Raw genomic sequence first — 71,798 nt, forward strand, 5'->3', positions numbered from 1 at the left:
ATGCCTGACAGCCCTTTCCAACTATCCAATCTGAACCTTCCATGGTACAACTTGAGGTCATTTCCTCTTCTGTCACTTGCTACTCAGGAGAAGAGACCAACACCCTCCCTGCTACAACCTCCTTTCAGGTAGTAAAGAAGAATAAGGTCTCCCCTCAGCCTCTTTTTCTCCAGGCAAAACAGCCCCGGCTCCCTCAACCGCTCCTCATCAGACTTGTGCTCCAGGCCCCTCTGAAACCCCCCTTCTGAAACCTATTTACAATTCCTGCAAGCTGGGGTTTTGAATTCAGACACATTGCTCATCCTTCTTAGAAGCACTTCTATCAAAGAGCAGTAGCACTGTCAACCTCAGAAAAGCTGGAGGAACAAACATTTTTTTACATTAGTATTGTGTAGGCCAGTCACCTGATTTTTGATCTCCTAATTCTTATCTCCAGTTTATTGTTAGAACAACTAATCTTGCCAAGTCTCCCAACAGCTTGATTGCTGTATGCATACAAGCATAAGCTTCTGAAATTTCTCTGCGGCTGCTCCTCCTTTCTTTGAAAATGATATCAACAGCTTCTTTCCTACACAACCATGTGAGAGGAGAGCTCAGCATGACCCCTGCTATAGCTCTGATGAACCTCTCCTCTCCAAGAGAAGTGGAAAAAGGCGGTTAAGCTGAGGACACCCCCCCTCCCCAGCCAAGGCTGAAAAATTCACCAAGACCAGAGCATCTCCAAGCAACAACAGCTCTAACAGGGGTAGAGGCAAATTGCATTACAACAATTTCCCACCTGCCTTTCCTTCAACAAATTCTGAGACTGTGCTGGTGAAATCAATTGGAATTTTATTATGGACTGAATTGGAAGATATGGGAAGAAGGGAAAAGAACAATAAAAAACCTCTGTATTTCTAAATTATAATTCTTATAGATAGCCCAATCGCATTCCAGTGCACGTAAGCCGGCAATTTCTTCAACCATGCAACTAGCTGGCCATTAAATGGGTACACTGCATTTGTTAATGCATATAAAGGAAAAAAAAAATTGTCATACATTTGGAAAAACACATCTTTGCAATAGGGAGGGAAGAACTAACAACACACTAAATGAATAACTTGTTTGTAGCAAAATATGCTCCAGAGAGTGTCATTCCATCCTTTATAGATTGATTTTTTTTAAACAGCACAAAGTAGACATTTCTTTCATATTTCGTGAAAAAAACTTCCATTATTCTAAAAACAAACCAACCAAACAAAAAAAAAAAAAAAAGACAAATGCGAAACTTAGGTCTAAACACATTTTAGTGACTTTAGGAGTAAAAAATTCCCAAACCACTACCAGCACCCCCCCCGCTCTAAGGATCACAGGTTCATCTCAGGGCCACGGAAGCAGCCCGCAAACCTGCGGGCTGGCACAGCTGACACCTGTCACTATCACGCCTCTTCCCATGCAGAGGGGTGAGGACCAGCGCTCTGATACAGCCAGTGCCTCTTCCCTCTTTGGAGCCGAGGCACAGGCTGGCAGCCCGTACAGCGAGGCAGAAGCTGACGTGCCAGCGTGGAGCCAACAGTCCACCTTGCTCAATACACCCTTTTACGTTCCACAGAGGTTACGGGAGAGTTTGCCTGCCAGCCAAGCTGCTCCTCATCAGCAGGAAACTGACTCCTAACCTGGAGCGAGAAACACGCTCCCGGAAGGAATGTAACTGACTACTCTGTTGGTGGCGTAGATGCCCTGGTTTTGGTTTTAATAATTAACCTGTTAATAACGCATTTCTCACGTTGAAAAAAAATGTTTCCTTTTCTTGCTTACTTTCCACTTGGAAAGAGATAAGAGGCTTTTACAAGACTACATGTAATATTATACAAAACAAGCAGGACCTTGCTTTTACTAAACTTTGAGGAGTTTTGATATTTATTGCCTACAACGTAACTATTTTGAGAATTTCCTTGTGAACATAAGGCAAAAAATTATGATTTAACACTTGAGTGAATCACGATACAAAGCACTCAGGATGCATTCTGTTCTTCCCTTACGCAGTCCAGTTCGGTAACCAGTACACACACAAAACCAAAAAAAAACACCTCAAACACGTTCAACTGTTTACAGATGTTCTCTCTCTCCCTTCAGAAGCGCTGGTTAATCTGGAAGATGGAAACAGACAAACGTGCCCACACTTTTACCACCAGAACCCGCGAACCACTGTGCTGCTCGCTGCTCCTTTCCCGAGCTTTCACAGCGACCCCAAAGGAGCAGGTACAGGTAGGTACCTCTAGTCTCGACTGCCCGGCATCGCTTTGCACCCTTTGCAAGTGCTTCCCATTTCCCAAGTCATTAGAAAGGGATTAGCCAGCCCAGCGCCTAACACAGACCGTTGTTTCCTTCATAGCCCGAAGAGCCGCATCAAAGGCTCTTTGAGACACCGAATCTGGTTCTCCCGCATCCCCTATTTCATTATCGCGGGCAGACACACAATGGCGGAGTCACCACTTGCTATCCCTCCATTATCTATTACACATTTCAATCGCGGCTCCGCCGCGAAGCACTTCAGAGCAGCCAGCCGGCTCCAGCCCTTCATCCGAGAGCTCCACCATTTCCCCCCGCCCCCGCAGTGCCGCAACACGAAGCGGCCGGGCTTAGCCCCCGCCGCAGCCTCACCACCGGTGCACGACAGTACCGGCGCGGCGGTGCTGAATAAGGAGACAGGCGCGGCCACTCAGGCGGCGGCCACGCCCCGCCCCAACGGCCCCGCCCCAACGGCTACGCGTCTGGCGCGCGCCCCGCACCGCCGCCATCTACAGGCCCCGCCCGCTCAAGCATGGCCCCGAATCCCGCCCGCCCCCCCCGCCAGCCCCTCCTCCCCACCCCGAGAGAGGCTCTCCCGGAAAGGTTCTCTTTCCGGTCCGCCACAGCTGTTCGCTTCCGGTTCCGTGCCCCCAACATGGCGGCGGTCCCTGCGCCGAGCGGGCTCTGAGCGCTGCGGAGTTCCCTCGGTGCCGCCGCCCCAGCGCCGGGGCCCGCGCCCAGCCCCGCCCCGCCGCTGGCCGCTCCGCTCCCTCCGCAGGAGGCGAGCCGGGCCGGGTGCTGGTGGCGCCGGGAGCACCGGCCGCCCCGGGTTGCCGAGCAGTTCCTGCCCGGGCTTGAGGCGCCGCTGCCGCCATGGCGCCGGTGCAGCTGGAGAGCAACCAGCTGGTGCCGGCCGGCGGGGGCCCGGCGTCAGCCCCGGCCCCGCCGGCCCCCGGCGCCGTGACAGCCGCTGCCAGCCCCGGCTACCGCCTCAGCACCCTCATCGACTTCCTGCTGCACCGGACCTACGCCGAGCTCACCGTGCTGGCCGACCTGTGAGTGCCCCGCGTTCCCCCGGCCCGCGCCTCTCCCTGTCCTGCAGCCGGAGCTGGCGGTGCCGCCTCCCCGTATCCCGGCAGGATGAAGCGGCCTCGCCGGGGATCAGTGCCGGTCTCCGGCCGGCGCTGCGGTGGGGAGGAAGGGGTTGGTTTTATACCTTCTCCCACCCTGTGAAAATAAATGCCTTGTTCATGCAAGTTTATCTCTGTTGGGGCCTAGCGAAAGATGCTGAGGGATCTGCCATAAAGAGATAAAAGGATTGTGACGAGCACAGAGCAGCCGAGTGCAGTCACTCTGGTTTAGTGCTTAAGTTTGCCCCCAAGTTACTGTCAAAACAAAAAAAAATTGTAGTGCTTGCACTGGTATCAAAATACATGAAACTGAGATGTGAGAAACACAGGTATTTTCAGATGCTCCTTGAGTTACCTGTGTACTTTGTAAAATACCATTTGATTTTTTGGGGGGGAAATAAATTATTTACACTTACATTATGATCTGCTCTGCCAACGTTGCTGTGTTTGAAGTGGCAAAACAAAGGAATGTTTTTGGGACAAGAAATACCTTCCTGAAAGCATGTGGACTCCGAATAAACCTGTTTTCCTTTCACTTTGTTTAACCTTAGAGGTTCTTGCGGCGAACCTGTATGTTTTAAGAAGTGACATACAGCACAAATGGAAAAAAAAAATAGGGATAGCCCTTGTAAAATACCCTATCTGCTGAGTATGCAAACAGAGTTTTGCTTTACTTGGGGTTAAGAGTGTTGAAACTCTGGGAAGGACAAGGAGGTTTAGAATTTTAGTTTTCTTTGGAAGAGCTTCCAAATGCCAGTCAAGAAGTTTTTGGTATGTGTAGTTTATGGTATGTATAAACAGTAATAGATACTGTTTGTGTTCTTGTAGGAGCATGTGCCTGTGATGTCCTTTATTGTTCACGTGTAGAACAGTTCCTTTTGACTTAAGTACATAATTAAGGTACAAAAGAAAATTGGTGCTGTGAACAACACGTGGGGAATACTTTGGGCACTTTGATTCACCAAGTAGTTTATAAGCTATATGATGTCCCCACCAAAAGCAGAGTGAGCTAGGTTTTTCCATTTTCCCCATAAAATATGGATTTGGCTAGTAGAAAGCCCAGCTGGAAAGTATTCTCCTCCCCTCCAACAAAATGATTTCTAATTTTTTTACCAGCATCAGGCTGGTCCCATAATACAAAAAATAACTTTTAAAATGAGATACCTGTGATACTTGTAGAACATTACAGAAATACAGTCCCCTCTCTGCGGTAGTATCTGTCACACAGGTCACTGATAAAGTTTGGAGTATGGCATTTCTCCACTTTTAGGTTGATTAAAAAGGGAAGAGAAACTCAGTTCGGGCAACTCAGGAAACAGCCAATATTAACACTTGCTGCAGATGTTCTGGAACTGCTACTATGAATTAATTAACTCTAGTCGTGGATGCTTAGTGAGAATCAATCACAAAGCACAGGCACTGATACTATGAGGCTCACTAAATTAACAGAAATATTGGGATTTCAGCACCCTTCATCAAGCTTTTAAATTAATTTGACTAGCTCCATCTTACCTGGTACAGAGTAGTGTTAGGTGTCCTGTGGTGGTATTATATACCTGATTGTATTGATTTTTCCTCTTTCACTAGGCTGCTTTCTAGAGCTGTCAAAGTACTTCCTTTATCGAACATGTAATTTTGCTGTATTTAGGAAACAGTTACAATTGTAGGAATTTTGAAATGCTCTTTATATGTATGTAGGAGTTCTTGTATGTAGTTGAAGGTTAGTAATAAAATTTCTGGTAGTCTGAGATGTAGTAGAACAATATATAATATACATTTTTCTTTTTTCTTTTTTTCTTTTTAATGTAGATTACCAAGAAAGACTGATATGGAAAGGTGAGTTACACAAAGGCAATCTGTAATGCATGTTAAAACATAGCACTTTGTTTAGGATGTTAAGATTAATATAGAAATGTTTAAATAAAGTATTTTTCTCCTAATTTTAGATTTTATGTAAGAAAATAAGCTTGTCTGTTGTGCTGTCACTATGTAGTTTCAAGATTTTTCTCAGCCTCAATGGCAGTATTAGTTTTTGTTGGGTTTTGTTTTTGTTGTTTGAGCTTTTTTGGGTGCATTTTTCAGTAGCATACTGTTGCTGTTATAGTAGGTGAACTCTGTTAAAGGTATATTTCTTTTCATGAATCTTGAAGCAATGAAGTGACAGTAAAGTTGATGTGAAATGGTGCTGGAGAATTTAAATAGATTCTAATTAGTGTGATAAAGAAACTTTTTGTCCAGAAGAATTAGTTCAACAATGAGAACAAGGTAAAAACCTATTTTCTGCTTTTTTCCATATTACCTGATCTATCTTATCATGAGCACTGTTTTCTTCTTCTGTTCTATGTGTTTTTGAAGTATGAAGATTATTAGAGAACAAATGTAAGAGACCAGGCAGGTTTGGTGTTTTTATGTTATGGTTTGGGTTTTTTTGTTTTGTTTTGGTTTTTACTCCACTTCCACCACCACCCCCCCCGGATGAAATAACTTGATCTGCTTTTTTGTTTCTTTGAAGAAATTTTATGGAAGTTGTCAGAAAATTGTTTCCTTTATTTGTCTTGACATGCTAATTGACTTAATTTTCTTTAGAGACATATAGCAGCTATGATGTTCCTAAGAACGTTAATAAAGAATTCTGTGTACCAGGACAATCATTAATTCAGTTATCTCAAATATTCCAAAACTGTCATAACATGTTGTAGAATTAATCACATTCTCAAGTAATCATAATCTGGGATGATTCCGTGTGCACCTTTTCCTTATGCATAATATTTTATGAAGAGAAATGGTCTGAAATGGTTTTGGGGTTTTTGTTGTTGTTGAGTTTTTTTGTTTGGTTGGTTTTGGTGGTGTTTGTTTGTTTTTTAAATTTTCACTCTATTTGCTGAGGAAATTACATTTAACTGAGGTCCAGAGCTCCCTCGTACTGGTGGCGGGACTTCTCCCATCTAGCATTTCTTGGTAAAGCTGGGATCTGCTTTGTGGGGCATACAGGTCTGGAGCAGCAACTGAAGTCCTAACGGTTTACAGATAAAAGAAACTAAGACAGCCTTCAATGGTTACAAAGAATATCCTGCAATGAAATTGTCTTGAAATTAATTGTTCGCATCCTTGTTAGCTTTGACTTACAATACTTCTTGTTGAAGTGACTTTCCAGCTCTTGGAAGAAATCTGTAAGAAATGTAATTTAATTATCCATATTATTCTGTTTTTCCTAACTTCGACAGCTGTACTGGCATCAGTAGCTGGGCTTAAAGCTCTGTTTCTTGGTGAGCTGGCTCACATACTTTGGTGAAGATATCATAATATTATCCTCTAATAAAGTTCACATAAAGTCTACATTCATTTCTACAGTGCCTAGCTAAAAGATGATGTGGTAAGAAAAACTGATAGGAAATTATGCATCATAGCATAATATGGCTTTTCTTTGTAAAGGGTCGTTTGTTAGTTATCAATGATGGGAATCAATAACTTTTGCAAAAAAGAAAGAAGTGTTTGGATTAAAAAAACATTAGTACTGTGGTGTAAAATTAATAGTGCTGAGTTTTGGGGAAAATCTAAGGGTTTGCTTGATAGTGGAGACCTTGTTGTTGTTGTTCAGTATTCTTTAGCTTTTCCTTTTTATAATATACTCTGTAATATGTGGGAAACTTATCTAAATACAGTTAAGGCTGTATAAAGTTTAACTGGATCTTGAATTATAATGACTTTGCATGTAAAAGCATTTTATTTGTGACTTCAATAGCAGTGCAATAGCACACCTAATTTTTGTGCAGCACTGAGTTCCATTCTCTTCTAATTATAAAATGACTGTTATTACACTGCTCTCATAGACACAGATAATATTTTTGGTTGGAATGGTACTTTGGAGATACCTACTCCAACCCTCTGCTTGAAGTAAAAGATGGTATTCAGGTTGCTCAGGGTCATATCCCGTTGAGTTTTAAATATCTTTGAGGATGGAAATCCTGCAACCTTTCTGGGCAACCTACTGCAGTATTTCAATGCCCGACTGTGTGTTTCTTTGTTTTCACTACAGTACCCCTTTAGATATTTGAAGGTGGCTGTAGGATCTCACTGTAGCCTTCTCTTCTTCAGCAGAAGCAAACACAGCTTCCTCAGTCCCTCCCTGCGTGTCATGTGTTCCTAACACGCTTACATGGTGTTCTCTTGCCTAGGGAGTATAAAACTGGATGTAGCGCTTCAGGTGTAGTCTCACATATGCTGGCTCCAGGTGAACAGTCGTGTTACAGGCTGTCATTGTTGCAAGGACACATTGCTGATGCCTGTTCACCTGTCCACCAGGACCTCCAGGACCACTTCTGCAGAGCTGCTCCCCAGCTGCTGCGTAGTATCCAGCCTGTGCTGTTACATGAGATTGGTTGGTTCCGGACTTTGCATGTGATTTTGCTGAACTTCGTGAGGTTTCTTTCAACCAGTTGCTCCAGTCAGCTGAGGTCCTTCTGCTTGCTGACATCAGTTTGACATCACCTGGAGGCTTCCATAGAGTGCATTCTTTTGCATCACTCAGGTTGTTGATGGGGGTGTTAAATTGTATTTCCCCCAGTATTGACCCTTAAGAAACAGCACTAGTAACCAGCATTACAGAAATTCAGCTGGTGTCCAGTTACAACCTTTTCACAGAATCAGGAATGTTTGGGGTTGGAAGGGACCTCTGTCTAGTCCAACCCACCTGCTAAAGCAGATTCACCTTGAACAGATCACACAGGAATGTGTTCAGGGGGGTTTTGAAAGTCTCTGGAGAAGGAGACTCCACAAGCTCTCTGGGCAGCCTGTTCCAGTGCTCTGGCACCCTCAATGTGAAGAAGTTTTTCCTCAAATTCAGATAGAACTTCCTGTGCTTCAGTCTGTGCCCGTTGCCCCTCATCCTATTGATGGGCACCACTGAAAAGAGTCTGGTCCCATCCTCTTGACACCCATCCTTGAGATATTTGTAAACATTGACGAGATCCCCTCTCAACCTTGTCTTCTCCAGCCTGAACAGACCCAGCTTCCCCAGTCTTTTATTCCTGGCAATCTCAGCCAGTTTTTCACCTACCTTCTAGTTGACTTATTCATGCTATATCTCACCAGTTTGGCCACAAGGATGCTACGGGAGAGCATATCAAAAGCTGTGCAAAAGTCAGTGCAAATGTGGCTTCTGCTCTTCTCTTGATTACAGCTTTCTGTCATGTAGAAGGCAGTCACATTGATTTGGGATGGCTTGCCCTCAGCGGCTCTGTGCTGGCTGTTCCCAGGCTACTTTCATGTTCATTATTTGTCTGGATATAGCTTCTGGAAAGGTTTCTTCCACTCATTTTCTTCTTAACTGAGCTTAGGCCAGCTGGCCTGTAGGTTCCTGGATCTTTCTTGGCCTTGAGAAGGGCATGATGTTTGCCTTTTTTCAGGCATCAAGATCTCCTCTGATCCCTACGGCCTTTTGAAAATTAAAGAGAGCAACTTCATTGTGGTCAGCTCAGCGCCCTTGGATGCATCCCATCTACTCCGATGAACTTTTACATGTCAAGCTTGCTTAAGTGGTCCTTAACTTGATATTCTTCTACTGTAGCTAATGCTTCACTCCCCCAGACTCAGCCACTAGGCTGAAGGATCTGAAACACCCAAGATCAGAACTTACCAAGAAAGACCAAGGTAAAGAATGCACGGAGTACTGTGGTCTGTAGGAAGTTTTTAAATGTGCTTTGCTTTTATAGGCCTTGTAAATGTACTCTTTCCTTAAGTTTCATCTTCCTTGAATTCTTTTTTTTTTTTTTTTGTGCAGCTCAGCACAAGGTCCTATATCTATAATGAAGGACAAAATTGAAAGACTTGGATTTGTAGTAGAGAATTAGATGGATGTGAATTCCCAACACAATTGTCACTCTGGGGTGATGGTGGTAGTTCTGGAAGCAGGATTCTGACAAGTAGAAGTAACAAGTCTTCTGTAAATTTATATGTGTGATATTACTGGAACAGTTACTGGAGTCCTGTGTCTAGTTTTATTAATAACTTTTGTTGTTAAATTGCTATACTTTTTTCTGGGCTGTTGGTGGTAGTTGTTTTTTGTTTGTTGTTGTTTTTGTTGGTTTGGGGTGGGTTCTTTGGCATTTTGTGTGGTTTGGGGTATTTTTTTAGTTTTTTTCTACCTTTAATTTCTGGCCACAGAATAACAGTTAGAGCTTTTCTTTTTATCATGCTATTTTCACCACAGAAGTTTGATGGACATAGCTACTTCTAGATTTCAGCACCTTCTTTATGAACTTCGAACGACTACTGGCTTTCTTAAGTCTCACTGTAGACATCTTTCAAATCCCATGCAGATTTCCTGAATCTTTCAAAATTCTCAACATCTTGTTTTTATAGCGTAGTTACTTATAAGAGCAGTATATACATATAGCGGCTTGTGCACCACTTGAAATTTTAATATTGTGCTGAATGTCATTCTAAAATATATGCTATAGAATGCAGAGAAGTTATTGGCTCAATGCCCAAGTTTTTCGATGAGGTTTGTAGGATGTAATGCAAGAAACTGGACCAGATGGTATTGTGCTTCTGGCCTAAATGTTCATCTGCTACAAGCATATTATGTTTTATGTTACACAAAAGAGTTAACCTCGTTACACTAACGCTTCCAGCAGAAACAGGCTCTATCTATATTATGAATATGTGTTTTAAAGATTATAATCAGAAGGAGGTGCATCTTTTCTTTGGTAGAGGCCAATATTTATTGCACTGATTACTGTTCTTTTTGTCCAAATGCTTTTTTTTCCTCTAGAAAATCTTATCAGGGTAACACCTTGGGTTTGGTTTTTTGTTTGTTTGTTTGTTGTTTTTTTTTCAAAGTAACTACAAAACCATGACAAAGTTAGTGAATTGAACATGTAGAAAGGGAGGAAAACCTCTATAAACAGTAGATGAAGTAATATTTCAGTGTGTGGTATTACACATCTACATTGTAGAGCTGCGTGTCTGGTCTAATGCATCTACAGTGTAGAACTGTAATGAAGGGGGAAGAGCTGGGTGTGCCCCTATTATGTTCTCTTAGACAAAAAAAAGTCTTAATACATACAAACAGACACTGACTATTTTGACTATCTCATACAGAGCATGGTGGGAGGAAAATTTGCTATCAGTTATTTCTCCTTATCTCAATTTCTTTGCAAGGCAGGGATGGAGAAGAAGGTAAAATGGTGGGGGTTTTTTTTGTGGTCTTCCCCACAACACCCTGTTTCCTGGCAAAATGGTAGCATGTTGTAAAATACTGTGTAAAGACATCTCAAAATTACTAAGGTGATATTTTTAGCATTGTTTATTTGTTTATTTTTGTGAATGTTGGTGTAATGTTACTACCAGGTCCTGGAACACTTAGGTATATTGCCTTGTCTACTTTAAACTTAATCCTAAACCCTGGGGAAATCCTGTAAAAGTAAATAATAATTTGGTTGAGTTCACTATGGAATTGTTTCTCTTAAAATCGGTGATTAATTTGTGTAGGTATGGGGGGTTTGTTTCCCCAGACAGTCTTGGTTGGTTAGAATCCATATATGTTGTTAGCATTTAGGTATTCAAAACACTGAGCTTTTTTTTTTCCTAAATGTTCTAATCAAACAAACCATATGTTAGTGATGCCTCCATTAACACAATTAAGAGTTATCATTACAGCTTTTTTTATTGACACAGAGTTGAATTGCAGCTTTATTATATGTCTGAGCACTAGCCTAATGTATTTTTTTTTTTCCCAGAAAAATAGAAATAGTGCAGTTTGCAAGTCGCACTCGTCAACTGTTTGTGCGTTTGTTAGCCTTAGTCAAATGGGCTAATAATGCTGGAAAGGTGGAAAAATGTGCGGTAAGTTAACAACAGACTTTGGTATGAAGTAATCTCTAAGTGATATGAGATTTTGGTATACTCCAGCTTCTCCTTACTTTAGAAGTTTACATAAAATACTACTTCATATGCAAATGAATATTAGATTATAAACAGTTTCTAGCTATTTAGGAATTGTATAATCTTGTCTTTTAACAGTTCTTATTCCCAAAAACTCATCAGTGGCAAAAAATGAAAGGATGGTCTGCACATAGTTTCAGGAGTGCTTGGGGGGTTAGGTGATAGGACAGAGAAGATAGTGATCTCAGTGTGTTAGCTCTTATTATCGCTTTCATCCTGCTCTTGGTTAAATAAGAATGAAGTCCAGAATGTTGCAAAAAAATGGCCCCCAGTGATCACAAACGAGTATGGTTGCATTCCAGTGGCAGTCATCAGATAAAGAGCTGTGAAGCTTTACAGATCCTCCACAGCATCAGAAATGGCGTGTCGTTTTTAAGTGTCCTTGCATACAAACATAAGAAATAGCCAGAATATTCATTCTTTGTTTTATAGATGTGGTTACTTGAATTGGAAATGATAGATGAAGTCAACTAAGTCATTTGCACTAGATGAACTTAATATAGAGGGGCATTGATTTATGCATTTTTGGACCTTTTTTTTTTTTTTTTTTCTCCTTGTCCTCTACAGATGATATCAAGTTTTTTAGATCAGCAAGCTATTCTGTTTGTGGACACTGCTGATCGTCTGGCATCGCTAGCTAGAGATGCTTTGGTTCACGCTCGTCTGCCTAGTTTTGCTATCCCATATGCTATTGATGTTCTGACAACTGGATCATACCCGCGTCTGCCAACCTGCATTAGGGTAAATAATGCTATTGTGTGTCTGGGTGGGGGGAATCCCCTGTACAGTATCAGAAACATATTAATGAAATTAATTGTCTATGTGCAAATGCAACTGTAGTTTAACACAGGCCTAGTGCCAAGTCTCTGTAGTGTGAGTTTCTCATGCAGGGCACTTCCTATTTAAACGTTATGCTCTCCCAGTAAAGCATTCTCTCAATTTAAACCTAGCTCTGCTCTAGGATGTGTGTGGTAGCAACTCTTCTTCCTTGGTACTTTAAGTATTTGCATGTGGCAAGCCACCATCCTAGAAAAATGAAGTGTGAAAAGGAGATACTGACTTCTGTTGTGCTAAGAGGTTTTGCCTGTATTTAAAAATATACTGAAATACTTACAACTCTCTTTAATGCTGCTGCCTTTTCTTGCTGATAAAATGCAGAATAACAGGATTTTGTGAAATGATAGAAACAGTAATATTTGTGACTGAGAGCTATAGCTACAAATAAGGATTAGCTTTCAAGTCTTAGTGTTTTAAAACAAGTTTAGCCTGATAGAAGGCCCTGAATTTACTTACTTGATCCAAGCTGAGTAATTTTATTCAGTGGTCAGTTTCAGGTAAAATGTAATCAACTAGAAAATAAATCTGAATATAAGTTATAAAACTTCACTTGTCTTTAATGGCCTGTAGTATTTATTTTAGACTTCTAGTCTGGTTAGTTTTTACCATTGCTACTGTCAATGTATTATACATGTTTGTGATACATAGACTTGTTCATCTTTATTTTAACAGGATAAAATAATCCCTCCTGACCCAATAACAAAGAGTGAGAAGCAAACCACACTTCACCAGCTAAACCAGATTCTTCGACATCGACTAGTGACTACAGATCTCCCTCCACAGCTGGCAAATCTTACAGTTGGTAAGAACTGGAATTACTTTTTTAAGAATACATTATTGCAGGCTGATTGAAAATTGTTGGTTTAGTGCTAAAGCAAAACTAAAAGATATCTAAAGTGAGATGATTAAACATACTTAATCTCTGAAGACTGGGATCCTGTCTCTGTATGACATCAAAATATGTCTTTTAAAAAGTGAGGACACTGATAATATTGCTGAAATATTATTTACTTTCAAGAAGAAATCCTGTGCAGCTAATGGCAAAAGGTCGTAGACATTGTCTTGCTCTTTTAGCAAATGTGTTGTGAAAGAATCTTAAGCCTAACAATGTAAGTGCATCTTAAGTTAATTTAGAAATGCAATTTAATTAAACTCTTAGGTGTTTCTGTAGAAACTGTTTGAACTTTGGCTTAAATCACTCTAATGTTGCTTTTTAAATTTGTTTTGATATTCATCTCCATGCACAGAATCTGTTCATATTTATGCATGCCTTTTGTTCTGTGGCTCGCTACAGTGCCAGATCTCTGAATCTGTTTTCAGATATCTGTCTTCATTTAGACCCAGTAGTGGTAGACATTCAGATGACCTTTTTTACAGGAAGTATGGCTATAAACTGGACTAGGTTATTGCAGAATTGCAGATAATAGCACTGGAATGGACATAGTCCATGCTTTTAACTAGGACAAGGTTAGCTATGTGTAAACCATGCACCACAGACCTAGATCAAAGATGTCTTTGAAAAATCTTGGTAGTAGTTTTCACTGGTCCCTATGTTAATGCTCCCAATATCAGTATTAGAGCCATTTTTGTCTTACAGAAGTGTAAGTGAATATGTGTCTGAGCTCTTCAGATTTCTCAGTTAACTAAGCATTTCAATGACTATTAGTTTCTGTTTTGGCATTTGGTTTGGTTTAAGAGCATGTCTGATTCTTTTGAAAATGAAACTGCATGAGTTTAAATGGTTAAAATTTCTATAGGAATATTTCATATATTTATAATTGTAAAGGTGTATGGCATATTTTGTTAAGTGACTGAGAAGAATGCTGATGCACAGTTTATAGTAAGGACTTATAGTAAGTTGTTTGCTCTGCTGCTCATTTTCATTATGACCTGTTTACGTAGTTTTAAGTCTTTGTTCCCAGTTCTTGAGACTGATAGTGGTGTTCACAAAAATGTGGGGATATGTGTGGCAATTAGATAAATAGTGTACATAATATTTGCTTGTGTGCATATATATAAATTAGGCAAAAGATTATCTTCCTCACATGCAAAAGGAGATATTTTAATGTTAAATAAATGGTTTGCAGTGAGGTATGTTTCCAGCGTGCTAGATTTCAGCTTGGGCTGATGTGCATTCTGAATCTGTCTTGGGTATTGCTTGAAGTATTCATTGTTGATACAACAAAGAATTTGAAAAATTAAGCTGAATGGGGTTTTGGTGTAACTTGTCAGGCTGCTACTCAGCTCAATGTTATAGTAGCACAAGTGTTAACAACTTACCTTAACTAAAGTAGTGCTGTTCAGGACAGTTTGGGATGTCTGTCAGTACTGCTTATTGACACTGGTTCTGTTGCAGAAACAACTGTGAATCTTCACAGTTGCATAGAAACTTATGCAACAGAGCAGAAACTGTAGGGAAGTAATATATTGTGAGTGCCAGGAGCTACCACACTGATATTTTGAAGCACCTTTGGAGAGTGAGTGAAATAAAACTTTTTCTTTTCTTCCTTAGCCAATGGCCGTGTGAAGTTTCGAGTTGAGGGTGAGTTTGAGGCCACCTTGACAGTGATGGGTGATGACCCTGACATCCCCTGGCGCCTTCTCAAACTGGAAATTTTGGTTGAAGACAAGGAAACTGGTGGTAAAAAAATCCGACCTTTACACCTTCTTTTTATCATGTCCATCTCCGATGCTGTGTAAGGTTTTTTCATACAGGGTCTGTTTCATATCACAACTTAAGATAGTGAAGCTCTATATACTTGTGCTGTTTTCACCTTGCTCTATATACTTTTGATACCTTACTAATGGTAGACTGTGACAGTGTAGTAGACTGACTGAAAAAAGCAGAGTAAAGCAAGGATTTTGTTATTCTGTTAGAAATTCTGGTATGGAAATTGCTCAGTACAATTGCTCCTTTGTAATTTATTAACTTATTCTTTTAAATACCTGTTTTCATAATGTCTAATGTGAATTATTTGTAATTGGTGAAAGATGGCCGAGCCTTGGTTCACAGCATGCAGATCAACTTCATCCATCAGTTGGTCCAGTCACGGCTGTTTGCTGATGAAAAACCACTTCAGGACATGTACAACTGTCTGCGTATCCTTCTGAAAGTTGCTTCCGAATAAGCTGTGTAATTTAGCCTTACTCTTCCTAGTAGCTGGAAGTCAAGTATGATGGATTGCCTGTTAAGATGGGGGAGAATGTCTACACGTGGAGTAAATATGATGATCTTGGAAACAATCTCGTGGGGCAGTATGTAAAATTTGATTCTACACACTTAATCAGCAAAGGTAAAGGTGGGGTACTCAAGACAGCAGGTTGTGTGGTAAGTCAGTGCAGCAGCAGCTGACTGCACGTGCTGATTTTTGGCGATAGAACGAAGTGCTGACCTGGAAGATACCAGAGCTGACAATTCTTACTACCAAGAATGACAGTGGGGTGATGATGGTGTGTTAACTGCACTGTACCTGTGTGAATAATAAAATGGGATATAGCACATGCATGAAGTAGTGTAAAAGGCAAATTGCTTGATGATGTGAAATGGTTTTCAGTGGAACAGGTTCATCAGAAACAATCAATCATGTTATTTTAGGGTGACCATGGAAGGGTGGGGTTAGTGTTAACTATCAGGTGAATTGAATTTATTTGTTAGTAATCTTCTTTTCTGTAAAAGGTGATCAGAGTTAAAATCTATAAAACAAAGCTATTGTGCCCCTCTTGTCTTAGACTCTGCCCTAGATAAGAGTTTAAATTAAAAGGGGAAAAAAAATTGAGGAATATTTGATGCTTTTTATCTGTCTTTATCTTGTATTAATACATTAGTGTGTTTTCAGACAGCGTCTCATCTGACTTTTGTGACAAATGGATTTGTATAATGTACAGACTCTCTGGAGCTCTTGTATTTTCTTAACTCCATTCGTTAGACTCCTTCTGCTTAGCACTTCAGTTGGAAGTCTTGCATTCACAAACACTAATGCTGATTCGAGAGCGCTGGGGCGACCTTGTGCAAGTGGAGCGATATCATGCAGGGAAATGTCTCTCACTCTCTGTTTGGAAGTAAGTTAATTGTAAAAGGGCTACTAAGAAACAATAAATTAAATGGTAGGAGGGTTTCATTTACTAAGCTTTAGCCAGAATTTTCAGAATTGTACTTTCTTTTTGATGTGAGACTCCTAAATTCCTGTAACTATCTAAACATTTTGCTTGAAGTGCAAAGAGGTAGAGGGGTGTACATTAATGTACAGGAGAACAGTGGATATGGTCATAAATCAGCTTGTATTTTTGTGGATATCTAACTTAAAAAGTGAATTAGAATATTCTCTGCCATTCTTTCATTGTATTTACCATTTGACTTGCACTAGAAAAAACTTTGAAAAGCAATCTGATTCTGTGTTGAATTTGCAGCCATCTAAAACTTCTTCTTGTAGTTATAGTTTACCAACAGTTCTGCATTAAAGTGTAGACTAAAACAAATGCCTTTTTTTCAGTTCAGCTGACATAATCTTATTTTTATGCATAACTCAGAATCAAGGATCAGCTGCTGAAAAAGTCTATTTTCTTCTATTCCAGTTATATGGTTTAATTATTCTCTTTATTTTAAGTCAACAGGTTCTTGGCAGGAAAACAGGGACTGCATCTGTTCATAAGGTCACTATTAAGATTGATGAGACTGATGTCTCAAAACCCTTACAGATATCTCATGAGCCTCCACTGCCAGCCTGTGATTCCAAGCTGATGGAAAGAGCCATGAAGGTAAAGGTTTGCTTTGCAGTAGGCATCGAGTTTTGTAAATAAAAAACTTAAAAATGCTTTGCATTTTTGGTTTGTTTCACTTTGATTCTATTTAAAGAGCCATTTCTAGTCCGCACTTACTCTAGGTTGTGCTGTGTTTATATTTGGACCTTACATTGTTGTTACAAACAACAGGAAGCGAAACTTCTTTACTTTGAGGGTGCCAGAGCACTGGAACAGGCTGCCCAGAGAGGTTGTGGAGTCTCCTTCTCTGGAGACATTCAAAACCTGCCTGGACACATTCCTATGTGATCTGCTCTGGGTGAACCTGCTTTAGCAGGTGGGTTGGACTAGATGATCTTGAGAGGTCACTTCCAACCCCAACCATTCTGTGATTATGTGAAATTATTTGCCTTGACTTCATCTTAAAAATTACACCTACTTTACAGTGCATTATATATCACATATGAGACAGAGTGCTGAGACTGGGAGGAAACAACAGCAAAGTTTCAGTTATGGTTTCTGTTTGGCTTGAAATGCTTTACAGAGAGCTAGTTCTTCCCGTTTATGTCTCGAAGATGATGTGCAAACTTCCTCTGAAAATCAGCTTCCCCATGTTGCTTGAATTCACCACCCAGCAGTGCTATTCACTTTAGAAAATCTTACATTATGATTTGGAAATCCTGTGTAAAGGAGCTAATGTGGTTTGCTTGTTGCAAGTGTTAGGTGAAGCTTGATTTTACATTATCATTAACCACATTATGTTGTGTGGCCTATTTGCACGTGCCTCTGTATTGATCAAATTCCCATAGGTTAAAGGTGGAATTGTTGAAATGATCTGAAATGAGCAATGCAGCCAGATTCCTGCTTGGATAAGACTTCACTGGTGATAATGCTGACCTTGGTTAATGATATCTGAGAGACACTGCATTTTAGGTTTTATAACAAGTCTTCCGTAAGTTGCTCAGCAAGTCTGGCTGTGATATATCAGTATGTGTGTTTGTTGTTATTTCTTACAGTATTGGAGTTTTTTAAGAGAGTTCATAAACTGGAGTGAGTGGTGTAGTTTTCAAACTTTCAGTACAGTTTTCCCACAGGAACAAACTCTCCAGCTCAGGTGCTTCACCTGTCTTGCAGAACCTTCCACTGATGATAGCCTTCACTGGCTGTATACGCTTTGTATCTGAGCCTCTTGGTCCATCTTGTTTACCATGTCTGACAGACAAGTCTCTGTATGGTGAATGTCAAGAACTTCATCTGTTTGGGCAACAGAGGAATGTGGGAAACTTAGTGGAGCGTAGTAGCCTTCTACCCTATTTCTAGAGTAAAAATGTTAGTATTAACTAAATTTACTAATTTAAGAGCATAAATTAACATATTTAGGCTACTAAATATACAGTTCGTTTAGTGAAGATACTGCATTTATGCCTAAATTTAGGAAAATGTGCTTTATCTAGAACATCTGCTGAAGTTCCGCTGGAGCTGATGCAGTCTAAGCTCAATAAATCATGTCACAGTCTGTAGATTAAGATATGAGGCCACTGTAAATTTGAAATTTATCAAAGTTAATGCTAACTCCTTTTGTAATTACTTGCTCTGAGCTTAAAAAAAATTATCAGCTGTGGTATATGCACTGCTGTTCTAGTGTTTGAATAATCATCTCAGCTGCAATGACGTAGATAGTGCTCTGTATTTCTGTTTATTTAAGATACTATATAAAACAGTGGCATGAACAAATATGTTTGTCTAAGCAGGTTATTATACATTAACCTACTGAAAATTGGATGTAGCTATAGAAGCTGTAGTCATTTGTTTTTGAGGAAGATTTAACTCGTAGCAGCTGCTGAGTTTAAATGCTCTTGTGGATGGATAAACACTTGATTTTTAAGTCCTTGTCTTGGAAAGCTACTATTTAGGGGAAGGTCATTCTGGTATGCACAATGGCATGTGCTGAAATTCTGGTATAAACCTCTTCTGCATTTATCTCTTATGCTATAATAAAATTTTACTTCACCTCACCTTGAAGAGTTTTCAAAGCAATGTGAGATTAATTAGAGAAAGGTGTTGCAGTAATCTGTAGTTTTGCTTCTGCAAATTATGTAAATAATATGACTGTAATGTGAAGGGATATAAATACAAATACTTTAAGTTGCACAGGTAAGCTACAGTTAATATAAGTGGTGGCATAAACTTCAGTGCTGGCTGCGCAACAAGCCTCTAGACACTCCTAGGTTCAGTAGGGTTGCTCATATTCACTGTCTTCCCGCTGCAGCTTCAGTGTGTTGTCACCGTGTTGTCACCCTGTTACCAGGACTAGAAATAGTGTGTTGTATTTCACACTATAGCTACATATGTGTTTTGCGTAGATGCGATCATATCCTAATAGTGTGTTGTTTGGGGGGGGGGGGTGTGTTTGGTTGGTTTGTTGTTTGTTTTTGTTTGGTTGTTTGTTTTGGTGTGATGTGAGGGTTTTGGGGGTTTTGTTTGCTTTGTGTTTGTGGTTTTCTTTGTGTGTTTGTTTTGTTTTGTGGTGGGGGTTTTTTGGTGTTTTTTGTTGGTTGCTTGGGGTTTTTTGTTGTTTGGTTGGGTTGGTTGGTTGTTTTTTTTATCCCTTAGCTCAGAATAGATCTAAACAGGTGGATGCTAAGCTGGAAAATATTATATTCTGGCCTTGATCCAGAGCAAGTGTGTCTGCAAATGGACTGGTAACTGCACAGTTTGTGAAAGTACTTTTTTTTTTTTTTTTTTTTTTTTTTACAGTTTCTTCTAGTCTTTTCTGAAAAACCCTCCCACTGCCTGCTGCACAGGCAGAATCTTATGTTAATTTGTTATATTTTATAGTGATCTAAATACTCATGTTAATAGCTCCTTTGGGTCACCACAATTCTATGCAATTTCTTTCTTAAGCGATTGTTTTATTAAGTCAAGTAGCTTTGTTCTAGCGTGCTAATGCATAAAGTCTACATGTTGAATTTAAACTTGCTCAAATACATTCCTTTTTTACAGATTGACCACCTATCAATAGAAAAACTCCTAATAGACAGTGTCCATGCAAGATCTCATCAAAAACTCCAGGAGCTGAAAGCCATTCTAAAGAGCTACAACACTAATGACAATTGTATGTGCTTTCCACTGTCAAGTTAATTTCCATTTGTGCCTAGGAATGATTTTCTTTTTTCCTGGTATTTCTTGTTTTCCTTCATTTAAATAAATACAAAAAACAATAAAGGGAGGTCCATTCAGGATTAATACAACTTAGCTTTAAATTATTCTGCATTGATAACTGTAAAATAACTCATACCTCTAAATGCGGTATAGTAGATTAAGCTGGTAGAACGTTATAGTCTGGGTTGAAGGGTTAAAAGCTGTCTCCTGGAAAACTTGTATGTGTTCAGAATTGCAAGCAAATTCTTCACTGTCTTGAGCTAGCTTTGATAAGACTTTGCTTAAGCTGTTGTTGAAGCTATTGGATTCAAATTGAGCTTATACTTGTGAAGCAGTGAGTTAAAACATATTCAAGGATTAATAACATCCTCCAAATTTGGTCTGTCTTTTCTTATTGATTTGTTACTAGCACTATTTTCACAGATAAATTCTCATATTCACTTCCTTCTTCGTGATGTTAACAGCATAATAATGTGCCAGTGAAGATTGCTTCTATAAAAACAAACAGGTTTTGTGATTATAATGGGTTAAGTTTTAATATGATGAGCCTGAATTTTGTGCCAAATTATTAACATTTATTTTTTGTTTAGCATTCATTGAGACAGCTCTTCCAACTCTTGTAATTCCAATTTTGGAACCATGTGGGCGATCAGAGTGCCTACATGTATTTGTTGATCTTCACTCTGGCATGTTTCAACTGATGCTGTATGGTGTTGGTAAGTAGGTGCAAAACCACATTGTATTTAATATTTTGCAAGAATCCTGCATTAGGAGGTGATTTTATGTGAACAGTTCGGTCAAATCTGAGAAGTTCTGTAGGTAAATAATGGTAATGCAAATGAACACCACACTTGGGTCATCATCTAGGTATTTGCATTTGAGGAACAGAGAAGTGGATCTTTGTGCTTCAGCGTCACAGTTTGGTTAGGTGTATTTTAAGAGGACAGCAGCCTAAATATTGTTAGGCATCATTGCAAGGCACATTGTTTATAACTTATGATTCCTGGGTTGTGCTATTAATGGCTGCAGTCATTTCTTGTGAGCGTGGTTAAAAATTGTATTATGTGACCTTATGCATCACGAGTTACTGTTCAATATAACTTCAGGTTTCAGATTACTTAAGAAAATGATTTATTTTAGTTTATTTGCCTTATAACATGCTGCTGTGGTTTTAAAGCATTATGGATAATTTATAATGTGTCTTAATCTCTTTGTGATGAGCCACATGGGGAAAACAAGGGGCAAAAACTACAAGGTGTACAGGAGAGGTTTAATCTCAATACGAGAGAAATTTTTTACAGTGAAAACAATCAATCCCTGGAACAACCCCCATGGTTGTGGGAGACTCCCCATCACTGAAGGTTTCCAAGATGCAGTTGGACAGGGTGCTAGGTATTCTAATCTAGGCTCCCTTTCCCACAAAAGGTTGGACCAGATGTTCTCTTGAGGTCTCCTCCCATCTGGCCTGTTCTATGATTGTGTGGTTGTTTGTTAGATTAGATGAGACACTTTGATGGAAAGGTGAAAATTTTGTGTGAAGAGCGGGTATTAAGACCATTCACTCACCTTGTGTTCTTGCAGATCAACTGACACTCGATGACATAGAGAAGTCTGTTAATGATGATATGAAGCGTATCATTCCTTGGCTCCAGCAACTCAAGTAAGTGACTTGAATGATTCACTTAGTTTGCATGGAATGAATCACCATCTTTTTATTTTGGATGATCACACCTGCATGGCTTTGTGTTTTACTACAGTAGGGAATACACTTTCTCCTTGTTCTAACCAACTTTATTTGTCATCTCCTCTAAATGGGTGGGGAAAATTACACCTCATGCATTGCTGTGTGCACACTCTGCATGAAGTCTTTTCAATTTAAGTCAGCAGCAAACCACTTGCTTCACTGAGTATCTCATTTTGTGTTCGTGTTCTTTTCACCTCCTTTATTCCACTCTGTTTCTACAGCTGAACTCTGCTTGTTTCTCAGCAAGAATGATCTCCCTTCTCACAATACAGAGGGAAAACCAGGAAGTGGCCTAGGATGATTTAAATATCTGTTTTTCTTCAAACACTTCAGCCCTTACTGGTTTAAACCTCTAATCTTCCTTCCATAAAGCTCTGAGATTTAGGCACAAGATACATTTGGCTCGTATAAGAGATTGTAGCAAATAATACAAGTACAATTTGCATCTGCATTAAAACCTTTTCCACTTGCTCTGTTGCTTTGGAAATTCCCTGTACTCTGAGCTAATGGCAGGGTGAAACCTCCATTTGAGGAATTTGCTTATAAAAGAAGCATGGTGATGCATGAAGCATTGGCACCCTGGAGAAAGTAATCAACCTCCCTTTGTTATAAATAATGTACTCGAGATAATGGCTTGGGTAGCACTGCAGGTTTTGAGGAAGCTAAACAGTTCCACAAAATGTCTTTTTAGGACAGCTATATCTAACATGTATCTGCAAGAATAAATGAGGTGTCATGATGGAGAGATGCTGAGCACCCACGCTTTCTACTACTGTTTTCAGTGGAAGTTTCACTGAAAAGCCAAGCCACACTTTTCTGAGCCCCTTTCAAGCCTAGCTATGCTTTCTGGCCTTGCCACTGTAGTCGATATCTATTGATGTAGAAAAAGTTTAATTCCAAACATTAGAATAAATTTGGTGTCGTCATGTGGTTCTTTGTGTCCAAACTTATTCAGGTGAATGAGTTTGTTTATAACATAAACAAGAGTGACATTAGTCCAGCTTTGGTGACTTTTTTTTTTTTATTATTATATTGCTTATCAGCATATGGGAGCAAAGATTTTATTTTCTATACCAAAAACTAATCAAAGATTCCAAATGGTAAAATAACTGTAACCTGCATGTGGTTTTATTTGTCCCTTTTCTTTTATATTGTAATTTTATATTGTGGTGTACAAAAAGTATTTATTCCTTCAGCAAATTGTTCAGAGCTTTTCTTCTGAAATTAACAGCTGTCAAGCTGAAAGCAATATGTAATGATAGGAATAACAAAATATAAACTACTGAAATGTTCCGTGTATAACTTGTGCAGCAATGATAGATATTGACTTAGAATATGACTGACTCTTAATTTGACACTAATGCTCTACACAGCACTATATTAGAATAATTTTTAAAAGTCTCAGGCTACTAATGCCTTTATTTCAATGTAAGGTTCTGGCTTGGACAGCAACGCTGCAAACAGTCTATAAAACATCTGCCTACAGTGAGCAGTGAAACTCTTCAACTAGCTAATTATGCGAGCCATCCAGTGGGAAACCTTTCCAAACACAAATTGTTTATCAAGCTCACGCGCCTTCCACAGTACTACATTGTAAGTAACTGAAAAATACTTCTCTTTTACTCCTAGGCATGGATATACCAGACAGTTTGTGTGTTGTACTGTTAATTCTAACATGGGAACCAAGGGACCAATGTCATCCTTGACGCTCCTCTCTCCCTCTCTTCTCGCATTCAGTGGGTTTGTTAAGCAGTCAGGCTCATAGGGAGGAGGGAACTTAAGGTTTATTTTTCGCGGTTGAGACGGACAAACAACATGGACCAAGTTCTTTCAAGATGAAAGTAATAGACGCCATTTATTGCTACAAGTGCATTTTTATACAATTTTACCAGTTCATGTGTCTTTTCACTATTGGTTACAAGTTACAGCACTAACATCTCATTGGTTAATTTTTCTATCATCCATGTTATTCTTCTATCCCCTTCTCTCTCACGGGTACATCTCTCCTCTCTCCGGATACTCCTTTACTCCCATCCTTCTCAAGGGTAAATCTTAATATCTCAAGGCTGATCTCTACTCTCATATTTTCTGTCAAGGATTCCACAGACCTGCTGCAGTTTCCCACATTTATTACTCAGCAACCTTCTCATTCTCTTTATGTTTCATGAAAGTTTAGTCTTCCTTCTCTCCTTGGATCCTTCTCCTAGCCCACAGTATTAATATCTTCAAGAAGACTGATGTCTTTTCTTTGGCAGGGGCTAATAGGAACTGATGTAGATGTATTCTTAGCTTGAGGGTCTTCTCAATTTATTGTTTCATTTAATTATAGGTTGTGGAGATGTTTGATGTTCCTGGCAACCCCACAGAACTAGAGTACAAATACCATTTTCTCTCTGTGAGCTATGCTGAAGGAGATGACAGCCCTGCTACTGCACTTCTACTACAGCAGTTCAAACCAAACATTGAAGAGTTGGTACTAGACACAAAAAGTGGGAAACAAATGAAAAGTGGTGTCAAGCGCAAGGTACGTGCTTCAAAAGCCACTGGGCTCATTATAGAGTGTGAAAGCTGAATGCATGTTCTGAGCACCAACACCAGGTAGTGTTGTTTCAAAAGTTTCTATGGCTGACATCTTACTTATATTGTGGCTTGGTTCCCTGGCTGCTTCCCCAGGGAGATGTTGAGAAACTATTTTGCAACTGTTGTGGTTTAATTCATGCCAGGCTTTCTCAGCTGTTCTAAAGAGCCCAGGCAGAGCACTCTGCTGAGGTGGCTGGAGTAGCTTGTATACACAGAGCATTGGTATCTATGTGATATGCTTTGTGTGGTCTTTGAAAGACTTGCAGGGGCTGATACAAATTAATTCTTGAGGTCAGGCTGACATGGCTTGGTGATAGGTAAATACTGTTTTAAGAAAGGAGGTGATTGTAAAATTACTTTAACTGAATTGATTCAGTCCTGAAGCAGACCAGATCCTGTGAGGAGTTCGTGCTCAGGGTGTGATCAATTTAAAACTTGAATGAATGAGGTGATTTTCTGCCATATTTTCAAAATCTTTACTCCAAATGTGCAAGTACATTTATCTCTATTTTAATTCTAGTTGTCTGGTGATCCATGTTCCATAGAACCTAAGAAACCAAAACGATCGGGAGAAATGTGTGCCTTCAACAAAGTGCTAGCTCATATTGTAGCCATGTGTGACACAAATATGCCATTTATAGGGCTTCGTTTGGAGGTATGTGTTTAAATACTTTGTTCCCTTCTTCCCCTCTGCTACTTCTGATTCTTTTGCCTGGATGCGACTATTTGGCAAACTTGTGGTCATGTGTTCACTTTGGAGCTTCCCCGCCAGCTGAGCTGTGGTGACTGATGTTCCACATTGGGCTGCTCTTGTCTTGCTAAAGCTGGTTCTAATACCAGGCGCAGCAAAAAGCTTGAAAATTTGTGGGAAAAGGGAAAATGAGAGGATGAAAGACACACTTGCAGGAGGGGGTGGGAGACAACTTTATACCAGATTTGCACAGACTATTTTTTGGTTTTCCAATGCTTGACAATGTGAAACATCTGTCACCCTTAAGGGAAAAAAAGAATCCTCGAAAAAGTTAGTTATTTTGCTGGACTTTTTGCTGGGCATAACATTTTTCTTGTTCATTCCTAGTTATCTAATATGGACATTCCCCACCAAGGAGTACAAGTAGAAGGAGATGGATTCAGCCATTCAATACGTTTATTAAAGTAAGAGGATATACTCCTGTGTTTCATTTTATTACTCTAAATATGCTTGAGAGAAAAAAATGATTGTTGGAGAGTAACACTAAAAATATCAGGGCAGGGGACTTGGGGGGTTTGGATTTTTGGTTTGTTTTTGAATTATTGTGTGTCTTGCACTCTCTTGTGAAGCAGTGCTGGAGAAAGGAGAATTAAGAGTAGACACAGAGCCAACTATAATTTGCTTCCATCATTAGCCTAAACTGGGGAGCTCTGAAAAGAGTCTGACTGTCCTCAATCCTAAAATCGAGGTGGTGCTAAGGAAGATATGGTGATGATTCACAAACATGTAATTGGAATATCAGATCAGAGGCCTACATACTCCATATGTTATTTGACAATTACTAGTATGGGATACTGCAAAGGAAAATGTAAGGAATCCCGGAAAAGACAAGTGCATGCTAAAAAACTTGCAGAGGAAACATCTGAGAATTGCACAGTAATTTAAGAGTGGGAGGGACCTGTGGAGGTCGTCTGGTCCAACCTCCTGCTCAGAGCAGGGCTGATCAACTGCATTTCCAGTCTCCATGGGTTTTTGTCCCCTCCTTGGGCACAGCGATCTCAAATGCTGACTAGAGAGGAGCAGTCACTTGATTGCCGAGCTAGTGCAGCACACAGGATGCGTCTGTCAGTCATTGCTGCAAGGGCTCGCTGCTGACTCCTGTTCAGTCTGGCTCCCAGGCCCCCAAGTTCTTTTTCTGCAGAGCTGTTCTCCAGCCAGTCAGTCCCCACCCTGTGCTGTTGCTTGAGGTTCTTTGGGCCCAAGTGCAAGTTTGCATTTTTCATTGAACTTCACAAGGTTCCTCCTGCCCACTGAGCTCTCTCTGAATAGCAGCCTTGTCTTCCAGCATGTTAAGTGCTCCTTTCGGTTTGGTGTCATCTGCAAACTTGCTATTCCTTTGCATCACGTAGGTTATTAAAATTGTTAAACAGTATTGGCCTGTGTTAACCCCTAGGAATGCCAGCCACAACCAGCCGCTAATTGGACCTGCAACTGTTGACCATAGTGGTCTCTGCCTGACATTCCAGACAGTTTTTCACATTTCTTGGAGCCTGCTTCAAGCCTCACCAGTTAAACTTGGGATTGTGTTACAAACTAAAAGAGATTATATCAATTTAAAACATAAAAAAAAGAAACAAACCCCAAAACACAAGGAAGAGAGAACCCCAAAACAACAAAGATATGTTCTAGAGTAAAAGCCTCCTCTTTTGTGCTGCAGAGGTGTACAGTGATATAAAGGCATGAGTCTCTAAGTGCATCAGGACCTACCTTTTTAATTTTGCATATAAGCAGAGAAGTACTGAGAACTTGAGAGCTGAAGTTAAAGGTGGTACATGGAACTTCTTGGATAGACTCTCAAGGGATTTGAAAAAGTTCAGCATATTTTTACTTAAACTTTATTTAGTCTGTGCCCCTGAGCTCAATTCTCACCTTGAGATACGAATAAATTCAGTGTGTACTAAACAACCGGGTGGTTCATTGCATTTAGAGTGAGCTTGTTCTAGAAGCAAACCGATTTATTAATTCAGCTTGCCACAGAACTTATCTGTTTTCATCTTTTTTTTTATTTGTTTCTCTGTATAAAAGCTTTATGTCGCTGTCCTCTTTCACCAGGAGATCAGGGCAATTCAGCAGATCCCTTAACAGTTTGTAATTTGCAGCTGTTAAATCCAAATAAAAATTGGTCTTAGCTCAGAGTGCTTTTGTAACACACTTACTACAGTCCTTGAAGGGGAACAGGCTATCTCACTGTGCATTCCAGCTGTCTTTGCTGTTGTTTTGTTTATTCTTTCATGTCCAGACTTGGAAGTCCTTCAGGAAATGTTGGAAGGTAGTATTTTTAGTTTTGGAATTGTACTGCGTATAACCCAGATCTGTTTTTCTTCATGAATAGAATTCCTCCCTGTAAAGGTGTAAACGAGGAAACGCAGAAGGCTCTGGACCGATCTCTTCTTGATTGCACTTTCCGATTACAAGGTAGAAATAACCGCACGTGGGTGGCTGAGCTGGTGTTTGCAAACTGTCCACTTAATAGCACTTCATCCAGGGAACAAGGTAAGTTTTATTTAGGAAGAGTGGTGAATTTTGTTTATTTGTGGTTTACACTGTCTATTCCAGTAGTTCTTTGCTTTGGTGTTACTGGACAACTGTCTGCTCTTAAAATTTTAATAAACCACAATGCATCTGAATCAAAATTTTGACTGCTGAGTTGATGCACTTTTATTATTAAAATATGCTTTCTGGTCACTCGCCACAGTTTACTCATAGTGTGTAAACCACAGTTTAGGAACCGCTAGTTTAATCAGTCTTTACCACCTCCTAACACTGCAGGACCAACCCGTCATGTTTACCTGACGTATGAAAACCAGTTATCTGAACCAGTTGGAGGTCGCAAAGTTGTCGAGATGTTCCTTAATGACTGGAACAGTATTGCTCGCCTGTATGAATGTGTCCTGGAGTTTGCACGATCCTTACCAGGTACGGAAATCATCTCCTTTTCATAGAAATGATGTGTGTGCAGATTACTATGGTTTTCTCACTCTTTTTTCTGTCTCTCTTCAAAGACATACCCAACCACTTAAACATTTTTTCAGAAGTTCGTATCTACAACTACCGAAAACTTATCCTTTGTTATGGAACTACCAAGGGGAGCTCAGTAAGTAACTCCTAAGCACACTTAAAATGTATGTTTGAAAACAAAATGGGCAAGCCTAGAGATGCGAGTTGTGCTACAACGTATTTCCTTGTATTGCATTATTGTGGAGTTACTATTGAAAAATGTAGAAACGGGTGAAAGAGAGTGCCAGATTACTCATTTGCTAGGATACTAGATGTTCAAAATTGTTGAGACTTTGTATAAGATGCTTCAAAATGTGGGAAGGACGGTTGTGTGCTGCTGATTGATGAAAGCTAGTGTGGCAGCCTTTTTCTGACAAACTTATGGCAAGTGTTGCTACTGGTCACTGTTATATACTGGGGGTATATGGATATATCTAAGCTGTGTGCTTAACACTGCTTTAGAAGAAAGGACTCTAAAGTTTTAGATGTAGTACTGTGCTTTGAAATGAGGTGGTCCTTAGTTATTTTGTAACAATGCATGTTCCCTTGTTCAGAACTCTAGCTTACTCTTTAGTGTTTGAATTTACATCTTATTAATTACTTGAAATGTGTACTTGCTCACACCCTTGCATTAAATGCAAGGTAGAGGAGAAAGCGTGTGCATGGTTGTTACAGACTGAGAACGTACTTTTGTGTGTAGCTGCTGCACTTGAAATTTGCTTCCCGGAAGGCTTTTGTGATCATGCTCTAAGCTGAATTTTTGAGAGTATTTCTATGTGCATTATTTTGGCACAGTGAATAAGTAGCAAGAGTAGCAGTGTGGGTTGTGGAGGTCACTTCCTTACATATTAGCATGTCCAGTTCTTGGGTTTGTGTGCTGTACCTGGGAAAACCAGACCACCCCAAGCAACTCATTAATCGGTTCTCTGTGGCATGAATCTCTAAAGTTCAATTTTCTCTATCTCACCTTTGGCAGAAAAAGCTTTTGTTCTTTCTGATTGACTTGCTAAATAATTTTCTAGTTTAGTGGTTGCCAACAATCCGGCTAGCTAAATGAATGTTAAAGCTAGCAGTACTTTTTTTCAGAACTTCAACAACTTTTGAGGAGGATGAGCTAGAAATCTGTTGAGATTTGATTAAAAATGACAGCCAACCAGCTTTCTTGTTATAACTTCATAATTGTTCTAGTTTCCAAGACCACTTCATGTTCTTGATGTTGCAGATCAGCATTCAGTGGAACTCCATACTCCAGAAGTTCCACATTTCGCTGGGAACTGTTGGCCCAAACTCAGGTTGCAGTAACTGTCACAACACAATTCTGCACCAGCTCCAGGAGATGTTTAATAAAACACCAAATGTGGTGCAGTTGTTACAGGTAATGTTTTAAAAACTACTCTCAAGAGAAGTACAAGATAATTAAGAGCTGAATTCTGTTTAAACTGCTGTCTTCAAAATTACTTGTATATTTTATGATTGTTTATAGATCTCATTGGCAGAAGGTGGCTTGGGGAAGATTGTCTCCTTCCTGTGCCCCCTTTTCCTTGACCTTTACTTAAAAGGAAGCTACCTGATCTCTCACTATCTGTTCTCTCTCAGGTTTTGTTTGACACTCAGGCTCCATTAAATGCCATCAACAAACTTCCAACTGTGCCCATGCTGGGTCTGACTCAACGCACCAACACTGCCTATCAGTGTTTCTCAATTCTGCCACAGTCACCTACGCATATCAGGCTGGCTTTCAGGAATATGTACTGCATTGACATCTACTGCCGGAGTCGTGGCGTCGTAGCAATACGTGATGGGGCGTACAGTCTCTTTGACAACAGCAAAATAGTTGAAGGTTTTTACCCTGCACCTGGATTAAAGGTGACCGCTTCTGTGTTTTCTGGCATGATGTAAATAAATGAGCTTCTAATTTGAAGTACAGATCTGATGCAAAGAGCTTTGTGAAGCTTTTTTTGTGAAGAGCTGCAGGCCCTTCAAAATTCTGAGCACAGAAGGAGTTTTCTGATTTATCAGTAGATTTGCTAATTACTTTGAATTAAAATATTTCCTTTAAGAAAACTAGCATCAAGTGTAAGGGGTCTTTTTCTTTTCTATGTAAAATAACATAGAGGCTAGTTCAGGCATCCTTTTGTTAAAACTTAATGAAGCTTTGTGACTAGACTACATGTATTCTTCAGGATTGACAGTAATTGTTCCTCACAAACTATGTTGTGCGGCAGGACAGTGCTCCTATGTTGCAGATGAGGAAATGCTTCGTGTCAGATGATTCTAGATGGAAACTTCTGCTTTAAAATAGTTTCCATCGGTGTGTGGCAGGAGCCTGTGGCTTTGCTTCTGAATAAAGTACTGGCCTGAAAAATGAATCTGTGCACACTGACAGAATACTCTAGCTGAGGACAGCTTGCACCAGTGCTGGTTATACTGAAATACTGGAAAGTACTGTAAAACAAAATAGTTTGCTATTTTTTTCTTCTGACGGTTGCAACTGAACACTTGTTTCTGTGGTACTGCTTTTAGCTGATCCTAAGCATCTCTCTCTTTCACAAGTAACAAGTGGAAAGCTAATGGGAAGAGAAAGGGGATTGTAGATACCAGTGGAAGGTATAAGAGAATTAAATTGGGAAGGTAGAAGAAGAAATAATTCAAGATGGTGGGCAAATTCCTCTGGGTACAAGAGAATGCTATGGAGGAGGGGACCTGGGCATTCTTACCCAAACAGAGCAGTTGTAGGTGTGATACAACAGCTCAGTAGTTTCTGGATAGCGATGAGTTGTTCTGGAACAGCTATTTCCAAGTGTAGGCTTTTCTTTTCTTTTTTTTTTTCTTTTTTTTCTTTTTTTTCTTTTTTTTTTCTTTTTTTTTTTTCCCAGGAAAAACTAAAATGCTGATATTTCAATTAACTAGAGATATTTTTGTCAGTGAGCAAGGTTTCTTGTTTGGTGGTGATGCAAGATTCCTTTTTAAAAGGAAAAGGGAATTAAAAATCCACTGAGAAGCTCTGATTACGAAGTGAAACATTTTGCAAACTATTCATACTGTATATAATGAATGCCCACTAGTATTCAGTTCTAGACACGTGCCTGTTTCTTATGTGTTGTAGCTGATAAAGATAGTATTACAGCTCAGCAAATACTGTACTCATTTATGAAATAAAATTTAAATGGGGAAATTGCTAACAAAACTGATTTTTCCACAGACATTCCTGAACATGTTTGTTGACAGCAATCAGGATGCACGAAGACGATCTGTAAATGAGGACGATAACCCACCTTCTCCTATTGGAGGAGACATGATGGATTCTTTGATATCGCAGCTTCAACCCCAGCAGCAACCACAGCAACCACAACAACAGGTACCCTCCAGGCAAAATAAGAAACATTATTGTCTTCCACACCTGTAGGTTTTGAAGAACTTATGTTCTAAAAGGATTAGCAGTAAAAAATTGGAAGGGAGACTATAAAACTGCTCTGCTGTGGAATTCCCTTTGGGGCAAAATGTATTAATTTATTTTGCCATTTCTCATTCCAGTGTAAACAGCCCATGGCATATGAACAGCAGCTTTGGAAGGTCACATGAGACTTGCTGCCTTAGAAGCAAAGGACTGAGGGAGGGAAGACGACTGGTTAAGATAAAAGATGGGGAGGGGAGTCAGAAGGCTTTGTTGTTATAGGGTGGCAGATAAAAAAGAATGAGGTGCAGAGATATTATATCCTAAGGAAAAACTGCAAAAAGTCACTGAAAAAAATAGTGAGCACTGAACAATGTGATAGAGAGAATTAAACAACCGTGTTGATTGACCTGTAAGATTTCATATGTGGTGACTGAACTCTTGTTAGTATTCTTCTGCACATACTTAATTTTAGTTTTAGTACAAAATGATCAAAAGTTTTCGTTGTTCTGTGTTGCCAATTTCAGCCATTTGCAAAACAGGCTGGAGCATCGGGAGCTTACCCTCTCACTTCTCCACCCACCTCCTATCACAACACAGTGACACCGTCTCCCTCTATGATGCACACACAGTCACCAGGTAAGAGACTAAGAGCTTGTGTGCTGATCATGTGCTGGAAATGTGCATGTTTTTGGAAATGTGGATGTTTTTGTCTGTTATTTGAGCTGTGTTTCACTCCGGGTTAGCCAAGAGAATGCACCTTATATTGTGGAAAAATAGCAAAGCAAAGTCATGCTATGCATGTTTTGGGAAGTACATTTTGAAGCTAAAAGAAAAAAAATTAATTCAGTGAAACTGTTATCTTTAGCTGTGTGATATTTGGGACTGTTTCATTCTTGCAGCTTACAACTTGCTCAGATCAAAACCTGTTAATTTTAAATACCTGCTTCTTCAGAAAAACTTTGAATCACCAAAGCTCTGCTTTCTGCTCACAGCTGTTACAGAGCAACAGCTGAAAAATATTTAAGTTTGGGGAAGGGCTGGGCATGGGGGAAATGCCATTCTTCAAGCCAAATATCTTGGAGAGTTTCCTTTGTGTGGCAAATCAATCTGGAAAATATAATGCTCATCCATGCACAAAATAAAGCCTTTGAGTGCAAAACCAAGTTCTCAGGAATCTTGTTTGCTGTCTCCCTATAAAGGAGATAGCTATAGCAGTTGATTGAAAAAAATATCAGAGAAAAATGGGAAATGCTTATGTTGAATGACATGATGTCTTTGATCAGGAAATTTGCATGCTGCAAGCTCACCTAGTGGAGCTCTAAGAGCACCATCACCAGCGTCCTTTGGTCCAACTCCCTCACCTTCCTCTCTTGGAATCACAATGGGACAAACAGCTAACTTTGCCAGCCCACATGGTGAGTTCTTTACTGGCAGGTGTATCTGTAGTGGCAGGGAGGGCACATTTGCTTCTTGAAGTCTTCCAGAACAGACCTAAGTTAACTGAGAACTCAAATTGGTGTTTTGTAATTGGCTTAAGTAGGTGTTTTCATACCTGTGGCTGTAACTCTTAACAGTAGTCAAAAGTAGCTACATGGCACGTTGAGGTGTCCCTAACGTTTTAAAAATTGACTGTCAGTCCCTCTTTCATGTTTACTAATGTGGGGAAATTCTGTGTGGTCTTGTAGCAGAACAGCAGCTGCAGGTTTTAATGAGCATTGTCTCTTGTTAGATTAGGAAATGATTTTTCACTGCCTACATTTCCTGGAAAAATAGCTGGAAGAGGTTAGAAATTCAAATACGTGCAATTTGAAAACATTGTCAAAGTCTTGCTGGTTTGACATACCTATATCCAAGCAACATGGCTTTTGGTTGCTTCCTTTATTAAGTCTTTTTGGAAATCTGCCAAAACAATTGTTTGTTGTAATCACAGTGCATTGGAAACCATTCCATAGAGCACAATAAATGAACAATTCAGATTGTAATTTTAGCACACAAGTTTAACTGTCAGAATGAACAAAGTGAGATAGATATACAACAGACTGTTTTAAGAAGCTTGTTCTGATCAGTCTTTATAGCAGAAATAACAGCGAGATACTGAATAGATGAGGAACAGTCCAGCTGAGGCTTTCATTTGCTAAGGAGCAGTAGAAGTCCAGGTCTATAGGCAAGAGCTCTTTTTAGTTTAGATCCCATTATGTACTGAACATGCTGATTCGCTTTAACCTTCAATTTTATTGTACTTTTTAAAAAATGAAACCAGAAAACCCTTGAATCTGTATCCTGATTTTCTTCCCCCCTCCCAATTATGTTTTCTGTATGGTTGTAGTCTGAAAGCTTGCAGACACTTGCATGCTTTACAGATTTTGGTAAGCCCTTTTTAGATTTCTAGATTAGAAAACCTTGTACTTATTTTAAAAATAGTAACGGTTTTGTAACATCTGTAGGTACCATAGACCCAAGCTCTCCGTACACCATGATGTCACCCAGTCAGCGTGCAGGGAACTGGCCAGGATCTCCCCAGGTCTCTGGTCCATCACCAGCAGCACGGATGCCTGGAATGTCACCAGCCAACCCTTCCCTTCATTCACCTGTCCCAGATGCCTCTCATTCCCCACGAGCTGGAACAAGTAGGCTTCTCTATCGGTGTTATAACGGTGAAACACTCATGTTTAACGTCGCTAGTTCTGTTCTTTTTGGTCGTTTTGTGTATCAGCCTAACAGTCATTACTGCCCTGTGCAGTAAAGTACCTAATGAAATTAAGCCTTTATTCTGCCCTAGTTAAAATCTTCTATAAAAAAAAATGGAAAACAAGTTAGATCATACAGTATAAACGTCATCAGGACTGATACCTCTTGTTGCACTGCAGAAATTAATCTTAAGCTATGGAGCTCTATGACTGAGAGAAAATTCTTCAGAATGAAAGCGATGATATGCATATTTGCCTAAACAAATAACTAACTTTTCGCATCACAGAGTTGTAATGCTGCTCTTGCACGACTGATTTAGCCATCTTTGCATCTCATTGAGTTTGTTATACAAACCTGCTATCTGCTGGTATGCTGCAAAAAGAGAAGAGAGTAGGATTTTAATGTTATTGAGAGTTTTTGCACAGGTGGAGGGTCAAAACTCTAATTCTTTGACTTTGTCTGTCTGCCTGTCACTAGGCAGCCAAATTTCTTAAATAAGAAGGATGAGCTTTGACCCAGAGAACTCATTGCTTGTATAGCGACAACAAATAAAGTGAACACATCTTACGTTTCTGCTTAAATCCTCCCTTACTGCAAGTACTTTTTCCGTATCAATAGGTTCCCAAGCAATGCCGACTAGCATGCCTCCACCTCGTAAACTACCTCAGCGCTCTTGGGCTGCATCCATACCTACAATCCTCACCCACAGTGCCTTGAATATTCTGCTGTTGCCCTCTCCTACCCCTGGGCTTGTGCCGGGACTAGCTGGCAGCTATCTTTGCTCCCCTCTTGAGCGATTCCTTGGATCAGTTATTATGAGGAGGCATCTTCAAAGGATCATACAACAAGAAACGGTATGGTTTATGTTGTTTTAATGTTGACCTGCAAGTATGACTTCACAACTATTCTTTTCCGTGCTTCTGTACCACGTCTTTCAAATCAGGCACAAACTGAAATGCTTCAAATATAAGAACTGTAATAGAATAGCCACAGGGTTACTATGGATGCCACTACTTGGCAAGGAGCGTTCAAGAAATTAGTTACTAGCTAACAATAACTGAACTACTCAGTCATGAATGTTGCTTTAGGGTTTGGGACAGACAGTGTGTGCCTCTTCACTTCTTTGGCATTGATTCAGTGACTGAGGAATAAGCCAGATGTTGCATAAGCTTCATTCTCAAGGCAGTTTTACCTGTCTACAAACATAGCATATTTCTTTCTGGAAAGAGAGCAGATTAACCATTACAGTCTTGGAAGTGAATGTGTGTGTTAGTTCATGCTATTTAATGAATGATCGACTGAAAGTGATACTTCTTTTTATGCAGCTACAGTTAATAAACTCCAATGAACCAGGTGTAATTATGTTTAAGACGGAGGCACTGAAGTGCAGGGTTGCTCTCAATCCCAAAACCAACCAGACCTTGCAACTGAAAGTAACACCTGAAAATACAGGACAGTGGAAATCGGAGGAGTTACAGGTTTTGGAGAAGTTCTTTGAAACAAGGGTATGTACTCAGATCAGTAATGCTTACATTTTTGTGCATTGCTTTTAATCTCTGGTGGTGGTGTGAGTGGTACTGCTGACTGTCATTGGCATGTGTAAGGACTGCAAAATATAAAATTAACACCCGTGTATGCTGGTTACCATATTATATTACATAGTTATTAGCTAAGCAGGCAGTACTAAATAATGTCTTTCTTTAGGTTGCAGGACCACCTTTTAAAGCAAACACCCTAATAGCCTTCACAAAATTACTAGGGGCTCCAACGCATATCCTCAGGGACTGTGTCCACATCATGAAACTTGAGCTGGTAAGTTAACCGTTCCCTTTAGTTCACCCAACTTCGGTTGTTATGTTTTTTAGGAAAGGTACTGTATCTTTATCTGTAAACACTTAAATTACTCTAAGTTTATATAAGTTATGTAGTGTTAATACAGAAGATTTCATTTTACCACTAGTTCTCCTGAAACTCCCAAAATTTCTCCTTTAAACTGGTGATTTTGAGAAACTGCAGGCACATTGCTGCACTGTAGGCACATGAATGGGCTGGCTGGAATAATTCCCATCGTATTCTTGTTTATCCTGTGCTCAATTCTTTCAGAGTTATTTTGACTTATGCTAAACTTGGCAACATCTGCAGGTTTAGCTAGGGAGATACATGCTACTTTTTAATGCTTCCCTACTTCATATCAACATATGTTACTGACATGAAACCTTTGCTGCTCTTTCTCTGTGCTGCTCTTTCTAAATAGTTCCCTGATCAGGCAAGTCAGCTGAAATGGAATGTGCAGTTTTGTTTAACAATTCCTCCCAGTGCACCGCCAATTGCGCCTCCAGGAACACCTGCTGTTGTGCTGAAATCCAAAATGTTGTTTTTTGTAAGTAGAGCTATCTGTTTTAAAATTTTGTGGGCTGCATGTCTTTGAAATAATCACAAGTTAGTAGCAAAACATAAGCAGGCTGTATCTGACAACTGTAATAGCTAAAAATGTTCTGCTGTTTGGAAGCCTAGATTTGTGTTCATCTCTTTTGTAATGAGTTCAGTTAGTATTCCTGTTCTCCCTCCTATAAAAGCCCAGCAACTCTTCATGTTTTGTGTTCTTGGTGAGAAGTTGCCAATATATAAATTCAGTTCCCTCTGGGCTGTGGATATCTTCAGATGCTCAACCTCTGGGTGTTTTGTTCTTCTTTGAGGCACTAACCACCCTAGAGTAAGTGATACACACATCAGTGGTGCTGAGAAGGGACAGCAGGAATGAGATGTTTAGAACAAATCTGTATTAGTGTCTTCCTTGAGGCAATGGTCCCTGTAGGGTGCTTTTGAGAAGAAAATAGTCTACACTTGATTGATAACTTCTCTGTTACAGAATTGATGGGTGAAAACTGAGGGGGTGGAAGTTCATGTCTGTAGGCCTAGAATGTTTATCTGAAGTTGTGCTGAGCTACGTGGTCTTTCAATTTAACACACTTTTTGTTTCTCGCAGCTCCAGTTAACACAGAAAACAACAGTCCCACAGGAAGCTGTTAGTATTATTGTCCCAATTATTTATGATATGGCTTCGGGTACAACGCAACAGGCTGACATTCCGAGGCAACAGAACTCTTCTGTTGCTGCTCCAATGATGGTTAGCAATATTCTAAAGAGGTTTGCTGAACTGAATTCATCACGACCAGGTACTGTACATGTCCAGTAGATATATTCTCTTCACCCAGACATCTGTGACAAATCTCCAGTGTAAAACTAAACCTCTCTTGAGTCTGAATTCTTCTCAGTTTCTATCATACCTCTTAAGTGATTACAAACTCCTGATGCAACAGGCAATACATAAGTTAATAGCAAGTACTGGCAGTGCAGCAGAAGGTTATGCTGATGATTCAGGCTGGATTTTGCTGTTCTGCCCAAGTGATAGAATGCACCTCTTGTTGGCCCAGCTCTTGCAGTGCAGTAGGAGTCATACTTTTTAACAAATGGGCCCAGAATGAGTCACAAGAAATATGCTATGGTCATGTGTCAGATTTCGTGGTTAATTATTAATTTATTGAGCTTAACAGTAGAATATGAAGGGATGTTAAAATAGTTATGAGAACTTGTCCACGTGCTGTGAATGATTAAAAGGTAGTTGGAGCGATTGTATACTCCTTTGTCAGTGTGTACACTAACAGAGGCGCATGCAGTTCTGTCCACCAAATGTGCTGTGAAGTGCTAGATCTAAATAGGTTGTTCTGAATGTTCGTTGGCCTATAGGTAGTGTGCTGTGAGTGATGGTGTGCTTTGCTTTCCCTCTTGTTTGTCATGCTTTTTACTTATTTTTTTTTAATATCTGAAACATTGAACAATGGTGACAGGTTCTTTGGGTAGCATGTTGTCTTTAAGCAGTGGTGTGGGGTCCTAATACATAGATGGCTCATAAGAACAGTACCTTTCAGTTCTGCTGTAGTGACATGCTGAAGAACGAAGCCTATTTTCAGTAATTCAGTGAACAGATTGAAGCTGTGAATCCAGAAGTTGAATTCTGCTTCTGTTCTGTATAATTATTCGTTGTTATGCAGTAATTTTAACTATGCTTGATGATTTGTTTTGGTTGCTAGAACATGAGCAATGTTTATCTTAAATTGATGTGGATATGCATACGTTTCTGAAAATTGTGAGATTTAAATTAACATGCATTTTCTGGTTTACATATAGTAATAGCATAGGTAAATAGGAGAGAGAGAATAGCCTTGAGGGCATGTGGGGTTACCTGTAAGAGTTCTGTATGTGGTACAGAACTGTTGATTGTGTAGTAGCACTTCTCTTTCAAGATATGTTAACTAAGCTTCAGGTGTTTCTTTTGGAAGGTGCTTCCCCATTGAGTTCCCCTATTGTGGGGAAGGGTAAATAATTTGTTTTGCTCTTTGTTATTGCACTAAGTTATGCTTTAAGGTAAAAGTGCTGCAGCATAGGGAGTAATAGTCAAGCTGCTTTTGAGTACCCCAGGTGGGGTGTCTTTTGATGATCATTAGATGGATCAGGATAGACAATTTGTGTTTGTCACGCAAGTTTTTATGTAGTTTTGGAGTGCGGTACGGGAAGCAGAGTAGAGACAGGGGAAAAAACGTGTATAAAAAGATCTTGTAGCCCCAAACAGGACCTTATCCAGGCAAGGAAGAGTGTACCTAGCTGAGCAGAGGACATTTCTAGTAGTCTTCCCTCTGATTTCTAAAATAAAGGCTGAGTCTGTCTGGATCGATCTACCTATCTATCTATCTATCTATCTATTTATTTATTTATTTACATACCACCAGCTGAAGTACGATTTTCCCTGAGGACACTTGAAATGCAATTTCCTGTGTTCTTACTGTTAAAACGTATGTTGTTTTATCTGATAAAAGAGAACAAGATACCTTATTTGCCATTGAAAGGTGATAGAAGAGCCAACAGATCCAAGTAGATAGTTGGGAGACTTCTTTTACAACAGGAGTACGAGGGAGATCCCACATGCGTATCCTTTCTCTCCTGATGCTATTGTGCTGTTCCCAGGATTTTCCTACCTGTGTTAGCTCTTCTGCTGCACTAATTGCAATTTGCTTGGTTAAGTGAATTTTTCACTGTTTCAGTCAGAAAGGACCAGGGCTTCCCAACATGCACGTATGGTATTACTGGCACTTTCATTGTAACCCGTAATCAGTGTTGCCTCGTTTTGGCTGTATCTTTTTTTACCTTTCTCTCTTTGTGAGAAAGTATTTTGTATTCAGCTTAATTTTCCTCTTAATAAAATGGTAGTGCCTGAAAAGTAAGTTCTTTTGGAAGAGTTTTCTTTTCCGATCTGTGGGCAGTTTAACAGTAAAATGTTGACTCATTGTGAGTATGTTGTGTTTCTCAGATCACTTTACCTGTGTCTCCATGGGAAAAAATATTTTATTTGGGGAAGTAATTATAGGAACTGAGGTGGAATCAAGCCCTGGAATAACAGGGTTAAATTTGAGCTGTAGGGCTGCAACATGTATTATGTAGTGGACATCAATCTGGTAAGGAAATGTAAGTCCCTACAGATGCTGGAGGTGACCCTTAGAGAGGAGCTCAAGAGACTCATGATATTTCTTAAAGCACTTCACGACTAAGCATTTTTCGGTGTCTGATTTTCAGTGATGCAGTGGATGATATTTAGCCCAGAGTTGTAGCTTTGATATGGTAATGACTTGCCCCAAATAATTGAGAATCCCTAGTTTGGCAGGTAGGATTGATGCATCCCAACAGGCTCTACTCATATCCCTTCTCTCATACTGTTGTTCCTTCAGCAACAAAATTCAGTGTCTTCTAACTGATGTTTCTTGAAATACACAGGAAAAATTCAGCCCACAGTGACCAGGGTATGACACTGGCTATTAATAGTATTCTCAGTAGATGAAAGTCACAGCTGCCTAGTACTTCACCTTTTGTTGTTCTAATCAAACCCTTTTGATGCTATTGGTTTTAACTTGTTTAAACTCTTTCTGAATGTGCATGTGTTTTTATAAAAAAATACTGGTATTCAAATCTTTAGATGGCTGTGGCTGGTTTTTTCTCTGTGTATCAGATCTCAGCTATTTGAAATAAAAGTCCATTTTCTCTGTATTTTATTTTGCATTTTAGATGTCAAGGTTAGAGCCAGAGCAATTTGGTTGGAAGAAATAGATTTCTGCCTTTTGCCCAGTCTCGGAATTAGAAATGCTTCTAGAACTAGGCTTAGGACAGAAAACATCTTCCAGCTGCTTCAGACATGAGTCTTTTGAAGCGTTTAGTTTCTGCTTTAAATCAATACAAATAGAAGCTGAAAAAAATGGGTTTTTTTCTCTAGAAGATGTAGTCCTTTTAATTAATAACACACAGAAAAATTCAGATTGCAGTGCCACGTATGATAAATTCTCGTATAGATTCAACGTGACATTCAAAAGGAATTAAACATTAAGAGCCTCTTGCAGTGTCACGGCCCACAAGAGCTGTCGGGCTGGGAAAGCCGGCGGGAGTTCCTTCAGTATAAAACAAGTTGCAAATCCCAGCGTCCTTGGCGGTCCCTGGGATTTGCGGGTGCCGGTCACTGCGCGTACGGCCAGCCCGTGCCCGTCTGGGGTCGCCGGTGCGGGCGCAGCCGGTGTCGGGCGCTGCCTGGGGAGGTTGTTGGCGTGAGGGCCTGTCGGGGAGCGATGCTAACCTGTCTCTTTTCCCTGTTCCAGGTGAATGCACAATATTTGCAGCCGTTCGTGATTTGATGGTTAATCTTACGCTGCCCCCTGGTGGGCGTCCCTAGACACTTTTTAAAAGAAGGCTGAAAGTGAGACAAAACAGAAAAAAAAAAATTATAAAGCCTTCAGTTAAAAGAGGACGTTTTAATTTTACCTTTTTTAAGAGCTAACTATAATAAACTGGCAAACTTTCAGGGATGCACTTTCATCAAATGAGTATCACCACGACTTTTGTATAGTGCTGTTGTATAGTGTGTTTTAACGGGAGACACTTCAGACTAGGTAACAGATTGAAGTATCAGCTTGCTGGTAATAGATTTAATATTCTGTTTTATACTATAAAGATTATGAAAATGCCAAACTTGTTTGTTTTTCTGTTTTTCTTATGTTTTGGTGTAATAGTCTTTTTTTAAGGCAGGTCTGTCATTTTTGAATACTGTAAAACTGTGACAAACTTTATATTGAAGCTGTATTTTAATATGACTGCTTTGAATCCTTAGACAATTTATTTGGGCTTGTTGTAAACATGTCCCCAAAAAGCAATATTTAATAAACTGGATTAAAAAATCTTAACCTGGGTGTTGTATAACCTTAAATATTATTCCTCTCCACTGTAGCCACTGGCCAGATCTCTTGTATTCACACTTACTTGGGTTTGTCTGTATGCGACCTTGTTTCCACACACACACACACGCGCACGCATGTGCTGCTAATTTAAGAAAAAGAAAAGACACAAAACCAACCAAAAACAAACAACAAACAAACAAACAGGTTGTGGTTGTCTGTGGGTGTTTTTTTTTATTTATTCTGCGGGTTTGATTTGTTCCAAGTCATAGGAAACCAGAGTTTGTTCATTTTCCTCATTGTGTAAATAACCAGTAATTACCTAAAAAGATGCTTCATTTCTTATGATCATAAAGAAGTTTAGTGGAAGAAAGCACTTTTTATCATCTGTCATGGAGTTTGTAGTTACAGACACCTCTCTAACTCAGTTGGAAAGATTTTTCTATTTCTGTCTTTTACAACTTAACAGATGGTAAAATTGAGAGGTGACGTGAGTACGTCTGAAAAAGACTGGCTATTTTGCTGGCTACTAGTTTGGATTCAAGGTCTGAGCATTCCCATACCTGCCAGCAGCTTTGTGTTCATTGTGCTCAGGGGCAGGCGAATGCTGCTGGCAAAGCCTCCCCTGCTGTCAGAGCTGTAGCTCTTGAAGGTAAAACTTGGGGGGGTTGGGAAGAGGGAAGGTCTCTCCCCATGGGGCAGAGAAAACAAAATACGTGAACTAGTGACAGATGGTTATGAACTGACATTCCCAATCTGACATTATGGGAAGACTGAATTTTATTTTGTACTATGCACACCACTCCTCTTAACATCCACCACATTTTAAGCCTCTCCTAGATGCTTAAATTTTTAGGGAAAATGCTACTAGTGAAAGGAAGCATTTCCCACTGACCAGTGACACTTGTTCCTTTCAAATACATGACTCTGCATTCACAAGTGCTGTTTTAAATTTCATTTTTCATGCGTTCAGTCTAGTTTTCTTGTAGCCAGATGTCACATCCACCTGCTGCATTGGGACTATTTGTAGATTTTCATCGTTGCAGAAGATTTGGTTGTTCAGTTATTTCACTAAAAGTGCTGCAGTAACTCCACAACCTACAGAACCCTTGGATTATTTCTGCTAAACCTGCCTGTGGGACAAGCATGAGAGAAATTGAATTATACAAAGAAAGGAAACAAAAAAAAAAAGGCAGTTCTGAAGTGATCCACAGATCTGTCATAGCAATGTTAGCTAGCATCAAATGGGAACACAACTTTTCAACTATCCAAAAAGCCATCCCACATGACTGCAATAGACTTTCTGGCTTTACAGATAACAAATATTGATCGTGTTAAAGGTTCTCTTAATACAAAAAGGAGGGGAAGAGGCTTTTTTGAGCCCTGCAAGCAGTCAGACAAGGAGCTGAATCAAGGTGAGGGTTTGAGGGATTCTTTTACTTGAAACTAAGTTTAAATTACTTGCTCTCCTCATGCATTTGAGTGTCCTGCAAGTTGCCTTTGAGACTGTTTGAGTTTACAAAGATTGCAGGAAACAAATTCTAATTATAAGTAGCTGAGATAAAGCTCCGTAAAACTATTAGGTTGGTGCAAAAGGAATTGTGGTTTTTGCATTGTTGACATTTGCCGTTCAATATTGGACTACCTTCTGAAGTAAATGTGGTTATGTTATATATAATTTTAATGTGCTTTTCTTGCTTGACTTTTTTTTTTTTTTTGCTACTGACTTATTACTTGCTGCTTATATTTATTTTAGACTATGGAAATGATGTTAGACAAAAAACAAATCTGAGTATGTATCTGGCTCAAGAAGTTTTGCAAAGGAACAATGTGCAAAGTGCGGATTGTATACGACAACTGGCAATAACCATCTCAGTGGCTGGACCCAGAAGAACCTCCAAAACGCTTCCCAAAGCCAAACTTGCACCAAAAAAAGGTCATGGTCACTGTTTGGTGGTCCACTGCTAATCTGATCCACTACAGCTTTCTGAATCCTGGTACAACCATTACATCTGAGAAGGATGCTCAGCAAATGGATGAGATGCACCAAAATCTGCAATGCATGCAGCTGGTAGCAGTCAACAGAAAGGGTCTGATTCTTCTCCATGACAATGCCCAACCACACGTCCCACAACCAACACTCCAAAAGCTGAACACATTGGGCTACAAAGTTTTGCCTTATGCGCTGTATTCACCTGACCTCTCGTCAACAGACTACCGCTTCTTCAAGCATCTTCACAACTTCTTGTAGGGAAAACGCTTCCACAACCAGCAGGATGCAGAAAATGCTTTCCAAGAATTCATCAGATCCTGAAGGTCAGATTTTTAATCTACAGGAAGAAACAAACTTGTTTCTTGTTGGCAAAACTGTGTTGATTGTAACGATTCCTATTTTGACGAATAAAGATGGATGTGAGCCTAGTTTTAAAGATTTAAAATTCAGGGTCCAAAACAGCCATTACTTTTGCACCAACCAAATAGCAATTGTAAGCCAGGCAAGATCTCCTCCTCTGGTGAGGTCTGTCTGTCAAGGCATGGGAGTTGCTCTCCTGAGGCTGGTGGCTTAGAACAGGAGGGCCCAGAGGAGAGTTTCCCAAGTGCTCTGGGGTAGAACTCCAGTGCTGCAGTGGTGAGCATCTTCAGAATGGGAGGAGACTGGTGAAAGAAGAAATGGCCAGGGTGCATTTGTGCAATGAAATAAGAGAGGGAAGAACACAATCTGGTCCGAGACTGAATTGCTGCTGTTTTGGATGACATTGCTCCTGAAACATCCCAACTAAAGCCTGATCCTGACTGCTGTTCTTGCTTCCACTTCCACCATGATTGCCTTGATGTGGTCCAGATTCTTACAAGTGATTTTTTAGGCTTTATTGATCTTCCCATCTGCTCAGCATTGATGGGAACATTATGTTATCTGGGGCTAAAGGGAGGAAGTGGGAGAAAGGGTGCAGAGCGTCCCATGTTTAAGTCCAGTTTTTGTATTTTGAACCAAGGCTGGAAAGAACCAGCTCTTTCAGTGTTTTCTAGAAAGCCCTGGGCTGCCCCTGCCCTGTGCCCCGCCTCCTGCCACGCCCCTGCTCTGTGGCCCTGCCCCCACTAGCTGACAGTCCTGGGTGTCCCCAGCCCTACTGACTTGTGGCTCTACCTGGGCCACGCCCCCTGGCCAGTGGCCACGCCCTCTCTGGCATCGTGGATCCCTGGCTCCCTAAGTCCTGGCCCTGTGCTGTTCTGGGGCTAAGATATTTGGGTTGTGTTGCGTTGGTGTTCCTGAACACTGTCAGGCTTGGGGCCATGACACCTCCCTGGGGAGCCTGTTCCAGTGCTCCACCACCCTCTGGGGGAAGAACCTTTTCCTCATGTCCAACCTAAATGAGGGGTCTCAGAGGACTCCCAGCCCAGCAGCTCACTGAGCCCCTTCCCCGGCCCCCCATGCACTCTTTCTCCACAAAGCCCCTCCACCATCTAAGCGCTTCACAAGGTGACCGCCTTGGGCTATGAATTTTGCCTCGTGTGCCATATTCACCTGAGCTCTTGCCAGCTGCCTGCCACTTCTTCAAGCATCTCGACAACTTTTTGCAAGAAAAACACTTCCACAACCAGTAGGATGCAGCAAGAGCTGGTTCAATCCCGAAGCAGGGAGTTTTACTCTACAGGAATAAACAAAGTTGCTCCTTGTTGGCCAAACTAAGTTGGTTGTGGTGGTTCCTATTTTGAGCCTAGTGTTTGACCCTAGTTGTAAAGGTTGAAAATGCACGGCCCAACATAGCAATTACTTTTGTACTAACTGCCTAGCAGTCGGAAGCTGGGCAAGATCTTCTCCTGCACTGAGATCTGTCTGATGAGGCACCGGCATCGCTCCCCTGAGGCTCACGGCTTGGCAAAGGAGGGCCCAGAAGAGAGTTTCCCAAGTGCTGGGAAGTGCTGGAGTGGTGATCAACTTGAGAATGAGAGGAGACTTTGGAAAGAAGAGATGGCAAGGGGGCATGTGCAGATGGAACAGAAGAAGAGAGGGAAGAACATGATCTGGCCTAAGGCCTCGAAGTGCATGAGCGTTCCTGCCTGGGATGACATTTCTCCTGAAATCCCCTCACTAAAGCATGTGACCAAGCGTTGTTGCTCCTCCCTTCCAGTGCGATTGCTGCGCTGTGGTCCAGAATCTTAGAATTTCTTTCGGGGGGGCTTTCTCGACCTTCCCACGTGCTCAGTATTGACGGGAACATGATGGTACTGGGGCCAGTACTGGGGCCAATATTATTCAATATATTCATTAACGATTTGGACAAGGGAATAGAGTGTACTATCAGCAAGTTTGCTGATGACACTAAGCTGGGAGGAGTGGCTGACACACCAGAAGGCTGTGCTGCCATCCAGAGACCTGGACAGGCTGGAGAGTTGGGCGGGGAATAACCTGATGAAATTTAACAAGGGAAAGTGTAGAGTCCTGCATCTGGGCAGGAACAACCCCAGGTTCCAGTATGGGTTGGGAAATTACGTATTAGAGAGCAGTGTAGGGGAAAGGGACCTGGGGGTCCTGGTGGACAACAGGATGACCATGAGCCAGCACTGTGCCCTTGTGGCCAGGAAGGCCAATGGCATCCTGGGGTGCATTACAAGGGGGTGGCTAGTAGATCGAGAGAGGTCCTCCTTCCCCTCTACTCCGCCCTGGTGAGACCACATCTGGAATATTGTGTCCAGTTCTGGGCCCCTCAGTTCCAGAAGGACAGGGAACTGCTGGAGAGAGTCCAGTGCAGGGCAACAAAGATGATTAAGGGAGTGGAGCACCTCCCTTATGAAGAAAGGCTGAGGGAGCTGGGTCTCTTTAGTTCGGAGAAGAGGAGACTAAGGGGGGACCTCATTAATGTTTATAAATATATAAAGGGTGAGTGCCACGAGGATGGAGCCAGGCTCTCCTCGGTGGCAAACAATGATAGGACAAGGGGTAATGGGATCAAGCTGGAACACAAGAGGTTCCGCTTAAATTTGAGAAAAAACTTCTTCTCAGTGAGGGTGCCAGAGCACTGGAACAGGCTGCCCAGGGGGGTTGTGGAGTCTCCTTCTCTGGAGACATTCAAAACCCGCCTGGACATGTTCCTGTGTAACCTCACCTAGGCGTTCCTGCTCCAGCAGGGGGATTGGACTAGATGATCTTTTGAGGTCCCTTCCAATCCCGAACATACTGTGATACTGTGGTACCTGGGGCTAAAGGGAGAAAGGGGGTGACAGGGTGCAGGGTGTCCCAGGCTGGAGTGTGATTTTCACACCCTGCCGCCAAGCCCGGTCCTGTGGACACGGCCAGTGCTGCTGCTACCGGCCTGTGGCTCTGCGCCTGCCACACCCCCAACCCTGTGACCACGCCCCCAACGCCCAAAGGCCCCGCCCCTGGCCTGTGACCACGCCCCTGCCGTGCTGAGACTCCCACCGCCCTGAGGCTCTGGCTCTGGGCTGCCTGGATTGAGCATCTGAGCTGTTCTGGATCTCCAAGCATGGCATGGCATCGCATGGCATTGATTTTGCTCTTTTTTCATATTGTTTTTGGTTCAGAAGCTGATCTGAAAGAAGTTAGGAAGCTTTTTAGCCACTGGACATCTATCAAAAGTGCTTGCTTCTCTTTGCGGTCCTTTTAAAAATATGTTTTTACGATACATTGATCTAGGTTACTTTTTTAAAACGTGTTTGTCTCTCTTACGTTATTTTGCTCTCAGGGGGTTTTCAGGGAGCCCCATTCGTTAAACAGAGCCATACAACATTACGTGCTATAAGACATGTTGTGAAAAACACTGGAGTAATTACCGAAGGCTTATAATCTCAAATATATCTGGAAGATCATGCCAGGAGTCATAGAATTATTTTATTTGGAAGAGACCATTGAGTCCCACCATAACCTAACTCAAGCACTAAACAATGTCCCTGAGAACCTCGTCTATGTGACTTTTAAACACCACTTCCCTGGGCAGCCTTTTCCAATGCCCGACAACCCTTTCCGTGAACAAATTTTTCCAAATATATCCAAACTAAACCTCCCCTGGCACAACTTGAGGCCATTTCCTCTTGTCCTATCACTTGCTACTCAGGAGAAGAGACCAACCCCCTCCATGCTACAACCTCCTTTCAGGCAGTTGTAGACAGTGATGAGGTCTCCCCTCAGCCTCCTTTTCTCCAGGCTGAACAGCCCCAGTTCCCTCAGCTGCTCCTCATCAGACTTGTGCTGCAGACCCTTCACCAGCCTCATCTCCTGAAGTACTGATGCCTGAGCAATAGGCCCTGAACCAAATTTGACCTCTAGATGAACCTCCCAACCAAATGTTATATCAGCATCTAATAGTTAGTGAAATACATAGAATCATAAATTAAATATGTATGATCATTAGCAAAAGATGTAGCTTAGATAAAATATAATCATTAAGGAAAATAAAATGTCATAAGAAATTCATGTTTCCTTGTTTATGCCAAGAAACCAGCTATCAGGCCTTGTTTGGAAATATGTAGTCGAAGCCAAACATGACCATGGGAATCATCCTCAGAAGTTGTCAAAGTTACAGATAAATTAGCAGAACAGGAACTCCTCAGACGCGCCTGGGATCCTGACCAGATCCAGAATGCGCCCAAGTGAGGACGCCAATCTACCAGACCTTTCAGTACGTTTTGATACATGGATTTGTTTGTTAACGTGTATGAAAGCAGGACCCTCTCACGGCGATGACGGAGACCTCACCTACGAGTGGATGCACTTAGTAGAGCCTCCAGATTTCCAGGAAAAGTTCTCTGATCCTTCGCTGTGACAGGGGCTCCCCAGCTGAAGCACGGATCTGGATGATGGTAAAGGATTAGAGCAACTGGTGATGTGTCTTTTTTAATCGCTGTACTTAATTCCATGTAGCAATGGTTAGGTGCATTGCCTTGCTTACTCTTTCTGTTGCTGCTTTAAACTGGAGTTAAACTAAGTTTATCTTTTGAACCTGTTGTCTGTGTCCTTTGTGCTGACCCTGTCTACTGCCATACAGTAGGATGGACTAGATATTGTTTAAGTAAATTTATCCTGTGCCCTTCTCCCATCAAAAGCTGCAAGGAAAAGAAGCATTTGTATACATGTGGCACCAATGACCTTGAAAAAAATAAAGGTTAAATGGTTGTATGCCTTAACTATTCAGGCAGCGTTCAAAGCAGAACATTTCATAAGGATTAAACTATGTTAAAAGAAGTATTTTAGTAACATCACTGTGTGGAAACTGAAACATAACTTCAAATACTACTAAGACATCTTTCCCCGCACGCTGAAGCAGCCTGGTTGAGCCCGTCTTAGTCAAGAGTCCTGTTTAGCTGTCACCTCAGCTCCCAGAGGAGAGCAGCCAGCTTTCCCACCAGCTGAGACCTAACCCCTATTTGAACCTGGCTCTACCCTTTCCACCCACTGTGCACTCTTGGGTTCAACTTTTCCAGTTCAGCTGCCAGTTAATGTCAGGACACTATGTGAGAAGCTGTTTGATGAGCAGCCATTCCAGCAGTGCCCACCTGACAGCTGCTGCCATAGAAAAACCTCTGGTGTTCTCCACCCTGTGGCTCTGCACCAGCAGGGATGCAGGAATCGCTGGGGGAAACAAAAGCACAGACCTCGGCATTTGCCAGGAGGCTCCTGGGAACCCGTGGCGGCCACACTATTGAATTTTCTGCATAGCAGGAGTCTCTGAAGGTTGTGGTCAATGCCAGCATGTTTTCCCCTGCTAAATAACAGTGGGCCAGAGAGTGAACTCAGGCTTGCTATGCTGACCTGCAGAGCCTGCTGGCTAGCAAGCTTCCTGGCTCTGTGCGGGACCGCCCCGGCTGGCTCTCTTTCAACCTGGAGAAGAGGAGACTGAGGGGAGACCTCATGGCGGCTACAGCTTCCTCACAAGGGGAGGAGGAGGGGCAGGCGCTGAGCTCTTCTCTATGGTGACCAGTGACAGAACCCGATGGAATGGCAGGAAAATGTGCCAGGGGAGGTTTAGGTTGGACATGAGGAAAAGGTTCTTCCCCCAGAGGGTGGTGGAGCACTGGAACAGACTCCCAAGGGAGGTGTCACGGCCCCAAGCCTGACAGTGTTCAAGAAGAGACTGGACAATGTCCTCAGACACATGGTGTGAACTGTGGGGTTGTCCTGTGCAGGATGGGAGTTGGACTCGATGATCCTTGTGGGTCCCTTCCAACTCAGGACATTCCATGGTTCTCCACAAGCTGAATTTGCTCAAAGGGGTGTGTATGGGCACATGTGGGTGTGAGTCAGTTGAGGCCCCTTGTCCCAAGGGCCCAGGCTGGGTCCTGTCCCTCTCATGTGGCAGTGTAGGTACAGTCCCTCACCGTCACGTAACTCCATGCTGAATGCATGGGCATAACATGTGTGTTTGCAGTAACTCTGGATGCTCAGAAATGTTAAATTCCTTTTGATTTCCATGGACTGGAGTTTACCTTGGCAGCGACTGTTGTCCTGGGTAGTGCCTTTCCCTTCACAGTGTTTCACAAATGGTGAGAATCGTAAGCTTTACAAATAAATTCATTCTTTTCTATGCTCCAGGTGCCCAGGACTATACATAGTTGGTCATAGTCAGCCTGAATTCATCTTAAATTTGAAAGTGCACTCATTGAGCCTGAAACCAGATATTTAAGTTGCTTTTCTCTACACACTTCTGCATTTGTTTTTGTACAGTTGTTTTGTTGGGTGCTTTAAAAAAAAAATGCCTATACAACCTTCTGCCTCTTGGTTGCTGCAGTTTGGTGCAGTGTGGTACCATCCATATTCAACTCTTATTGACGAGTCAGCTGCTCAGATAGGGAAAGATTTAAGTCTGAAGGAATCAACCTTTTATTCAAACATGCTGTTAACTAGCAAACAGCACATTCTGGGCATCCTGGAAGAGAATTATTCCAGTTTGTTTAATTTACTTCACATGATATGACCTTGAAATGTCAGTGGCATTCACGGTTGGGCAGTGATGCTGGAGAGTATGCAGTTGAAGCCCAAGTGATCCATCAGCCATGTGGGTTTTGTTATGCAGGTTTACTCAGCTTGTGGGCAGAATGAAGGTTTGGGGCCAGATTGTTGGGACACAGCAGCACTTCTCCAGCTTTTCAACTGCTACCACTGCCTCAGAGGTAAGACATACATCAGCACAAAGTCACAGATGTCATCCTGACCAGAGTATTTCCAAGGAGTCCTCTTTTCTTTCATAATATGCAGTACTGCACAGCCCTACATTGTGCAGGGTATTTGTGGGCATTGGTACCAGTGCTGGGTACTGGCACCACTGCTGCTCTGCACCTCCTCCTTGGGATACTGGAAGCCACAATGAACTGATGTGTTCTGCAGAAATTATTATTATTATTATTATTATTATTATTATTATTATTATTATTATTCCTGGCTGAAGGGGTTTGGGAGGGCAACCCAAGATTCACTGTGCACATTGCAGAAGGTACCAGAGATCTGACTGCTTGTACAGCTATATATTTAAAAAAAAAAAAAGGTAAAACAATGGGTTCTGCTTTGCCTCTAGTGAGAAGTATAGGGCTGGCAGTAGCCTCCTGTGTCTCCAAACCCAGATCCACTGCAGGCAACTGCGCTGTAAAATGCTCTTTATAAACTTGGCAGACTCCACCTAAAGTCACGTGCTTTTGCCTAAACTCACAGGTCTAGTCAGCATTCCCTGGAGAGACTCCTGGAGACCTTCACTGCTCTGAGCCATGTGGTGCACTACAGAGATTACGTCAGTCACAGAAAGTATGACCTGATATTTCTAAGCATCCAATGAAAAAAACCTGCCCCTTTTCCATCTTGTTTCTGGGCTCCAGTCCTTTGGGCAGGGTTAGGACCACAGTCAGGCTGCAGCTGTTAAACTGTGATTTTAGAAGCATCTTGATTTGTTCTCCTGCAAGAACAACGACAAAATCCACTGGACCACAGCTCTCTCTTAAAGACCTAGCTTAAATTTAGGGCAGAGTGAAGGGAGCTGAAGAAAGGAGGGCAGCACAGGCCAAGAGGAAATGTCCTCAAGTTTTGCCAGGAGAAGTTCAGATTGGATATTAGGAAACATTTCTTCACAGAAAGGGTTGTCAGGCACTAGAACAGGCTGCCCAGGGAAGTGGTGGAGTCACCGTCCCTGGAGGGGTTTAACAGATGTATAGATGAGGTTCTTACAGACGTGGTTTAGAGGTGGACTTGGAAATGTTGGGTTAACAGTTGAACGTGATGATCGTAAAGGTCTTTTCCAACCAAAATGATTCTACCATTCTGTGATTTTTCATCAGCCTGGGGAGGACCCACCATGGGCTGGGTGGAGTGACTGTCCCTGGCTGCTTCCCTCCTCCCCCTCCCCATGGCTGCTCTTCCAGCCCCAGGTGCTGGGACGCCCTCCCAGCAACTGGAAGGGAGCCAGAACATCTCTCTTGGGTTGGTGTTGCCCATTCTGTTCTCCTCTTCGTGCCTCAGGCCAGTCACTGGGTTGGGCTGTCCATGAGCAGGAGGAGGCAGATCCATTGGGTGGATTGCAAGAAGAGATGGGAGGGTGCTTGATCTCTGTGCAAATAAATGAATCAGAGCAGGAATTAATAAAGGAGAGACTTCAAGAGATCTAGAAGAGCAGGAGAGGCTGTCTGACAAGGTTCTTCAGCCCTCCCTATTGGGCTCACTTTTTCATTTTAGAGAGGTTAGCTTCAGGAAAGCAGCAGGCGGGTTGCTCTATAGGATTCCTTGTTTGACCTTAAACAAAGTACTTGCTGATGAAGGCCTGCGTGAGCGAAGATGGATTTTTAGGTTGCCATGTGACAAACTTGGAGTCCCTCCAAAAGGTACCATAAATGTTCTCCATCTTCTCACAACTCTCTTGCTCCAGTCCAGCATGGCAATTTTGCAGGGAAGGCATCATACATTTGCCTTTGCCTCCGTTGTTGGCATTTGTGAGGTGCCTTCTCGCTCCTTGCTGCAGTTACGCAGCTTTCAGGTATATCTTACCTGCCTCTGCCAGCAGCAAGACTCCGCAGTTAACCAACCTATCCAAAATAAATTCCCAATAAAGGAATTTTGAAAGGAATTTATTTTTCTCTGCCTTTTTTTCCCATCCCACAGTTTCTTGGAGCTTTTTGTCCTACAGTCAAGATTTTGCATGCATCATCAAGCTATGACTCTGGAGGACTTAAGTCAGCAAAGTTTATACAAGGAAATGGTTTAAAAAATAATGAAGCCGAGCCGTTATTGTTGGGCTTTGGAGCAAATGTAATTATCTGAAAGCCTGTCTATGTCTACATAGTTTGACTTAACACTATGAGGAAATTTTACGACATTTAAAGTTTTAAACACTTAGGAAGTTTAAAATGGAATTATTACAAAATTAATCTTCTATGCAAATTCTATTTCCAGTGGAGATAGCTGAGACAGGGCACTGAGCTTTGGGGGTGGGTTTTGTTGGTTTTTTTTAGGTTGATTGGTGGGTTTTTTTGGACGCGAACATCATTGTGGTTTTGCAAATCTGAATATAGCAACGTTGTGCTAACCAACAACAACAAACAGAAAGTGAGGCTGACCAGCCTGTATTGTTGTTTTGCTTCAGTGCTTTTCATACTTCAGTTTTTAAGGAAGGATGGCAAAATCTTACTTGATTCCCTTTGAATTTCCAAATGTTCCTCCCCATTTGAGTTGCACAGGCATTTAAACAAATAAATACATTTTTTAAAGTACTACATCCCAGCCCAAATCTTTGCCAGGGTGCCCCACATGCTAAAACACACAGGATTAGCCTGGTTTGGGGATTGGCATAGCACAGGTTAAAGCTGACGAAATGAAGATCATGCAGGCTGTGCAGGAACAGGCCAGCCCTAGAGAATTAAATTGCATCGTCCTCTTGAACGCGAGGAGTTCCAAGGATCCTGCTGCCAGTGGGCACCTCCTGGGCACACCAGGGGAGACTTTTCTCAGCAGGGACGAGTCTGGACCCGGGATGGCACGGAGCCTTTTTGAACTCTATTAACGCTTTCACTGTGGGAAAGACTTATTTTTCTTTTCTTTTTCTTTTTGTTTTTAATAAAAATGTGGCTCTGGACCCAGGTTGGAAGGAAGATTTGTTTAACCCTTTAGTTTCTGGCTGTGGGAGGATGCTTGATGCACGTGTACACACACGCTCTATTTTTACTTTAGGTGAACCCACCTGCAGGACATCGCAGTGTTGTCCCAAATTCGGCTGTGTTTGGCTGCTTTGATAAAATTTTACACAGAGAAATTGGGTCATTTCTCTTTTTTTGCCCCTGTAACACCTCTACTTCATGTTTGCACCTTGAAGTCTTTGGGCAGAAGCTGACATTGCAGCCTCAAGGAAAACAAAGCAAATAATAGCTGAGGTTCTGCTGTGAACCGCTGCTCACGTTGGTAATTTATGACCTTTCATTTTGGATATGCACTTACAGAAATGGTTCTGTCAGAACCCCCCTTTCCTGCTCTAAATAAGACACTGGTTTTGACAGTGTCTGCTATTGTCTGGCTACTGCTTCCTCCAGCCCTCCTCCCTTCGCAGCTCTTGGTTGTTTTCCTGCATAGACCAGGAGTTAAAATAAAGCTTTCAGCAAATGTGGAGTTTCCTCCTCCTCTACTCTTCTATTGTCACAGATGATTTGATAGAACGAATCTAATTTTACCAATAGCAAGTGGGTGGTGGGTTTTTTGGCTTTTCATTTGGTTGGTTTGGGGGTTTTTGTTTGTATCTTTTTCTTGTTGTTTTAAACAGTGATTCTTATAATGACAGTGGAAATGGTTTTTTAAATTAACTGTTGATTTTTCTAGAGATAAATATCCTCCAGCCTAGCTTTCCACATATTTTCCTAAAATTTATAGTACGTTTTCAATTTATATGAGTACTTCAAACCTCATGGTTACTTGGGACATACCTGGATCCATAAGAAAATGAAAATAAATATTTTTCCCATTAACTATTTAATATATTACAGTTATTTGCTATCTGGCTCTATTGTATACTCAGTAGGGACACAGAAGTATCCCTTCAGATTGAATATTTTCAGTATTTCAAAACCAAGATTTTGTATTAGAGGGGTTTTCTGCTTCTGTTCTCCTTGTCCACTTTGAGGAAGACTGCCCACCCTGTGTGTGGTCCCCTCCCTCCATCCCTCCCCGTTCTGACCATCACAGAATCACAGAATGCTAAGGATTGGAAGGGACCTCAAAAGACTAGGTCTAGATTGGAAGGTCCAATCCCCCTGCTGGAGCAGGAACACCTAGATGAGGTCACACAGGAACATGTCCAGGCGGGTTTTGAATGTCTCCAGAGAAGGAGACTCCACAACCCCCCTGGGCAGCCTGTTCCAGTGCTCTGTCACCTTCAATGAGAAGAAGTTTCAAATTTAAGTGGAATCTCTTGTGTTCCAGTTTTAACCCATTACCCCTTGTCTTATCATTGGTTGTCACCGAGAAGAGCCTGGCTCCATCCTCATTACACTCACCCTTTACATATTTATAAACATTAATAAGGTCCCCCCTTAGTCTCCTCTTCTCCAAGCTAAAGAGACCCAGCTCCCTCAGCCTTTCCTCATCAGGGAGATGCTCCATTCCCTTAATCATCTTTGTTGCCCTGCGCTGGACTCTCTCAAGTTATGGTGAGTGCAAGTGTGGAAGTCAAATAGAGATTGTCTAGATGGACTCTATTGCCAAAATCTGGCATTTCATAGACTTTAATCTGAGAACTTTGTTTCACTTCACAGATTGTCTTCATAAATTCGTTTCCAACATGGAAACCAACTAATTTTCCCTGTATTCTCAGCATCAAAAGATCCTTCTGATGTTTCAGTGTTGGACATGGCAGAAGTCTCATTGCCTCTCTGTTGGGACATTCCTGGAGCATGGAGATGTGGTCCAGCGCTGCCCCTAGCATAGATGCACTACACAAGCTTATTGCTGCTCCGAGGAATTGCCCTGTACTGGGATTTTCTCATCAGTGTGTTTGTCGGCTCCAAGCAGGCATTCCCCAGAGCTGGTGTCCCGAACAGTCTTGCTGCTTTCAAGGACAACTTCATGATAAGGATGCAAACTGATTTGAGTAGAGTAAAAGAAAAGTTTGCAATCATCTCAGGAAATTATTTTTGCTTGACACATCAGAAGGCAGTTTATTAAATGTTAGTTTGCTCTAGTCCCTTGTCATGAACAGGGCAGAAGCAATAAGTTCGGTGACCTCGGCAGCCTTTCTCCCACCTTCCCTGCCTGAGCAGGCAGCGCAGATGCACAGCGGGGCTCAGGCCACCCTGGGGCAAGTGCAGGGGGACACAGCTGAAAATGGGGCTAGGGAGATTAAATTGCCCTCCTGTTCAGGTGAGGGGGCTCCATGTGCAACGATATGCTCAGTTGCAGGTGTAAATTACAAGGTGAGAGGATGAATGGTCTGTGCCATGGGCGGCTGCGGCAGCGTCACAGCAAAGCATCTTCACAAAGCATCGTAGTGAGGTTGCTCTGACTCCCATGGGCTGAGAAACAACTGGAGTTTTCACATGACGTGTTGTGTCTCACTGAGCCTCTGCTTCCACAGCACCGTGTGGTAAAATGCCGGCTCTTCACATGGAAAAGCCCCAGACACCAAGTGGTCACAGCCTGAGTGGGCTTTAATGCTGGGAGGTGTTAAACAACCCACCATCATGGTAGCCTGTTTGTTTCAGGGGTGTCCTGTATCTCGGTCTTTTCTAGATCCTGATTTTTATGCTTTTAAAGTGATTTTAACCACTGTTGAGTTTTGCAAGTCCAGGATCAGAAATGTTTACTTCTGGCTAGAGAATATGCAGTTTCACAGTAGACATCAGATATCAGGAAAATTAGGTACTTTACATGGTAATACTTCATTCCATCAGAATATTTTTCTCTATTTATGCTACTCCAATGCTTGCAAGAGATGCAGGTTACAAAGAACTTCTGGAGGGACAGGAGTGCAGGGGCTACAATGCTTTGGGGGAAAACAAACAAACAAACAAACAAAAAACAACAAAAACAAACAAATGACCAAATCCAAATTTTACCAGAGGCTGGAAAAGAAGAGCTGGAGGAGGAAGAAAATGAAGGTAAGAATGTAAAAGCGTTTATTGTCTAGCTAAGGTTATATTGCATGTTACAGGGAAATTCATGAAGTTTTTTGGCAGGCAATAGGATTTGAAGACTTCAGGGGTTTAGATTTTATTTCCCCTCCGCTAAAAATAGTTCATTTAGGCTTCAGCAGCTAATGACTCCTACACAGTGCTGGAAATGTTAGCAACAGGGACTCGTTTTACCATTGCCAACAACCTAAATATTTCAGCAGCTGTGGAATTTCTGAAGAGTCAGGCCTGTGGTGTGGAAGTAGCCAAATATTAGGCCGCAAAAAAAGAAATAAAGGTGATTCCTGTGTGGATGAACTCCTGGGAACCTCTGGGATAACAGAAAAAAGAAAAAAAAAGGGGGGGGCTGGAGCAGGGAAGGAACTAAAATGCAGCATGGTTGTCTGTGATGTTTAAATCTAGACTGCCCATTCAAGATGAGGAAGCTGGTGTCATGAGGGTGATCATGACTCCTATTGCAACAGGTCAGGGGCTGCCTTCCCCAGGGGCATTCCTGGGACGGGGCGGTTTGTCCGGCAGCCAGCTCCTCGCTGGGAGCACAGGGCGCTTGGCAGGGATGTCAGACTTCAAGGGAATGCTGCCCTGAGATGACTTTTCTAAACTTTCAGGCTTGCTGCTGCCATTGGGACAAGTTCCTTCTCGAGGGGCTGTGGGGACATATCTGAGGACAGGTCAGGGGCTGGGGGCTGCCTGTGCCTGCATCATGGGGCCCTGTGGGGACGCTGCCAGCTCGTGCCCCTGGGCTCCCTAAAAGTCAGGAATGAGGATGGAGGCGGCTGGTGACCCCAGGCTTGGCACATGTTCCGCAGCAGCAGCGGCTGCCTGCAGGAGACACCATTTCTTTCAGTTCTGTACCTGGCCCCTGTGGTTCCCTCAGCGTTCCTTTTGGTACCGACTCGTCTGTCCCCTTGGATAAACCAGCAGCAGTTAAGGGACAAATCAAAAATTAAAGTGACCACTGTGCTGCAGGGTGATGCTGAGACCGTTAGGCTTTGACTGTACTGTTTGTGACCCAATACACTTATTTTCATGATTCACTTGTGCTTATTTTCAGTATGCTTATTTGGTTTTTCTCCAAAAGTAACACACATCAGAGCCATTTTCAGGTACTCAGCCTCACCTTTGGGATGTTAGTGGCATGGACAGTTTTCCTGCAGACGTTTTTACTGGACATCTTTTCAGGTAGGTGTATTCCTATTAGCCTTCTGAGTTTATAATTTCTTGTTTTTACAAAATATTGTGCATACTTTTTTATTTTTTAATCTCCTTTAAAATATGGAAAGAAGGTAAAAATATTTCTACTTTTTAATAAAAGTAATTATTTTAATAGGAGTAGGAAATCTCTTCTTCCAACATTTCATTTATAAAGACCAATATAAATATGTGTGTGTGCACATGTACACGTGCCCCAAAGAGATCAAGACCAATCCATACAGTAGGACAGTCCTTATCTTAGTTTTTGCATTTTCCAGTTATGCCTCCTCACCCCATCCATTTCTCTTCATGACTGATAGTTCATCACACTTCCTTGTTCTAGCACATTTTCCTTTCAGCTTACCCAGAGCTACTCTGGACAACATCCAGCTATAAAAATGAGCCTCTGTGCTCCCAAGGATATACAGAATAACTTAGAGCACATCTCCCTGAAGGTTTCCAGGGGGCAGAGCTGCACATTCACCATCATATAATAGAATCACAGAATCATTTTGGTTGGAAGACCCTCAAGATCATAAAGTCCAGCCATTAACCTAACACTGGCACTAAACCATGTCCCTAAGAACCTCACCTACACGTCTTTTAACCACCTCCAGGGATGGTGACTCCACCACATCCCTGGGCAGCCTGTGCCAATGCCTGACAACCCTTTCCATGAAGAAATTTTTCCTAATATCCAATCTGAACCTTCCCTGGTGCAACCTGAGGCCCTTTCCTCTTGTCCTATCACTTGCTACTAGGGAAAAGAGACCAACCCCCTCCATGCTATAATCGCCTTTCAGGTAGTTGTAGACAGTGATGAGGTCTCCCCTCAGCCTCCTTTTCTCCAGGCTAAACAGCCCCAGTTCCCTCAGCTGCTCCTCATCTGACTTGTGCTCCAGACCCCTCACCAGCCTTGTCACCCTCCTCTGAACTCTCTCCAGTACCTCAATGTCTTTCTTGCAGTGAGGGGCCCAAAACTGAACACAATGTCATGGCTTAGGTGACACTAACTGACCTGTTTGCAGAGCTGATGACGTTCTGGGGGTTGGCTGCCCCGGTGAGAAGTGCTCCAGCAGCTGTGGGGTGGCAGCTCAGCTATGGGGAGTGCTGGCAGTGGAGTCGAGCTGCCTCCTCTTGGCTGTTATCAACCAGCTGAAACACTTGAGATAGGCCCATTGAAAAAAATTAGTATAGCTGGATCTATGTATTTTTTCTTTTCCTTTTTTTTTTTTTTTCAGCAGAGACTTAGTGACAGAAATTGGCATTGAGAGCTGTCTCGTCACTTAAAGGATTTTTTCTTTCCAAGCGGATGCTGTACATTAGTCAAGATTTTGATTGATGACCTACTATAGGATGTAGTTAGAGCTCCCATTTAGCTTCACTATGTTCCAGATGCTGTAATTGATTGCACGGGTATTGCACAGACTGGGGGTTTTTTTTTAATCAATTCCTTGGGTACTTTGACCATGGCATTTTAAGGAAGTACTTAAAATAAGGGGGTTGTTCAGGTAAGTAGGTAGGGAGCACTGAAGTCTTTCCAGTCAGCGACCTTAAAGTGTTGGCTAGAAGCTACCAGTTAAATTACTGTGTATTTATCTTAGCCATATTGCTTCTATCCCGGTTGCCTAATGAAAAGCATATGTTCACTAGACGAAGGGCATTTAAATTTGTCATAATAAATTCATGCACTGGAGCCTAATTAAAGTGGAATTTGACTGCCCTTATAAAAACATTTGGCGCAACCTTGAATGTTGTTTCCCTTATGAAGCACTCTAAATATTTTATGATGTGCATTCATGCCAAGAACTTAGCTATGGATTTTTGGTGATGTTTGGTGACACCGATGGCATTACTAAGGTTAACTGTCAGACTCCTTTAGCATGAAGTTGTTCTTCAGCAATAGGATCTCTTTAAACTCTGAAAGCACACTGGCAAGGTAAGTCCCTATTTAAGGATATTTAAGGATTAATATTCTAAAAGCTGTCCTCAACCGCTTGAGTACAGACGCAGTCTAGCACGTCTTTTTGACTTAATCTAGAAAAAGATTCCTGACAGTTTTGTTACAGGCATCTACTGGAATCTCTAAATTTTCAGAGCACTGCCTATCTGCTCCTGGTTTTAGACAGCCTTTCAGCTGCCCCCTCTCCTGCCTGTCCTAGATGGGCACCATCTATAGCAGTTGATTTCCCAGCAGTTCAGGTAGGAGAGTGTACTGGAGTGGGCTATTTGGATGCGTGGCTTCACGCCATCCATGAGTTTCTGCTCTGTTTATTCGAGAGGAACATGGTCACCTGGGCTTTCTGTACCCTGCACCTCATCACTGGTCAGGCAGGACACGTGTTGTACAAGGCTGAGTAGACAGCAGAGTGTGGTGATTTCACAGCAGTTGCCTTGTGCCAGGACACGTGTATTTGGGAAGAGGTTTAATAGCTGCTAGTTCTCCACTGACTAAAGGAGATATGGCTTGTGCATGTGCCGGCTGCCTTTACTCATTTCCCTTCCATCCTTCACACCATTTGAGCTGTAGAAGCCCTTGATACTTTAGTGCCTTGCAAGTAACTGTGGCTCCTCCATAGTAACACTTTGCATTAGTGGCAGAACAGGACAGGAAATAAACTTGGGGCTTCCCCATTTGTTCCTGTTTCTTTTGTTCTGCTGGATTTGAAATCCTATAGTTCCGTCTCCATGCTACAATATTTGTGTGGATCTGCTCTCTAGAAATGTGAGACCAGATCACCACTCCCTGCAGCAGTTACATCCTAAATCCTACAGACAGTAGGATATTGAGCCTTTCCCAGCCTGGCTGAAAGGTTGCATATTGCATGACTCTTGTGCCCTTCTCGCTTTGTGCAGACAGGATCCCAATGTCAGCTGCACTTATCTGTGCATCCCTCTCTCTCCCTTGGCCTCACAGAAGTGCCTCAAAGAACAGTGGCAACTTCCCTTCGGAAAACAAAACTGTGCGCTTCTGTTGTCTTCCTTCACAGAGCTTCATGGGCTCAGGGATCAGTATTGTAATTGCCTATTTGATTATCAGTTAAGGACCACTGCTGTTGCACAATATAACATGTCTTTACCTAGCTTGAACTAAAGCACAGTGGCTTTAGAATGCTTCAAAAAGTAGCTTGTGCTGCACAAAGCAACTGGTATTTAAGAAACAGCACACATTAGAGTCCTCAAAAAGCACCTTTAGTGCCAGCTGGGGGCCTGCAGCCATGAGATGAACAAATTTGGTACTAATACGGGAAGTGGGAATTCAAATGTGCCCTTCAGACAGATGGTGGAAAGTGGGAGCAGTCTAAGACTGGCTTTAAAAACTAAAGTTAGAGCCTACAGCAGCAGCAAACAGCTGGAACAGTAGTCCTGCATTTTAACAAACTCTATACTGCCAACTTCAGACTTGATTACCATGTAGGCATACCTGGCATGCAGACATTAAAGACTTAACAACTAATTATACAGCCACTTTGAACAACTAGCTTCTGTGAAACTTCGCCATCAGTAACTGGACTATTAATCCGATGAAACCTCTGAATTAACTAGAAATGCTTTAACTCAATAGAGATGAGTTAAAAGCTCAAGTTGAAGGAAATCCTCACCAAAAAGTCCACAGCATGACTAATTTTCAGGCAATTAGTGCTTCACTTTGTTTAAAATTAAGAACCCACAGCCCTGACAGCCTGATCCTGCAAAAACATTGGGAGTCCTAACACTAAATAACAGATGTGCAACTTGTTTTATCCCTTTTATTTTTTCCTCTCCTTCTTAAAAGGCCTTGCTGAAACATAGTCTACAAAGCTGCAATTAGAGTCACTTATTGCCGATAAAAGCAGATGAACTCTCTCAAACGTTCTGATACTACAGCACTTGGCCTATCAGACTCACAGTGTAGCATATTTTTACCCCAGAGATACCATTCTTCCATATGGGAAAACTTGTCTGCAAGGTTCTTCATAAAAAGTTCGTTACAATAACACTGCCCATCTACTTTGAATGAATTACAGCAGCAGACCTGAGCTCCTAATTTCTAGTGGTGCACAGGGTCACCTTAGCACATTTTGCAATCACTGTATGGCACAGTAAAGACGCTCACCAGAAAGTTTATGCAATGAGTCTCAGAAATGGAGCTTCAGCATCTCCTTAAGAAACAAGGGAATTAAGAATAATAACAAAAAAGACTTAACTGTAAATCAGTAAGCAGAAATTTCAGAGTGATTTGAAATATCAGGGAACCTAGTGTGGCACGGTTTTTTAAAGAGTGTTTTAACATTTTAAGCCTTAGTATTGTTTAGGACAAGCAGAATCTCATAAAGGGCCATACTCTATTTCAACTGCTTTATGTCCAAGACAGCTGAAAGCAATGCAAGCTTCTAAATAGCCCCACAGCATTTACCTTTACTTTTGCTAACCTTTCACTGCAAATTGGTCCCTGCAATCTGACAACGTGACAGCGGTCGTTCTTCCTCCTGGCACATAGGTAATTTTTTAAAGTTATGGTTTAGTTGGAAAGATTCTATGACTAGTGTACTAACCCCTTTCTTATCCTAGATCACGCTTCCTGCTGAAGTTCTGGGGTATTGTTTTCCATATTAAGTAACCTCAAAACAATCAAATAAATTTAAAACAAAGACTATCATGTAATAGTTTACTTAAAACATTAGGGTTCATGCCTATCAAATGGGATGACAGAGCTGTATTTTACTTGTTTTCATAATATAGTTTTGTTCAGCTTCATCAGATATATTTGATTCCTATCAAGACACTACGAATGTTCAGTAATTAGACTACACATTCTTGTCTGGTCAAAATTGTCCAGAAAAATTGGCAGTGCAACTCTTCCTTTCTTAATCTGGGTGATTAAAACCAAGTGCCATCAAAAGTAATTTCCAATGATTGTAAAATATATTAAACTGGATTTCCTAGACCTGGGCAAAGCTGCAGCATGTTACTCAATTCAACACGAAGTATTGGCCAGGATGTCCAAGACATGAACAACTTTAACCCCTCCAAATCTGACATTCCCAGTAAACAAGACAAATTAATTCACTGAGCAGATCTTTTCTGGAAGTGGAACAGATCTCTTCTAACAACAGGGAAAATTACGTACATTAGAGGACAAGAAGATGAAAAAGTATGTTCCATTCATTTTACCACAAGAGCAAATGACAGTTTCTAAAAACTGGGTAGTTCTAAAAAAGATTCAAGACAGAGATGAACAGCTAAGTTGTTGGCTGTGTTTAGTGTTTAGTTTAGGAAAGTTAAGCCATGCAAGGTGATCTTCTGACATTTGCTTTTGAAACACAGTTAAAACTAAACTGTTACAGAAGTAGGCACACCTATGAAGCCACAAAGAATAAATGCATTCCAGAACAACTGTTCTTTGTTTTATTGAATGGTTGAAGCAGGACTATAATCCAGGTATATTTAAATCAAGTGTTGGTCCACTCTTATCATCAAAAAGAATTGATTTAGGTTGTGTTTTTTTTTTTTTACAACAACATCAACACAAATGGAAGGAATACGAAGCATCATAATGGGAACTTTCAACTGTACATGATGCTAGACCATGATGGGACTGGTGCTACTTCAGTATTTATAGACTCTCCATCAGACAGACCAGCCACAGTAATGTTTTCACCTCCAAACCATTAAAGTTCCAGGTAAAGCATCCTTCTGTCTACTGCTCACATCGGAGCCATCAACATGCATCAAAACGCTGTCTGTGCCACTAGAATCATAGTCTTGTAGAAATATTTCTATATTTAGTATACTAAAGAATAATTACTATCCTCTCTGAAACTAACATACAGCCATTATAAATATTTACATCAAACATTTACAACTGGTTCATAATATACAACAAAACAATTTAGCTGTAACTTCTAACCTTCCAGTGTAAAAGTTTCAAACACCACATTGCTACCATAATTTCAATTTCTCTGTTTTGCACACGGTCACAGGCAGTACAGGGCATTTCAAAAACTCGTGTTACATAATTAAAAAAATGGAATGATGTTGCTTTAATAACAATTAGTTTGGAGATTGGTTTTTTTTAAACTAGCAGATTCAATGTCTAAATCCTATCTGGTGCTACTACTAACATTTAAAATAGGCTTGAGAGGGAAAAAATACTTAGAAATAAATACACCCTTTAAAAAAATTCCACAACTAACCATGTCAGAATATTTGTTTTCCACACAGTTTAAAGGAGATCTTACTCTTCATCATTTCCTTGCGCTGATATACAAGGCAGTTCAATCCATTCTTATCTTCTGATTTGTCATCCTATAAATAATGCTGTCATACCCAGGATCCATGTTCCAGAGGTTGTAGGAGATAACTATCACAGCTAAAGCAAGACCTATCATCATCCACAGAATAATGTTGAAGATCACAGAGTAGTTGTAATTATATTGATAAGCAAGGTTATATGGATTATCTGTTTCGCCCTGTAATAAAGAAAGTAAGTGTATTACTTTAAAGTTAGCTTGCACACAATTACATTCTGACTACATCGAAAATCCAAGCAATCTGACTAGGACATGCATTTTTTCCTAGACAATTCTGATGCTAGGGCACAAAATGCAAAAGCAATTATGTGACTGACATTAATGGAATTCAAAGGAACTCAATGAGGACGACTGCAAAGCCCTGCACCTGGGACAGAATAACCCCACCTGACAGCACAGGCTGGGGACTGGCCAGCTGGGCAGCAGCTCTGCAGAGATGGACCTGGAGGTCCTGGTGGACAAGGTGACCAGGAGTCAGCAGCATGTCCCTGCAGTGACCAAGGGCAACTGCATCCTGGGCTGCATCTGAAGCGCAGGCAGCAAGTCAAGGAAAACAATTTTTTCCCCACCCATGAGGCAGGACTTGCACGCACTACTGTACTGGGGAGAAAATGGTAGAAATGCATATTCTAACAAGACGTAAGAGAAAACGTTTTCACAGTGAAAGCAGTTAAGACTTTGTAACAAGCTGTCCAGAGAGGCTCTGGGACTTACAGCCATGGACTTTTCAAGAACTTGGCTGGACAAGGACCTGAGCAGCCTGACCTAACTCCTAAATTAATCCTGCTTTGAGCAGGAGGTTGGAGGCTCTCTCTTCAAACCAAATTACTACATGATTAAGTGAAAATCAAGACAGATAAGACGACCTCTTCGTACCCATGCCTAAATCACAGTCAGTATTCTAGTCCTTAAAAGAAGAGTTACGCTCAAGTGAAGAAGTGATACAGTTTGATTCACTTTTAATAAATTATATATAGAAAAATATACTACCTCTGAAGACTGGAGAATGGAGCGAGTCTTCCTCATGAGGGGAGAATTAAAGGCCTTTACAGCCACCACTTCTACTACTGCATTCCCGCTATACAGATTAAACATCTCATCTGCAAACTGGAAAAGCAAAAATAATTTGATTTTTAAACTACACTGTAGCAGGGAATTAAGGAAAGTTTTGTTAGCAAGATGTACTAAACTGTAAGATGTTGAGTCCAGAAATAAGAACCTTAGGGGAAGTTGTAAAAAATTGTACTGTTTTAGAATTCCACTAAGAAAGTGCCAACTTACACCTGGTTTACAACATCTCCTTAAAACCCCCTGACCACTGTTCAGCAGACAGTAGCTTATGACAGCTTTCTGGGCTGAAACTCATTCTACCATCCCTTTTACAAAAGGCCCATCACCATATGGTTTCCCAATTGTATGTCTGTCAGCTTCAACAAAATATTTAGGTTCTCAAGAATCCACTGGGAAATTATGAACCTGAATATTTTGATCTGGTCCAAAGACTAATATGTCTATTATTTAAATATATTTACTTAAATGCAAATAGGCCAGAAAGTAATGTTTACAGAAAAAAGTTATTTGGCTTAGCAAATTCATGCTTTTTACATTTTTCCATCATGCTTCTGAAACTCTCAAAAGTGACTGGTCTTAATAAAGATTTTATCTAATGATTGCATAAGACCCACTAAAGAACTACTTTATTGAGAACACTGATAGATGAACAGCAGTTGTCTTCAGAGGCTTGGAAATTTAGATTTATACAGCTTTGTCAGCAAAGGGAAACTAACCACTGTACCCTGGGATAGATATTTCCGCATTTCTGAGAGCCTGTTTTAGTGAGACATCCAGTGGTTTAAATGCAAGATATTTATTTAGGAAAAACAAACTTATCAAGTCATGTTGATACATGGCTTCAATATATTCCTGCTCCTTTATGCAAAATATCTAACACATTGTAGAACCAAGTCACACTTCCCACAGAGTAACAAATTACAACATTCAATTTTCTAACTAAGCCGCTGCATCTTAAAGACCAAAAAAACAAAACCAAGAACCAGTCACACCATGGCTAATGAAGTGACAATTCGAAGCAGAGGACAGTCAATCAATTAACTCCCTTGTAGTTAACACAAAAAACACTTCCTGTGTGTTTTGTTCATTAGGTAGAAAGCATACCTTTTGCAAAGAGTCTACAAGAATTTGAGAAGCATCCTTGAACTGCTGAGAGTCTTCCCCATATCGTTTTCCAACCTCTTCCAAACCTGCCAGTTCCAGGGCATACAGGTCTGGAGAATGATCTTTGGCTAAGTGCTTGTGTCGAGACAGCTTTGACACACCGTGGAGGGGAGAAAGAAATCAATTCATACACAGGTTACTTTAAAAACACATTTCACAAAATAAGTTTGCTGGGACTAATTCAGCCTCACTTTCCGCAGTCATATTCCATATTGATTGGGAAGTGGAATTTCTTCCCAGGTAACTACAAGATGTCCACAATTGTTTCTTATTCTACAGAAGAACGCAGATGATCAGGTAGCTTCTATTCCTAACAGGACGTTATATACGTGTAATATAGAGCTCTGCTAAAAAGAAACATTATACTTATACATCAGAATCCTTGTTCAGTAATTGCCATAAAAATAAAACTTGGAGAAAAAAAAAAGATATACATAACTGCAACACTTGGATAATAACTACTACTCCCTCCACTGAAGCTGGCCCTTGCAAAATTGAGTAAGTTACATCTTCTGCCTTGCTGTTGCTCAAGTACAAAAGTAGTTTACTTAATAAGTATCATCCCATTGTCATGAAATCCAACCAATGGAATTCAAATTATCTCAAAGGAGAGTAGTGATATTCTTGCACTTCTACAAGTGTGAAGCTGCAGCACTGACATTTGCCTGCACAAGAGAGCAGTCTGAAAGCAAAGAACGTAATCTGTTCCTGTCTTCCAATCTACTTTAACTACAGCATTGCTAGTCTGCAAGACAAAACCAAGTTGTTCTACTCCATTTTCTCAAGGGCCCCATTTCTCTCCACTGGCCTTCACCTAATGTGAACTTCGGAGTTCTTCATTACTTTTTCTTTCACTTTAAGTAGCTGAGCGCTGCTTAACACTGCAGCTTAAAGGACAAAAATCCCAACACGTACCCCAAACGCCAGCAACAAGATAGTAGCTTCTTAGTAAAAAGAACATAAGAAAGTTTTTGCTTAAAAAGGTCAGAATGGAAAGTTCATCCCTCCCTTGAAACATATCTATCACCACCACTATTCATATTACAAAAGTCACTCCAGTCTTTCCAGATAAAATGTTATGATGATATTTTGAAGCAAAACTGTGGACATGTTCTTAACTACCATTATACTTCTCAGGTAAGAAAACAAGGAAAGCTCCAGCAAATCCTTCATTGAGCACTTCATGTGTCTTTCGGTATAGAGAAATAGCAGCTCAGAATTCCCCTTGTTCTCACCAAACTCAATACAAAAGAAACTACAGATGATAAAGTTTCTCGTTTTCTTCCACCCGTGGCAGGGCTGGTACAAATAGCTTGAGATTGCATTATTTAAACTGATGCAACCAACTGATGACACACTTGAATTCACGTCACTGGTTGCCAAGTATCCTGGGTACGGCTTCTCTACCTTTAAATGAGAACCCTGAAGTTTGTGACATAAGATGGGAAAAACATTTTTAAAAGTCTTACCAGGCTTGCAATATCATGTAGGACTTGTAGTTCCGACAGAAAAAGCAAGTCAACCTGGGGGAAGAGGCAGAAAGAAAGAGACAGGTATTTCCTTTAATGAAACCAAAGTTAAGGAAGTCTCATTTTGTTGCAAGTCTCAGTATTTTATAACAAGTTATGTCTGCTACAGCATCAGAACATGCTAGTAGGAAATTACTCTTTCAATAAAGTTACTTACAAAAAAACCTTGAAACTTAGTTCTTAGAATACAGTCAGAAAAAAAATTAGAGAGGGCTCTCCAAGGCAAAGGAAGGGGAGGAAAAAAGAAGAAAGAAAAAAAAAAAAACAAACAAAACAAAACAAAAAGAAAAGCACAATCTAACTAAGAATAATAGAAAAAAAAAATGGTAAAAGTTCCCACTGATTTAAGGTTTTTACCTCATTGTTTCTGCTGAGTGAGTTGAGAGGAAGGGAGCTGAGAATGGAGTTGTCCTGGAATAAGCGGTTTCGCAGTTGGCGCAATGTGACAGAAAGGTCTTCAAATACGGAGTTTGCCTTGCCCACCATGTACACTCTCTGCAGGAACAGCCATTGTTTAATAACAACAGAGGTTAGTTTTTAGTTTTTCCAGTCACACGTTAATAATCAATTATACTTGCAAGCTCTCTCCAATGCAAAATATTTCATTTAATCAATTGGTTTTGCTCCAACTGCACAAGTGGAGAGAGGTTTACTATTTAGAACATCTGGAACAAGAAGTGAAGCAATACTCACTTCCTCACTGGGAGCCAGCTGCAAGACCACAGGAGTTTCCTCAGAGAACAAAGTATGAATAGCATTCGCAACACTGTCAAGACTGATAGGAACAGCCTGTAAGACAAAGTCTAGTTAGATTTGTGGGTAAAACAGACCATAACGATATAAAAGGAGATAATTTGCTTAAGTACAGAAGTCTGGAAAAATAGGACAACCTCTTTTTGAGCAAAGAGTATGAATATTTCCAAAGTAATAAGAACAAGTAATAGGAGCCACCATGCAAAACAAAACACCAACTATCTATGAACAGACAATTTATTTGTATATATGGCAGACACAATACGTGTTTAAGAAATCCAAGGGGCCATGACTGTGTAATTAAGAGGCTTACTTAAGCTAGGAGTTTAGCTTTGTTTATCAGTAAAGCAAGACCAACAAATATAGAAGCAATACTAAAGGGGAAATCCATCTTAGTGCAAATGGAAAATTATGAACCATAGGAAATTGATGAATGAAAATATAGCAGCAGAAAGACCAACTGCTGAAACACCAAAGAAAAGAGCCATATTAAAAAAAAATCACAAAGAATAAAAGCAATCCTAGCATAGTATCGTGCCATTACTGGCAAGCTAATAAAACTGTTAGTTTTTCTAAACACTTACTTCTGGCTTTCATCTAAAAAGAAACAGAATGGCACATTTCCAATTGCTAGTTAAACAGCATAAAATATTTTTTTATAATAAATTTCAGTAAGTCTGTAAGCTAGGATAACTTGTACCCAGCAGTCCCGAACATGGACTCATGATCATTTGATGATCATTTGAAACTATTCTTGAATAGTGGAGAACGACTACTTTGCCAGCATACATTTGGGGCAGTTTATTTGAAGCCACGGCAGAAGTTAAACAATTAAAGATCAGGAATATTAGTTCCTATAAATGGGAAATAGAGAAAATATGCACTATGTACACATCAGAACTTTATAAAAGTTACAAGTGCAAATACAACTGAAGACTTCTTCAAGTATATTTAAGGTTTCTGCAAGTTAGCAATACCTACACAGTTAGGTACAGACAACCCTAAATAAGCTTTGGTCCAGATAGCATTTCAGCAATGTAAAAATGTAACTCTGCCTGAAGTAGTGAGCTGTATTTGAAAGCTGATGTGAAAGCAGATCCATGCTAAGCAGAATTTGACCTGAGTTCAATGTAAAGCCACATAATATTCCAATTAAATGCTGATATCTCAAAATAGATTAAAAGACTGCATGATAACTATAAAAGTAATTTAACAAGTAAATCATCACCTCATCTTGGGGTGTGCAACAGGGTGAGAATATTAAATAAAACACTGTTTAACATTGTCACTGATGATTCCACAGTTTGACCAAAATAATAAAATTATCAGTAATAATTCTTAACAGGAGCACAGCAGTCACAGAGCGCTGAAATGCCTGGTAAACTGGTGCAAAACAAAGTTTTCCAAGATAAGTAGAATTAACTAACTAGAAATAACCTAAAAAAAACAACTTATTTGAAACCAGTTTGTGGGCTGGACAAGCAACAGCTCAACATGAAGAACTCATCCAATACTGCAGCAAAATGGAAAAAAGCAGACAATGTATTTATAAAGGGGAGGGAGTAGACACCGTACCGTTATCAAGTTATAAGTTACTGTATTCCTGTTAAGATGTGTGTGGACAAAGTCATTTTACAGGAGAAGAGGCAATGGGCATAAACTTAAAAACAGGAAATTCTATGTGAACACAAGAAAACAGGTTGCCCAGAGACGCTGTGGAGTTTCCATCTGTAGACATATTCAAAACCCAACTGGACGCAGTTCTGGACAGCCTGTTTTAGTTGACCCTGCTTGATCAGGGGGTTGGACTAGATGATTTCAAAATGTCCCTCCTAACTTAAACGATCCTATGATAATATGACAATTTTGAGAAGAATCTCAGCAAAAACAGACAGTGACAAATAAATGTAGCGTTTGTTTTCTTTTTGATATAGTATAATCAAATTGTGTCTCGGAGGGCTATATTTCACATACACTCAGCAGAAGCTAAAAATGTTAATAATTCTGAGTATGAATCAATAAGTTAACATGAGAAACAGTGGATTCTCTGCCTCTTAGAACAAACATGAAAACTGGATGCCTTTCGAGGAAAATATGCTTTGGTCAAACACGTTACTGAACTCAGAACAGGAGGAGGCCCTGTGTGATCTTAAAGGCCTTTCACATTGTACAGGAGTCTGACTGGATTATTCATCTATACAGTCTAATTCATCACTCTAGGGAAGTATGTGAACTTCAAGTGAAGTAAGAAACAAGTCAAGGACTACAGTAGAGAGTCACATAATTCTCATTATATCACAAGAGTCACAGAAATCATGCAACAGTTCCTAACGTGGATACTCACATTCTCAATAGGATAAGAAATCCCCTTCGCAGGCAACATCAGCTGGTCTACACCTTTCACTGTTACCAGCACAGTAGCTCGTGGTCTGTGAAACAGATCACCCACAGCAAGCCCAGGCCAGGAAAGGTCCTATTACAAAATGGTAAAAAAACTTGTATTTTACAGGGAGAAAGAGAGGAGCCCTGTCCCACCATTACAGCAAAATAACTTACTATCATGTTAATATTTCTGTGCAGGACAGCCTATTGGAAATCTCATGGGAAACTAAGTTAACACTAGAATGCTTTCATCTTGAATAATGCTGTTGCAAGTTAACCATGAAGAAACTGTTAGTTTGAACTGTTAGCTGCTAGTACTTTCAAAGTAACGTCTACACTGAGAAAGCATTATATACATTGGATATATCAGGAGCTGTTTCCCACAATTAAATTGGAAACGTCACAGTCTGTATATAAGAAGTGAAGGCTGAAATGAAATTAAAAAACAAAACAAAACAAAAAACCCACAACCATTTCACAAAACACCAGAGAAGCAGGTTTAGGCATATCAAAACCCTAATGTTTTCAGTACCAGAAAGAAAAGGAGGCGGGGAGAAGGGGGAAGGGAGGGAGTGAGTGTCAATCTGCCAACAGCCTGTTCATCTAAAACTTACAAATTTGAATAGAAACATTAAAAGATTCCTTAGTAGTTTACTACAATTATGTATCAGTAAGAGCACAGTGAGGGCTACCTGGTTGCTTTATTCCGGTACAAAATACAAATTAATCTGTTTGGAATTTGGATTTTATAATGAAATGTCATTGATGTTATGGTCTGCATCACCTCAAAGAAACAAAAGAAAA

The 71,798-nt window shown here is 40.9% G+C and overlaps 2 protein-coding genes across 2 annotated transcripts in view; one reads left to right on the plus strand and one right to left on the minus strand.

Annotated features, from left to right (window-relative positions):
- Positions 1–2,927: 2,927 nt before the first annotated feature.
- Positions 2,928–41,515, plus strand: MED14 (mediator complex subunit 14). The gene is made up of 31 exons (XM_065070047.1): positions 2,928–3,326; positions 5,211–5,237; positions 11,141–11,246; positions 11,913–12,086; positions 12,855–12,984; positions 14,695–14,823; positions 15,174–15,281; positions 16,109–16,241; positions 16,787–16,937; positions 19,923–20,034; positions 20,672–20,797; positions 21,663–21,741; positions 23,259–23,418; positions 24,155–24,349; positions 24,926–25,060; positions 25,484–25,560; positions 27,489–27,649; positions 27,926–28,072; positions 28,159–28,250; positions 29,376–29,528; positions 29,750–30,019; positions 31,356–31,511; positions 32,075–32,186; positions 32,834–32,965; positions 33,995–34,177; positions 34,857–35,092; positions 35,564–35,743; positions 35,943–36,050; positions 36,493–36,618; positions 37,225–37,414; positions 40,934–41,515. Exons 1-31 carry the CDS (start codon positions 3,145–3,147, stop codon positions 41,005–41,007), a joined length of 4,344 nt encoding a protein of 1,447 aa, XP_064926119.1. The 5' UTR covers positions 2,928–3,144; the 3' UTR covers positions 41,008–41,515.
- A 21,648-nt stretch (positions 41,516–63,163) lies between these two features.
- ATP6AP2 (ATPase H+ transporting accessory protein 2) overlaps positions 63,164–71,798 on the minus strand; it is a 13,200-nt gene continuing 4,565 nt past the window's right edge. The window contains exons 3-9 of the mRNA XM_065070095.1: positions 70,957–71,085; positions 68,553–68,648; positions 68,217–68,354; positions 67,800–67,853; positions 66,271–66,420; positions 65,086–65,202; positions 63,164–64,254 (exon numbers count right to left, since the gene is read on the minus strand). Of these exons, the coding sequence (XP_064926167.1) occupies positions 64,060–64,254; positions 65,086–65,202; positions 66,271–66,420; positions 67,800–67,853; positions 68,217–68,354; positions 68,553–68,648; positions 70,957–71,085 (879 nt within the window). The 3' untranslated portion in view covers positions 63,164–64,059. The remainder of the gene's footprint in view (positions 64,255–65,085; positions 65,203–66,270; positions 66,421–67,799; positions 67,854–68,216; positions 68,355–68,552; positions 68,649–70,956; positions 71,086–71,798) is intronic.

The sequence above is a fragment of the Columba livia genome, chromosome 1, assembly GCF_036013475.1.
Source record: "Columba livia isolate bColLiv1 breed racing homer chromosome 1, bColLiv1.pat.W.v2, whole genome shotgun sequence".
Lineage (NCBI taxonomy): Eukaryota > Metazoa > Chordata > Aves > Columbiformes > Columbidae > Columba > Columba livia.

What these genes read in the sequence shown, in the direction of transcription:
- MED14 (XM_065070047.1), top strand. Translation starts at nt 3,145, where the DNA reads ATGGCGCCGGTGCAGCTGGAGAGCAACCAGCTGGTGCCGGCCGGCGGG. An exon ending in CATTCAATACGTTTATTAAA is followed by an intron (nt 25,561 to 27,488) that starts GTAAGAGGATAT and finishes CTTCATGAATAG; the next exon opens with AATTCCTCCCTGTAAAGGTG. An exon ending in AGAAGTTCTTTGAAACAAGG is followed by an intron (nt 35,744 to 35,942) that starts GTATGTACTCAG and finishes GTCTTTCTTTAG; the next exon opens with GTTGCAGGACCACCTTTTAA.